This window comes from Phyllostomus discolor, chromosome 3 (assembly GCF_004126475.2).
Source record: "Phyllostomus discolor isolate MPI-MPIP mPhyDis1 chromosome 3, mPhyDis1.pri.v3, whole genome shotgun sequence".
Lineage (NCBI taxonomy): Eukaryota > Metazoa > Chordata > Mammalia > Chiroptera > Phyllostomidae > Phyllostomus > Phyllostomus discolor.
The window spans coordinates 117,594,245-117,664,003 of record NC_040905.2 but is presented as its reverse complement, the minus strand read 5'-3'; the positions used below and the strand labels follow the sequence as shown (position 1 = coordinate 117,664,003).

At 45.9% G+C, this 69,759-nt stretch overlaps 4 protein-coding genes and 1 pseudogene across 6 annotated transcripts; 4 read left to right on the top strand and 1 right to left on the bottom strand.

Annotated features, from left to right (window-relative positions):
- The first annotated feature begins 14,155 nt into the window (after nucleotides 1–14,155).
- NUPR1 (nuclear protein 1, transcriptional regulator) lies at nucleotides 14,156–22,230 on the top strand. 2 transcript variants are annotated; one of them, XM_036021221.1, is made up of 4 exons: nucleotides 14,156–14,432; nucleotides 14,828–14,977; nucleotides 21,967–21,974; nucleotides 22,215–22,230. In XM_036021221.1, the coding sequence occupies exons 1-2, from the start codon at nucleotides 14,318–14,320 to the stop codon at nucleotides 14,962–14,964; spliced, it is 252 nt and encodes an 83-aa protein (XP_035877114.1). In that variant the 5' UTR covers nucleotides 14,156–14,317; the 3' UTR covers nucleotides 14,965–14,977; nucleotides 21,967–21,974; nucleotides 22,215–22,230. The 2 variants fall into 2 exon arrangements, with proteins under 2 accessions (XP_035877114.1, XP_028378814.1); XM_028523013.2 differs by lacking the exons at nucleotides 21,967–21,974; nucleotides 22,215–22,230 and adding an exon at nucleotides 15,292–15,596 and having other exon boundaries at nucleotides 14,158–14,432.
- A 12,438-nt stretch (nucleotides 22,231–34,668) lies between these two features.
- On the top strand, nucleotides 34,669–39,499 carry IL27 (interleukin 27). Of its 2 annotated transcripts, none has more exons than XM_028525069.2 (5): nucleotides 34,669–34,823; nucleotides 36,860–37,032; nucleotides 37,117–37,215; nucleotides 38,063–38,221; nucleotides 38,963–39,499. In XM_028525069.2, the coding sequence occupies exons 1-5, from the start codon at nucleotides 34,793–34,795 to the stop codon at nucleotides 39,236–39,238; spliced, it is 738 nt and encodes a 245-aa protein (XP_028380870.1). In that variant the 5' UTR covers nucleotides 34,669–34,792; the 3' UTR covers nucleotides 39,239–39,499. The 2 variants fall into 2 exon arrangements, with proteins under 2 accessions (XP_028380870.1, XP_035877113.1); XM_036021220.1 differs by lacking the exon at nucleotides 38,963–39,499 and adding an exon at nucleotides 38,568–38,939.
- A 142-nt stretch (nucleotides 39,500–39,641) lies between these two features.
- Nucleotides 39,642–44,243, bottom strand: APOBR (apolipoprotein B receptor). The gene is made up of 4 exons (XM_028532440.2): nucleotides 43,837–44,243; nucleotides 40,722–43,496; nucleotides 40,374–40,636; nucleotides 39,642–40,284 (listed from the first exon to the last, which is right to left on the bottom strand). Exons 1-4 carry the CDS (start codon nucleotides 43,948–43,950, stop codon nucleotides 40,215–40,217), a joined length of 3,222 nt encoding a protein of 1,073 aa, XP_028388241.1. The 5' UTR covers nucleotides 43,951–44,243; the 3' UTR covers nucleotides 39,642–40,214.
- Nucleotides 44,244–45,727: 1,484 nt separating this feature from the next.
- On the top strand, nucleotides 45,728–56,791 carry CLN3 (CLN3 lysosomal/endosomal transmembrane protein, battenin). Its single transcript, XM_036021219.1, is given in 16 exon segments — nucleotides 45,728–45,986; nucleotides 46,123–46,201; nucleotides 47,589–47,685; nucleotides 48,474–48,545; nucleotides 48,905–48,984; nucleotides 49,097–49,182; nucleotides 49,680–49,752; nucleotides 49,838–49,886; nucleotides 49,888–49,982; nucleotides 50,814–50,932; nucleotides 51,686–51,732; nucleotides 51,822–51,890; nucleotides 51,985–52,040; nucleotides 52,162–52,255; nucleotides 56,192–56,332; nucleotides 56,435–56,791. Coding segments are annotated over 16 exon segments (1,323 nt in total). The 5' UTR covers nucleotides 45,728–45,940; the 3' UTR covers nucleotides 56,555–56,791.
- Nucleotides 56,792–58,032: 1,241 nt separating this feature from the next.
- Nucleotides 58,033–59,348, top strand: LOC114507138 (annotated as a pseudogene).
- Nucleotides 59,349–69,759: the final 10,411 nt, after the last annotated feature.

Here is a 69,759-nt window from a genome sequence, read left to right as displayed (position 1 = left end):
CAGGACAACATGAAACATAATAATATCCATATAATGGGGATACCAATTAGGAGCAAGGGATGGAAAACCTGTTTGAAAAAGTAATGATGGAAAACTCCCCTAATTTGATTAGAGAAAAAGCCACACGAATTCAGGAAGCACGGAGGATCCCAATCAAGAGGAACCCAAAGAGGCACACTCCAAGCCTCATCATAATTAAAATAGTAAAATTCAAAGACAAAGAGAGAATCTCAAAGGCAGCAAGGGAGAAACAGGAAGAAACATACAAGGGAACTCCAATAAATCTAGCAGCTGACTTCTCAAAAGAAACACTCCAAGCCATAAGGGAATGGCAAGAAATATTCCAAGTAATGAAAAGCAAATGCCTGCAACCAAAAACTATTCTACCGAGCAAGGCTCTCATTTAAAGTGGAGGATGAAATAAGGAGTTTCCCAGACAAAAGAAGGCTGAAAGAATATACCTTGGCCAAACAAGTATTGTAATATATGCTAAAGGGACTACTTTAAGAAGATGAAGAAAAAGAATGTGAGAGAGAGGAACACAGGTACAAAGGAAGTAAAATGGCAATGAATAAGTACCTACCAATAATAACCTTAAATGTAAATGGATTAAATGCTCCAATCAAAAGATGTAGGGTATCTGAATGGATGATAAAACATGACCTGCACATATGCTCCCTACAAGGGACCCAGAAAAAAAGACCTACATAGATTGAAAGTGAAGGGTTGGAAAAAATATTCCAAGCAAATGGATGGGAATAAAAAGCCATGGTAGCAATACCTATATCAGACAAAATAGACTTCAAAACAAAGGCCAGAAAAAGAGACCCAGAAGGATACTTCATAATACTCAAGGGAAGAATCCATCAAGAAGACATAAATATTGTAAACATATATGCACCCAACACAGGAGCACCCAAATATATAATGAAAATCTTGGAGGACTTCAAGAAAGATAGAGATAGCAATATACTTATAGTAGGGGATTTTAATACCCCATTGTCAACAATGGATAGATCTTCCAAATCAGGATCAACAAGGATATTGTGGCATTGAACAACACAGTAGATGAAATGGACTTAACTGATATATACAGAACCTTTCATCCCAAAGAGGCAAAATACACATTCTTTTCAAATGCACATGGAACATTTTCAAAGATAGACCACATGATAGAACACAAAACAAGCCTCAACAAATTCAAGAAAACTGAAATCATATCAAGCATTTTCTCAGACCACAAGGGCCTGAAACTAGAGACCAACGTTAAGGAAAAAAAACTCAAAAAATTCAAATTCGTGGAGACTGAATAGCATGCTATTAAACAATGAATGGGCCAATAATGAGATTAAGGAAGAAACCAAAATGTTTCTGGAAACAAATGAAAATGAAATCACAACATCACAAAACCTATGGGACACAGCAAAGGCAGTCCTGAGAGGGAAGTTGATAGCAATACAGGCCTACCTAAAAAAGATAAAAACATTTCAAATAAACAACCTGACCCTACATCTACAAGAACTGGAGGAACAACAACAAACAAAGCCCAAATCAAGTAGAAGGAAGGAAATAATTAAGATCAGAGCAGAATTAAATGACATAGAGATAAAAGAACAATTCAAAGAATCAATAAATCCAGGAGCTGGTTCTTTGAAAAGATAAACAAAATCGACAAGCCTTTAACCAGACTCATCAAGAAAAAAAGAGAGAGAAGCAATCACCATTGTTCCCCCTCAGACCCCATCCCCACATACAGCGTCATGACCCAGGGACTGAGTTGCCCTGCCCTGGTGAACATCTAAGCCTCCGCCCCTCATGCATAACAGGTGAGACAAGACAAAAAAAAATGGCCCAAATAGAAGAACACATCAAAGCTCCACAGCAAATACAAGTAAGCAGCCAAGAGATAGCCAACCCATCAGATGCACAGTTCAAAGCACTGGTGATCAGGATGCTCAACAGATGAAGAATTTGGTTGCAAATTAGATGGAAAAATGAAGGCTACGCTAAATGAAATGAAGGAAAATGCACAGGGAACCACTAGAGATGGGAAGAAAACTGGAACTCAAATCAATGGAGTGGACCAGAAGGAAGAAAGAAACACCCACCAGAAAAGAATGAAGAAACAAGAATTCAAAAAAATGAGGAGAGGCTTAGGACCTTCCAGGACATCTTTAAACATTCCAACATCCAAATAATAAGGGTACCAGAAGGAGAAGAGGAAGAGCAAGAAATTGAAGACTTATTTGAACAAATAATAAAGGAGAACTTCCCCAATCTGGCAAAGGAAATACATTTCCAGGAAGTCCAGGAAGCTCAGAAAGTCCCAAAGAAGTGGGACCCAAGAAGGAACACACCAAGGCACATCATAATTACATTACCCAAGATTAAAATGAAAGACAGAATCCTAGAAGCAGCAAGAGATAAGGGGACAGTCACCTACAAAGGAGTTCCCATCAGACTGTCAGCAGATTTCTCAAAAGAGAACTTGCAGGCAAGAAGGGGCCGGAAAGAAATATTCCACATCATGAAACACAAGGACCTACATCCAAGATTGCTCTATCCAGCAAAGCTATCATTTAGAATGGAAGGGCAGATCAAGTGCTTCTCAGATAAGGTCAAGTTAAAGGAGTTCATCATCACCAAGCCCTCATTTTATGAAATGTTAAAGGGGTTTATCTAAGAAAAAGAAGATAAAAAACATGTATAGTAAAAGGACAGCAAACTCACAATTATTAACAACCACATCTACAAGAAAAACAAAAACAAAGTGAACAACTAGAACAGGAACAGAACCACAGAAATGGAAATCACATGGAGGGTTAGCAACAGGGGAGTGAGAGGAGGAGAGAGGGGAAATGGTATGAGAGTAAGTAGCATAGATGGTAGGTAGAAAATAGACGGGGGAGGGTAAGAATAGTATGGGAAACGTAGACGCTAAAGAACTTATGACACACGGACATGAACTAAAGGGGGGAATGTGTATGGGAGAGGGTGTGCAGGGTGGAGGGGAATGAAGTGGGGGTAATGGGACAATTGTAATAGCATAATCAATAAGGTATAAAAAAAGAAAAAGAAAAAGCTAAAAAGAAAAGAAAAAGAGAGAGAGGGGCCAAATAAATAAAATCAGAAATGAAAAAGTACAGACTACAACTGATACCACAGAAATACAAAGGATTGTAAGAAATTACTATAAACAACCATATGCAAAGAAATTTGAAAACCTGGGTGAAATGAACAAATTTCTAGAAACATAAAATCTTCCAAAAGTAAATCAAGAAGCAGAAAGCCTGAACAGACCAATAACAGCTAATGAAATTGAAGCAGTAATTAAAAAACTTCCAGCACACAAAAGCCCTGGACCAGACAGTTTCACAGGAAAATTTTACAAAACATTTAAGGAAGAGCTAACCCTGATCGTTCTCAAACTATTCCAAAAAATCCAAGAAGAGGGAAGACTCCCTAATTCTTTTTATGAGGCTAGCATCATCCTAATCCCAAAGCCAGATAAACACACAAGAAAAAAAAACTACAGGCCAATATTGTTGATGAACATAGAGGCTAAAATCCTCAACAAAATATGGGCAAGGTGCATCCAACAATACATTAGAAAGGTCATACACTATGATCAACTGGGATTCATCCCAGGGATGCAAAGATGGTACAATATTTGCAAATCAATAAACCTAATACATCACATAAACAAAAGGAAAGACAAAAATCACATGATCATATCAACAGATGCAGAAAAAGCATTTGATAAGGTATAGCACCCATTTATGTTAAAAACACTCAGCAAAGTGGGAATAGAGGGAGCATTCCTCAACATAATAAAGACCATATACAAGAAACCTACAGCCAACATCATACTCAGTGGGCAAAAAATAAAAGTTTCCAACTGAGATCAGGAACAAGAGACAGATGTCCACTTTCACCACTTCTAGTCAACATAGTATTGGAAGTTCTAGCCACAGCAGTCAGAGAAGAAAAAGAAATAGAAGGCATCCAAATTGGAAAGGAAGAGGTAAAACTTCACAGTTTGCAAATGACATGATTGTGTACATAGAAAACCCCGTAGACTCCACCAAAAAACTACTCGTTCTAATAAGTGAATTGGGCAAAACAGCAGGATACAAAGTCAATATTTAGTAATCAAAGGTGTACATTTGGTGTACATTTTTATACCCCAACAATGAAATATCAGAAACAGAAAAATTGAGGGAAAAATCCCATTTACTAGAGCAATGAGAAAAATAAAGTACCTAGGAATAAACCTTACCAAGGAGGTAAAGGACCTGTACTCAGAAAACTACACAACACTGAAGAAAGAAATTAAGGAAGACATGAATAAATGGAAGCATGTACCATGTTCATGGATTGGAAGAATTAACATCATCAAAATGTTCATACTACCCAAAGTAATTCATAGATTCAACACAATCCCTATTAAAGTACTAATGACATATTTCACAGACATAGAACAAACATTTCAAAAATTTATATGGAATCATAAATGCCCCCAAATAGTCTCAGCAATTTTGAGAAAGAAGAACAAAGTAGGAGAGATCATAATACCTGATATCAAACTATACTACAAGGCTACTGTAATCAAAACAGTCCGGTACTGTCATGAGAACAGACACATAGATCAATGGAACAGAATAGAGAGCCGAGAAATAAGCCCATATCTCATGGTCAATAAATATTTGACAAAGGTAGCAGAAGAATAAAATTGAGTAAAAATAGCCTCTTCAAGAGATGGTGTTGGGAGATCTGGACAGCTACATGCAAAAAAATGAAACTTGACTTCCGGCAAGATGGAGGCATAGATGGACGCACTATACCTCCACGCACAACCAAGATTAGAACAACAACAGTTTAGAGGTAGAATAACAACCAGAACTGATAGAGAATTTATCTGAATGGAAGTCGGACAGCCAAGAAGTTGAAGTAGTCCCATTCATCCAGACCGGTAGGAAGGGTGGAGAGGAGGAGCCGGGAGTGGGGTGCAGCATGAGCGGAAAGCAGGGAGAACAGGGCACCTAAGGCAACTAGGAGTGAATTAGCCCTCCGGGACATGCAGGACCGCAGCGGGTTGACCCTGAGTACGCAAGCAGCAGCTGGCAGACCCAGTGTGGTGGTGATTGTGGACCAGGGCAGAGCACAGAACCCAGGATCCCAGGATGGGTATTTAGGTGCCAGGAGAGCAGAGACACCGCCATTGTTCCCTCCTGCCCCCGCCCCCACATACAACATCACAATTGTCACAATCGAGCGACTGGGGTGCGCAGCCCTGGTGAACACCTAAGGCTCCGCCCCCCACCGTAACAGGAGCTACCAGACCAAGAGAGAGAGAGAGAGAGAGAGAGAGAGAGAGAGAGAGAGAGAGAGACATGTCTCAAATAGAAAAACAGGTCAATGCCCCAGGACTCATCCTTTTGAGCGACCAAGAGATAGCCAATCTATCAGATACACAGTTCAAAACACTGGTGATCAGGAAGCTCACAGAATTGGTTGATTTTGGGTGCAAATTACATGAAAAAATGCAGGTCACCATAAAAGAGATGAAGGAAGATGCACGGAGAACCAATAGTGATGGGAAGGAAACTGGGACTCAAGTCAATGGAGTGGACCAGAAGGAAGAAAAATACAACCAAACAGGAAAGAATGGAGAAATAAGAATTCAAAAAAATGAGGAGAAGCTTAGGAACCTCCAGCACATCTTTAAACGTTCCAACATCCGAATTATAGGGGTACCAGAAGGGGAAGAGGAAAAGCAACAGATTGAACATGTATTTCAACAAATAATAAAGGAGAACTTCCCCATTCTGGCAAAGGAAATAGACTTCCAGGAAATCCAGGAAATAGCTTCCAGGAAGCTCAGAGAGTCCCAAAGAAGTTGGACCCAAGAAGAAACACACCAAGGCACATCATAATTCCATTAGCCAAGGTAAAAACAAAGGAGAGAATCCTAGAAGCAGCAAGAGATAAGGGGACAGTGACCTACAAAGGAGTTCCCATCAGACTGTCAGCAGATTTCTCAAAAGAGACCTTACAGGCAAAAAGGGGCTGGAAAGAAATATTCCACATCATGAAAGACAAGGGCCTAGATCCCAGATTACTCTATCCAGCAAAGCTATCATTTAGAATGGAAGGGCAGATCAAGTGCTTCTCAGATAAGGTCAAGTTAAAGGAGTTCATCATCACCAAGCCCTCATTTTATGAAATGTTAAAGGGACTTATCTAAGAAAAGAAGATAAAGAGAAACCATGTATAGTAAAAGGACAGCAAACTCACAATTATTAACAACCACACCTAAAGCAAAACCAAAAGAAACCAAGCAAACAAGTAGAGCAGGAACAGAACCACAGAAATGGAGATCACATGGAGGGTTAGCAACAGGGAGTGGGAGGAGGAGAGAGGGGAAAAGGTACAGAGAATAAGTGGCATAGATTGTAGGTTGAAAATAGATAGGGGGAGGGTAAGAGTTGTATGGGAAATGTAGAAGCTAAACAACTTATAATTATGACACATGGACACGACTAAAGGAGGCATATGGGTGGGAGAGGGTGTGCAGGGTGGAGGGTAGTGAAAGGGGAAAAATGGGACAACTGTATTAGCATAATCAATAAAATATATTAAATAAATAAATAAAAAATGAAACTTGACCTCTAACTTACGCCATACACAAAAATACACTCAAGATGGATGAAAGACTCACAAAACCTTTTCTAAATTTTATTTATTAGTTTATTTATTTATTTATTTGTCAGAGGGGAAGGGAGGGAGAAAGAGAAGGAGAGAAATATCAGTGTATTGTTGCCTCTCACACACTACCTATTGGGGACTTGGCCTGCAACCAAGGTTTGTGCTCTGACTGGGGATCAAACCAGGTACCCTTTGGTTCACAAGTTGGTGCTCAATCCACTAAACCACACCAGCCAGGGCATAAAAATTATTTTAAGATGGATAAAAGACTTATATATAAGTTTTTTTTCTCTTATTTATTTATTTATTGTTAGAGAGGGAAGGGAGGAGGAGGAAGAAGAAGGAGAGAGAGAGAAACATCAATGTGCGGTTGCTGGGGATCATGGCCTGCAACCCAGGCATGTGCCCTGACTGGGAATCGAACCTGTGAGGCTTTGGTTCGTAGCCCGGAGCTCAATCCACTGAGCCACGCCAGCCAGGGCAACTTATATATAAGTTTTGACACCATAAAACTCCTAGAAGAGAACACAGACAGGAAAATTTCAGATATTTCATGCAGCAATATTTTCACCAATATGCCCCCCTAGAGCAAGGGATATAAAGGAAAGAGTAAGAAAATGGCATTACTTCAAATTTAAAAGCTCCTGCACAGCTAAAGAAAACATCAGCAAAATAAAAAGGGAACCAACTGTATTGGAAAATATATTTGCCAATGATACCTCAGACAAAGATTTGACCTACAAAATATATAAAGAAGTCACATGACTCCACACCAGGAAGGCAAACAATCCAATTAAAAAATAGGCAAAGGACCTGAACAGACACTTCTCCAAGCAGGACATACAGAGGGCCCATAGGCATTTGAAAGGATGTTCAACATCACTAGCCATCAGAGAGATGAAAATTAAAACCACAACGAAATACCACTTTACACTGGTCAGAATGCCCATCATGAACAAATCAGCAAGCAAGTGCTGATGAGGATGCAGAAAAGGGAACCCTAGTGCACTGTTGGTGGGAATGCAGACTGGTGTAGCCACTGTGGAAAACAGTATGGAATTTCCTCAACAACCTAAAAATGGAACTGCCTTTTGACCTGGCAATTCTACTGCTGGGGCCATACCCTAAGTATCCTGAAACACCAATTCAAAAAGACTTATGCATCTCAATGTTCATAGCAGCATTATTTACAATGGACAAGTGCTGAAAACAAGCTAAGTGCCCAGCAGAAAATGAATGGATCAAAAAAAAAAATACTGTGGTGTATTTACACAATGCAATACTATGCAGCAGAAAGAAAGAAGGAACTCCTACCCTTTGCAACAGCATGGATGGAACTGAAGAGTATTGTGCTAAGCGAAATAAGTCAGGCAGCAAAAGACAAATGCCGTATGATCTCACCTATATGTGGAATTTAATCAACAAAACAAACAGGTGAGCAAAATATAACCAGAGGCATGGAAATAAAGAACAAACTGACATTGACCAGATGGAAGTGGGGAGGGGGGTAATGGAGGAAAGAAGGGGAAGGGTCAGGTCAAGGAACTTGTATAAAGGACCCATGGACAAAGAAAACAGTGGGGAGGATTGAATGTGGAAGGTGGGTGGTGGATAGGGCAGGGGAGATTAATGGGGGGGAATGGGGATGACTGTAGCTGAACGACAATAAAAATAAATAAGTATAAATAAAATAAAAGAGTACTTGGAGAAAATAATTGCATGATTTACTACTAATGTTAATCATTTTTTCTAGACATTTTTGTCTAAGTCATCCTTCCTAATAAATTCTGTACATCAAATAAATTCTACACAAAGCAAAGCATGGGACAGACACAAGTGGTGTTACATAACAGTTAAGAGTACTGGCTGCAAATGCCGATTCCACTACTGGCTGGTTGTGTGACCTTAGGTAAGTTACTTACTCCTGTGAGTCACAGTTTTTCCTTCTTTAACATAGGGTTGATAATACAAATTCTATGAGGTTATTGTGAGAATAAAATGAGATAGCACAGAGTCTGGCAAGTATTCAGTACTGGCTAAATTTTAATAGCACTTCTGGAATGTCTATAAGGCGATTTTAACTTTTCAAAGCACTTTGCTACCTGCATTAATCTATTATAAAACTGGTTCCAGGAGGTTAAGGGACTTAGTGGAGACCACACAGCCAATTTGCAACAGTGGCTGATCTGTTTCCCTTGGTGACTAGGGGTTTAAATAATCCTGAAGGTGTGTATATAGAGAAGTCATTAAATTAGCAGGAATAGGCTGCTTGATTTGACAAAAATGTCCCAAATTAATCCTGGATTTTTTTTCCTCTACAATGACAGGTGCTCATTTCTCTGTTACTTTTGGCTTGAGGATACATAAGAATTGAGTCTAATTTGGCCTGAAATAGAAACAGCAAAGAAGTTAGGATTTAAACCCAGACCCTAAATGCCATAGTCCATGCTTGTAACCACAGTGCATACTGGTAAGTTCAGCATCTGATCTGGCGATCAGTGTCTCAGCTGGTGCTCTTCCTCCAGGTGTTGTCCAGCTACCAATCAACAACCTAATAGGAGCACCCATTGTTACCATATGTTGGTACAACAGGACCCTTCCAGGTGATCGGTTCCCAAAGGTCCCTTCTCTCTTGGTCACCCTCCCTCTGCCCAGCCCTGCCCCCAGTGTCTGGTCTTCCCTCTTCCTGCACCTGCATAATCAAGGCCAGGGAGACCTTCTTCCCTGGCTCTGTCACAGTGATTTCACAGTCCTGTGTGGGACTATGGTTGAGCTTCTTCATTCCCTCAAAGGATCTGGAAGCTGAAAAAGCCATGCCAATCATGACAGAGCTTTATTCAGTCAACTAGACACTTGTGAAGTGCTGAGTGCCAGGCATTGGGGATACAACAGAGTTAAGATAGACAAGATTCCCTGCCTCATGAATAATGATAATAATAATGATAGCTAACATATGTTGAGCACTTACTACATTCTAGGCTAAGCCTTTATAAGAACTGGTCTTTTTGAAAAATATATTTTATTGATTATGCTATTACAGTTGTCCCATTTCCCCCTTCACTCCCCTCCACACTGCACACCCTCTCCCACCCATATGCCCCCCTTAGTCACCCCCATGTGTTGTACTTATAAGTTCTTTAGCTTCTACATTTCCCATACTATTCTTACCCTCCCCCTATCTATTTTCAACCTACAATCTATGCCACTTATTCTCTGTACCTTTTCCCCTCTCTCCTCCTCCCACTCCCCTGTTGCTAACCCTCCATGTGATCTCCATTTCTGTGGTTCTGTTCCTGCTCTACTTGTTTGCTTGGTTTCTTTTGGTTTTGCTTTAGGTGTGGTTGTTAATAATTGTGAGTTTGCTGTCCTTTTACTATACATGGTTTCTCTTTATCTTCTTTTCTTAGATAAGTCCCTTTAACATTTCATAAAATGAGGGCTTGGTGATGATGAACTCCTTTAACTTGACCTTATCTGAGAAGCACTTGATCTGCCCTTCCATTCTAAATGATAGCTTTGCTGGATAGAGTAATCTGGGATCTAGGCCCTTGTCTTTCATGATGTGGAATATTTCTTTCCAGCCCCTTTTTGCCTGTAAGGTCTCTTTTGAGAAATCTGCTGACAGTCTGATGGGAACTCCTTTGTAGGTCACTGTCCCCTTATCTCTTGCTGCTTCTAGGATTCTCTCCTTTGTTTTTACCTTGGCTAATGGAATTATGATGTGCCTTGGTGTGTTTCTTCTTGGGTCCAACTTCTTTGGGACTCTCTGAGCTTCCTGGAAGCTATTTCCTGGATTTCCTGGAAGTCTATTTCCTTTGCCAGAATGGGGAAGTTCTCCTTTATTATTTGTTGAAATACATGTTCAATCTGTTGCTTTTCCTCTTCCCCTTCTGGTACCCCTATAATTCGGATGTTGGAACGTTTAAAGATGTGCTGGAGGTTCCTAAGCTTCTCCTCATTTTTTTTGAATTCTTATTTCTCCATTCTTTCCTGTTTGGTTGTATTTTTCTTCCTTCTGGTCCACTCCATTGACTTGAGTCCCAGTTTCCTTCCCATCACTATTGGTTCTCCGTGCATCTTCCTTCATCTCTTTTATGGTGACCTGCATTTTTTCATGTAATTTGCACCCAAAATCAACCAATTCTGTGAGCTTCCTGATCACCAGTGTTTTGAACTGTGTATCTGATAGATTGGCTATCTCTTGGTCGCTCAAAAGGATGAGTCCTGGGGCATTGATCTGTTCTTCTTTTTGAGACATGTCTCTCTCTCTCTTTTTTTTGGTCTGGTTGCTCCTGTTACGGTAAGGGGTGGAGCCTTATGTGTTCAGCAGGGCTGGGCACCCCAGTCGCTAGATTGTGGTGTTGTATGTGGGGGCGGGGGCGGGGGGAACAATGGCGGTAGCTCCCTTCTCCTGGGACCTCAGTCCCTTCTCTGGGATCCTGGGTTGCGAGCTCTGCCCTGGTCCACAATTGCCGCCTCACTGGGTCCACCAGCTGCTGCTTGCGTACTCAGGGTCCACCCGCTGTGATCTTGCACGCCCCAGATGCCTTACGCACCCCAGGTTGCCTTATTTGCCCAATTCTTCCTGTTCTCTGAGCGCCGAGACCCGCGCCCGGCAGTTCCTCTCTGCCCCTCCTACCAGTCTGGATGAACAGGTCTACTTCAATTTCTTGGTTGTCCAACTTCCATTCAGATAAGTTCTCTATCAGTTCTGGGTGTTATTCTACTTCTAAATTGTTGTTTTAGTCTTGGTTGTGCGTGTAGGTACAGTGCATCCACCTATGCCTCCATCTTGGCCAGAAGTCCAGAACTGGTCTTTTAATCCTCACAAAAATCCCACTAGGTACTTACTACTATTAGTCTCATTTCAGAAGGAACCTGAGGTGTGGAGAGGCTCTAAGCTGTCCAAGGGCACACAACTAACAAGTGGTAGAAGCAAGCCTTGGACTCAGGCAGTTTGCCTTCAGTCCCTGCCCCTTTAACTACTAACTACACCAAACCAATGATTCATCCTCTTGGGATGAATCCTGAAGAAGTACGCAAATAAAATAGATAGTTCCATTAGTGATAATTACATTCAATACAGAAAGTAAGATAAAATCAGGATGATGGGGTAAATCACCCTGAAAACGGGGGGGGGGGGTGGTATGTGTGGTATTCTGGACAGGAATGCACACGAAGTTGCCAAAGACCCTCCTCCCCCATAGCACAGAGCTTACAGAGGGCTGGGCGGGTGCACTTCTGTGTGTGCCCAGCATTCAGTCTGGTTCAAAGCAGGCATGAACTGTTAGGAATGGGCAGAAGGGAGGAGGGGAAGGGGAAAGAGAGGGAAGGAGGGATCCCTTGACAGGTGCCTCCACACACACACCTGCCAGTGTTTGGCCAGCTGTGCTAACTTAGAACAAACTCTACAAAGGAGTCAGGTAGACCGTGGGAGGAATCCTTCACCACTCACCAGCTGCCTGACCTTGAATAAAGTCACTCTCTGATTCTGTGTTTTCCTTCCTGGAAGAACGAATTGGGAGGGGAGGGCAGATAGTGGTATATCACATGCTGGGCTCTGGACCAAGCCCTGTCACACACTGGGCGCTGTTGCTATCCTCACTTCATACATGAGCAAAGTCAGAAGTGAGCCCCAAATCTCACTAGCTAACTGGCATCCTAGTGGCTGAGGTAAATAAGTGACAGACCACCTTCTAGGGGCAGCTCAGGAATTTTGGGGGGTTCTTGGTCACAAGGGAGGCGGAGCAGAACAGTCGCTCACAGACTTGTCCCACATCCTGCACAACATGTAACTACTTCTAGACATCCATGAAGCTAAAAAAATTTTACAATGACTGACCTGAGCCTAGAACCTACCCCGTCCAGTGTCATGACAGGAGGAACTATTTACTATTGCACTGAGCAGTAAATCCTCCACTTTGCAAGAACACGTATTTCCTAATCTCTCCACCATAATTTGTCTTGGTGTGTTATCTTCATTTAAATTAAGGTTATCACCTGATCTGTTATTATTATCCCAACTCTGTTTTTATTCAAGTGTCCTCCTGTCTTCACTTTCATTTCCTGGGTATTAAAGAACTCATATCATCCAGATCTGGAAAACAAAAGCTAAATTTAATTCTGGCCCAGACCAGGGAGAAATGCAAGCAGAAGTGTTGCTTCTTGTTAAACAGAGGGCAAGACTGGGTTATTACAGGGCTTGGTGGAAACATGGCGTTTAGGCACTCTTGAGTTGGAATAGTGTTCCAAAAAGCTCACAGCCAAGTGGGAAGTGTGAGCAAAGCATTAACACTTGGCCTGAGCTGAGAAGATCCTGTTGCATTGGAAACCACAGAGTTAAAAAAATAAAAAATAAAAAGCCTCTTTCCCCGCCCCAGACAGGAGCCTCCACTAAAGCAGGAGTGGGCAACTGAGGGTATGGCCTCTCTGGGGCAACTCAACCGAGGCACATCCTTCAGGCAAGAGTGGACAATTGTACTTTCACACGTTTTGTATCTGAACGCCTTCCTTTAATTCATATTAAATTGATACAAACATCTGTGTACTTCACGATGTCTTCTACTTTGGTATATCCATATTTTGAAATACATATTATTATAAAAGCAATTTCCTTTGATGTCTCCCTTACATTACAGTGAGGCATTACACTGAATTGTTTGGAAAGTATGTGTTTAACTTGTACATGGTGAGGCATACACCGTGCCAGTCACTGTTGCAAGTGCCTTCCATGTATCATCTCATTTGTTCCTCTCACCAACTCTATGAGGTGACTTCAGTTATTATCATCATCCTCATTTTACTTAGGAGAAAACCAAGGCACAGCAATTGGTAAAGGCACAGAGAGGTAAAGCAATTTGTCTGGGGTCACACAGGAAGTAGTGGATCAGGGGTTTGAGACCCTCACTCTTAGCCACTCTGCTGGCCTTCATCTCAGGTGAAGAAAATTACCCAGGGACCCCAGTTTAAGATATTAAGGGGACTTTCCAAGATGTTTTTTGAAAAAAAGTAGCATTGGATGTGATAGAGGTCAGTGGGAACCACTGACCTAGCCCGTAATATGTTAATGTCCTTTCCCTGTACTCTTCATTCCATATTCTGCCACCACAGTCCTGGATCTGAGCCACAGCTGGGCTGGGAGTGAGGGTCAGTTGTGTGACCATGACCCAGTCCCAGAAGGGACATGTGGCAGAGGGCAGGAGGGGGGCAGGAGGAGTGGGCCAAGTGAGGCCCTCATGTCTCTGCTGGCCATGTTCCCAAGGACTGTTTATGCCCAGACCTTGCTTGTTTCCTCCTCCTCCCTGGGGGGCAGGGAATCTCCTCTGTGGAAAACACCCAGCTGGGCGAGCCCCAGTGAGAGGGAGAAGGCTGGGGGGCTGGGACTCACGAGACTCTCTCCGCTCTCGTGACTGGTGTTTGCTGGACTGGGTTCTGGGAAAGAGCCAGATTGCATCAGACTGGGCCTGAGGGGCTGGAGCCAGACTGCAGGCTGAGGAAGAGACGTGGCCTTATAAGTCAGATCCAGTAAGTTGGGAGGTACCAGGAAACCAGACACAAACAAAAATTTAGAAGACAAGAGAGAGAAAGAAACAGCGAGAGTGAGCCAGACATGATGGCTACCTTCCCCAGAGCAGCCAGCTGGTCCCAGCAGCCCCCGGGCCCACAGGACGAAGACCCCAACCTGGATGAGTACGACCTCTACAGCCTGGCTCATTCTTACCTGGGTAAGGCCTGGCCCTGACACCTTCCTGGTCCTCCCACTTCTGACCCCCATCCCCACCCAGAAACTGGTACCCCCTCTTTGGATTTTTCCCTACCCCTCACCCTTCCCAACCTGTCCTCCTGACCCCTTATCCACTGAGCACTGTCCTACACAGCCCTGGGGCCTCACACATGCCTTGAATACTGGAGCAACAACAGATCATCTGGGGCACCCTCTTTCCTCAGACAGGGAAATAGAGACTATGACTGCTCCCAAGCTATGAGGTGACAGCCCCCAGCCTCCCTATTCCAACCTGAGTTCTTTCCACCTCCACCTGCACTCCCAACCCTGCCTCTCCTTTGAGGCTTCTCATCATGCCTCCAGCCACCTAACTTGGGTCATCGCCTCGGTTCCCAGGAGTGGGAGGCCGGAAAGGTCGCACCAAGAGAGAAGCTGCTGCCAACACCAACCGCCCCAGCCCTGGTGGGCACGAAAGGAAGCTGGTGACCAAGCTCCAGAATACGGAGCGGAAAAAGCGAGGGGCACAACTCTGAGACAGAGCTGGAGGTAAGGAGTCAGCGGCCCAGAGAGCCAGTGGAGGACCCTCTGCCTTGAAAGGACATGACTGGCTGCGTGTGGTTGGGCGGGGAGGAGGCATTAGAGAACTGGTGTCTCAACATGGAATGAAACGAGACATAATGTTTGACTCTGAGTTTCCTAGTGACCAGAGCCAAGGGGGAAATACAGACCCTTTCCTACTAGAGGGGGAAACTGAGGTCCAGAGAGGTTAGGATCTTTCTCTGGAGTCACAGAACAAGTGAATAGGAAAGGCAGGATTACCCAGGCCTCCAGCCCTTTCACCAGCTGCTTTCCTTCCCCAGACGAGGCCAAAGCACGCACATCTGGTGGCAGGACCACGGAGGAATCAGCACCTGGAGCAGCATCCAGGCCTACCTGCCTCCCACCCCATCCCAAGGACTTACCCCACCAGACTGAGGCTCCAAGGGGCCACCAAGGAAGCACCCCCAGCTCCAGAAAAAGGGCAAAATAGGGAGCAAGAGGCAGGGAATGGAGAGGCAAAGTCATGAAGGTACCCCAAAAAGAAAGATGCTGAAGAAACTGGAGTTCCCTGGGGTGGCAGTGACAATAAAGTACAGCAGCAGCAGCTGTGTGCATTTTTGTCCTCTCTGTTGTTTTTTTGTGTGTGGTTCTGCATGTGTCTGCATGTGCTGGAGTAAATGAGCGTCTTTTGTTAGTGTTTGTATTTGGTTATATATCTGGGAGTGGGTGTTTTGGACTTTGTAGGGGCCTGTAGAAGTGAGTGTGTGTTTGTTTTGGTTTGGTTTGAGTATGCATGTGTTTTGGTGCATACGTTGTTTGTGGTCTCTGCGGGGGTGCAAGAGCATTCCTCTGCTCCTCTTTAATGCTGCTCATGAAACAATCCTCCTCCCCAGCTCCTTTTCATCCTGGGAATAACAATCTTGTTGATTATTTTGTATTCAGATAAAACTACTTAAAAAAAGATTTTATTTATTTATTTAGATGGGGGAGGGAGGAAGAAAGAGAGGGAGAGAAACATTGATGTGCTAAAGAAATATCAATCAGTTGTCTCTCACACACCCCCAACTGGGGACTAGACCTGCAACCCAGGCCTGTGCCCTGACAGGGAATCCTACTGGCAACTTTTTACTTTGCAGTACAATGCCCAACCATCTGAGCCATGCCAGCTAGGACAAAACCACCTTTTTTAGAAAATGTTATTTATTGGTGCCATCTGCAAAATGGAGCAAACTGAGACTTAAAATATTGAGGGATTTACCCCAAGTTCCTCAAGACTCAAATTCAAGGATTCTTATGGCCCTCAAGTGATACGGGACCCTTTGCTCAGGGGGCTGCCAGGACAGGGTTCTGGGAGGTTAGCTGGGGAGGACAATTCTTACCTGGTATTATCAGTCTCAGAACCAGGGTTTTAGAGGAATGTGGAGCAAATAAGAAGAGTGATTGGAGCTAACAGGCTGTATTACTGAACTAAAACTTTAGGATAGAAAGTTATCTCTCTGTCACAGAACAGCTCCGAGGGCAAGTACTCCTTGACTAAAATGGCAACTGCACCATGTCAAGGATTCCAGCTCCTTTAGCTCATGGTCCTGCCACCCTCAAAACACGGTTTCCACTTTGAGGCTCAAGCTAGCTGCTCTGGTGCTAGCAGATAGAAAGAGAACAGGGATGGGACCGGGGAGGCCACACCAATTCATTTTTAAGGCTATAACCTAAAGTAGAACACATCACATCTGTTCAGAATTTAGTTACATGGCCACACCCAACTACAAGAAAGGTTTAGGAAATCTGATATTTAGCTACTTAGCCACGTGTTAGCCAAACTCGGCAAAGGCAGAGTTAAAAGAAGCAGGAGAGAGTCAATGAATACTGGACAAAACTAGCAAGAAACATTTTCCACAGACAAACTCAGCATATGTAGGGGGAGAAAACCCCTAGGTCTAGCCCTGAGCGGAGCCTTTTCCTCTTCTCCTGCCCCTCCCATGTGAGCTGTAGGCTACACAACTTGGGAAGCGATGGTTCTGAGGGATCAAGAACACAGACAGAGGAACAAGGCTTCTGCTGGAACAGTAACAGATGCACAGCCAGCTAAGGCCACCCTGAACCTCTGGAATCTCTAACCATTGCCCCCACTGAGTCCAGCCTAAGAGAAGTCCTAGGGTCTCTGACTGAGCACATTAAAAGGCCCCCAGCCCAGCCAAAGCTGCTCCTACTAGAGTCACTTGTTTTCTTGAATATCGCTAGACAGGGAACTTGCTGCCTTGGAGAGCTGCCTGATTCCTTCTCAGAGCAATTGAAACCTGACTCTCCCACCTGCCCCTGAACAAGTGTCTGCTTTTCTGATCCTTTCTGTCTGAGATGCCTTTAATTCCTTCCATCCCAAAAAACGCAGCTCAAACGCCTTCTTCTCTTCAGCCTTCCCAGACTTGCCCTCCACCACCACCTGTCGCCTCACTTCCACCCCAGCCAGTCGCCTTCGAGATCGCATGCGCTCAAGCCTGTCTGTGCCCAGAGCCTCACAGTCATTTGGCATACTGCTCCTTCAGATTTCCCCTTGAACTCCACTTTCCACAAGTTTATTCATTCAATTAATGTTTATTGGACTCTTACTGTACTACCAGGGCCTGGTCGAAGGTGTGCACTGCCCAGAGGGACAAATGGGAGCCTTGTATGATTGGAACCAGACCTTAGGGCCCCTTGTCAGCTGTTGAACTCAGGAGGCAAATGGCACAGGGCATTCAAGCTCTCAGCCCAACACAGATCTGGTCTGTCAGCTTCGAAAATCATAGCAACAGCTTCCACATGATGAGCCATTACTCTGTGACAGGTGTTTTATAGACATTGTTTCATTTATTGATCCCATTTTATAGACCAGAAAACTGAAGTTCAGAGAAGTCAAGCAACTTGCCCAAAGTCACACAGCCAAAACCTGCAGAAACTGGAATTTTGAACTCACATCTCTCTGACTTTTTACTCCTGGGCTTTTCCCTTTATACTCCATGCCTGAAAAGAACCATGAATACTGACAATGAGGAATACTTGAATCTAGTTAATTTCTGGTCAATGACTCCTTCTGAGCCTCAGTTTCCTCACCTGTCAAATGGTGAGACTATCCTCTTCTCTGTCTGCTTCAAAGGAGAAAACAGGCTGGCAAGTGCTCTGTCCCTGCTGACCGTGGCCACACCCTGGATACTGGGTGCTTTGATGCTTGCCAGAAGGGCCCACATGCTAACCTCCGCCCCTGGCCTCTAATTGGCCTTTCCTGACCTCGCCCTTCCTTAGCACAGCCTATGCCTTGAATGTCATTAAATGGGTGTTCCAGGAACCAGAGAGTTCTTGGAATTAGAGAATGTTTGGTCTGAAAGGATCCCAGGGTTAGAGTATCACTCTTTCAAGGCCTTGGAGGGCACATGGATCAGAGGTCAGAGACTGGCTTAAACTTACATGAGGTCTAGGGTTTCAGCAGGACAGGAACCTGCTCCTGACTCCACCCATCCAGATCCTCCCTCTTCTGTTCCACTCCCTCTTCTATACCCTTTCTTTTTCGTTTCCTGGTGACATGTAATATGTTTCCCCAATTTCTTGGGTTCCTCCTGAGAATGAGAGAGATGACTGGCTTTTCTTCCCCCTCAGGGGCTTCCGGAAATTTTCCCCTCAGGTTGCCACGATTCATTCAAAGGATTCCCAACTCCTTGCAGAGAACAGGGAAACTCACCACAGGGCTCTGTATTTGCTTCACAAACACCCTGGTCCTCTTCTGCCCACTCCTTTCTCAAAGGCAGATCTCAGGTGTCTATTTTTTAAATATCAGATTCACACAAAGTTGATTGTCAGCTAACAATCCTTATAGATAATACTATTCATAGTAATAGTCACAGCTGCCAACACTAGTGACCTGCCGCAGGGTTTTCCCAGCTTCATCTTTCACACAACTCTTTTGTGGTTTCTGCCCTGTCATTCAAGCTGTGCCATTATTTATTTAGAATTCTAAAAATTACCTCTACCTCCTTACCTTTTGTACTCAAATGTATTTTAAGAGGAAATTACATTACCAACAAAAATGGAAACCAACACTTGTCATAGTTAGAAAATAACTGTAAAAAGAAATGCCTAATTAGAACTTTTTTAGAAGTATATTTTATTGATTATGCTATTACAGTTGTCCCATTCTTTCTCCCCTTTATTCCCCTCCGCTCTGCACAACATCCCCCCCCCCAGCATTCCTCCACTTAGTTCATGTCCATGGGTCATACATGTAAGTTCTTTGGACTCTCCATTTCCTATTCTATTCTTAACATCCCCCTGTCTAATTTGTGCCTACCAATTATGCATCTTAATCCCTGCACCTTTCCCTCCATTCTCTCCTTCCCACTCCCAACTGATAACCCTCCAAGTGATCTCCAGATCTGTGATTCTGTTCCTATTCTGGTTGTTTGTTTGGTTTGTTTTTTTAGATTCAGTTGTTGATAGTTGTGAATTTGTTGCCATTTGAATGTTCATAGTTTTGACCTTCTTCTTTTTCTTAATAAGTCCCTTTAACATTTCATATAATAAAGCCTTGGTAATGATGAACTCCTTTAGCTTTACCTTGTGTGGGAAGCTCTTTGTTTGCCCTTTCATTCTAAATGATAACTTTTAGAATGGATAGATTAGTCTAGGTTGTAGGTCCTTGCTTTTCATCGCTTTGAATACTTCTTGCCAGTCCCTTCTGGCCTGAAAAGTTTCTTTTGAGAAATCAGCTGACAGTCCTATGGGAACTCCTTAAGGTAGGTAATTATCTGCTTTTCTCTTGCTGCTTTTAGGATTCTTTCTTTATCTTTAACCTCTGGCATTTTAATCATGATGTGTCTTGGTGTAGGCCTGTTTGGGTCCAACTTGTTTGGGACACTCTTATGGACACTTTTCTTCTTGCTGATCTGATTAAATGCTTTTCTTCTCCCTTGTGTAATATATTTGGAATATATTCCAAACCGTTGATCTGATACTCAGTTTCATCCCCTCCACTATCGGTTCCCTGTAGATTTTTCTTTATTTCACTTAATGTAGCCTTCATTACTGCCTGGGTCTTTTTTATGCTGTTGCCGTACTCAGTGAGTTCTCTGAGCATCCTGATAACCAGTGTTTTGAACTCTGCATGGCGGTTTGGTTATTTCCATTGTGTTTAATTCTGTTTCTGCAGTTTTTTTCTGTTCTTTCAATTCAGTCATACTTCTTTGTCTGCTCAATTTGGCAGCCTCCCTGTGTTTGTTCCTGTGTATTAGGTAGAGCTGTTTTGACTCCTTGTCTTAGTAGCGTGAACTATTGTAGAAAAGGCACCTGTAAATTGTGTTGGTCAGAGCCTTAGGTGATCTCCAGGGCAGGGCAATCCATTTCACTGCTTTGTGGCTCTACTTAGGGGAGGGCTCAGAGAGGGGACAATGCCACTGCCTGGCTCCTGGAGGTTTTCCTGGGAGGAAGCTATTTCCCAGCACTCACCCTGTTTCTAGTCTCTTCACTTTCCCTCCTTATGCCACTTGTACCCTTCCAGCTGTTGCCCTGCTGCTGTATCCCAGGGGAGTTGGTCTGTGTAAGTCCTAAGTCCATACGTGCCCTTTAAGAGGAGTCTCCTGATAACCTGGCAGTTTCTTCTGCCACCCCAACACCCACTGTTTTTTACAGCCAGAAGTTATGGGGATTTATCTTCCTGGCATTGGAACCCTGGCCTGTTGGGTGGTGTGGTTTGGGGCTGGGATCTCTCACTCCCAGGTAACCCTCCTGATTTTTATCTACCACCTGTGAATATCGAATCACCCATTCCACTGCCTCTCTGGGCACCACTCCCACAGCTCCATGCCAGTAACTCCGAGGCTCCACACCTCTCCGTGTCTCTCCACCTCTCTCCTCATCTCCACCCTTCTTACCTGTCTCAATGAATGTGGCTTCTTTAAATCCTTGGTTGTTGGATTTGTATTCAGCTCAATTTTCCAACAGTTCTGGGTGATATTTGTTTTGCATTTTTTCTGTAGTTGTGCAAGGAAGCAAAGTGTGTTTACCTATGTCTCCATCTTGACCTGCCTAACTATAATTTTTTAAGTCCACTATCTGTGCACTACCTACAATGACCTTGTGTACGAAGAGTCATAGGTGTTTACACTTGAAGAAACACTGGTTGTTCACGAGTCAGACACTCTGCCAGGTACTTTGCAAGCATGGGAGAAAGCCTCATTGTAATCACACAGAAATTAAAGAAAATACTGAGGCAGGGGCCTGGGGGTGGAGGGATTGAACAAAAAAAAGAGAGAAAAAAGAGAAAGAACTCATGAACATGAACAAGAGTGTGATGATTGCAGAGGGGAGGGGGTGGGTGAAGGTGGAAGAGGGTATAGGGGAATAAATGGTGATGGAAAAAAATGAAGTAAATAAAACCAATACAAAAATAGAACAAAATAAAAGAAAATACTGATGTCCTGGCTTCCACTCCCAGAGATGTTGATTTCATTGGTCTGGGGTATACCCTGGGCATTGAGACTTTGAAAAATGACTCTAACATGCAATGAAGTTTAGGACCGCTGATGCTAGGCTTTTGTCTCACATTATATTCACCAAATATGGTCACAGCAAGAGTTCCCATCCCACATGCACTCCTTATTCTGCGGCCTTGACACCTTCCCACCAAATGGGGGCCACGGGACTGTGTCCCTTCCTTTGAAACACACAAGGACCTTTATGGCTGCCTTGACTGATAAAGTATGGCAGAAGTGGTGCTATCAGAAAATGCCGTGACCTCCACCTTTCTCCCTGGGGCTCCTGGAATTCAGCCAGCCTGCTGTGCAGAAGTCCAAGATCGCACAGATGGCATGACAACATGGAAAGGATACATGTTGTTACCTTTCCAGCCTTCAACCCAGCTGGGGTCACAACTGAAAGCCATCCTTAACCTCCAGACATGTGAGTGAAGGGATCCTGCCGTGCTTCTAGTCCCAGCTATCACATCACCTCCAGCAACTGTGTCTTCCCAGATGAGGCCTAAAACATTGTGAAGCAGAGACAAGCTTATTTCTGACCCATAGAAATCTTGGGAGCATAACTAAATTGTTGTTTCACAGCACTGCACTTGGGGATGGTTTGTTATGAAGCAAGAGTGAATGAAATAGCATCATAGTCCCTCAGACCTATGTCCAGATCCTGTCTGCAAACTTGGCTGTGACCTGGGACAAATTATCGTTTACCCCACTTCTTGATTCCTACAGCTGTAAACAGACAAAGAAGAGCATGCCCACCTCCTGGCATGGTTTTGAGAACAAAAGGAAATTATGTTTTTCAAGCACTTAGCAGGGTACCTGAGCCATAAAAAGAACCTAAGGAGGCAGCAGAGTAGCAACTAATAGCACAGGGTTTGGACCCTGACTCTGTGGAGTCAAGTCCCAGCTCTTTTACTGTATGACCTTTGACCAGTGACCTGACCTTGTCATTGTCACACAGAATTTTGACCAAAGCCCTGCAGGAGAGAAAAGGCCTATGTCCTAGGTTCATCACCAGGAGTAGACCTGGTGTGCTGACACCCATGCTCAAACCTTCTAGAGAGCTCTGTAGCCTTCAGGGAGTGCCAGAGGGGAGCAAGCAAAGAAGCAAAAGAACCCCAGTCCCCCAATCCTTGTGCAAGCAGCCAACCTTGACAAAGGAGACCTCTCCCAGCAGCTAGACCAAGAACCCAGGTAAGCTGCGCACCAGAAGCAAGCACTTCCTTTTCTTTGTAAAACAGGGTTTTCTTTGCTCCGTGATTACAAAAGCAGTTAATGTTGTGGAATCAGAAGATAAGCCCTCCTGACTGGACACAACTTCCAACTTTAGCAAAACCTGTAAGTTACAGAATGCTCATGTCAGCTCTGTAAGAACTTATCCTGTCTCCTTTTTCTAAAGAAAAGATTTACAGAGTTTTGTCTTGTTTTGTGTTTAACTGTTAGAGGAAATAATCATTTATTCATTCAGCAAATACCTGAGCCAAGGAATATCCCAAAAACTATGGGTACAGTAGTAAACTAGTTCTTTCCCTGTGAGCTTACATTCTAGTGAGGCAGACAAATAAGTACAAGTGAACAAAGAAATAAGAATGTCAGCATAGCTTTGTGCAATTTAAAATGCCTTGCTCAGCCCTGGCCTGGTGGCCGGGTTGGAAGGAGCATCATCCTGTACACCAAAATGTTATGGGTTGATTCCCGGTCAGGGTACACCCTAGGGTTTGGGTTCGATCCCGGGTCAGAGTGTGTACAGGGGGCAGCAGGACAATGTTTCTGTCTCACAACAATGCTTCTCTCTCCCTCTTTCTCTCCCTCTCCCTCTTCCTCTCTCTAAAATCAATAAGCATACTCAGGTGAGGATGAAAAAAATTAATAATAAAATAGAAAGTAAAATGCCTTGGTTAAGGGAAGCCTCACTGAGAAGGTAGCATTTAGGCCAAGGCCAGAAGAAAGTTGGGAGTGAATCATGACAATATTCCTGTTAATTTTCTTAACGTCACATAGTACCATCTGACAAACTATATATGTTACTTACTAATTTATCATCTAGGGTTAGGAGAGGCGACCACAGGCAGCTGAGAAACCCAAGGCAATGGGAAGAGTTGAAGGCTGAGTGACCAGAGGCAGAGAGCAGGTTGGGGTGGACTGTGGGGGCTGGGCAGGAAGGCCTACGTGTCCTCTGTTTTGCAGACCCAACACCACCCTTCCCCTGTTCACCTGTCCGCTGCTCCCTGAAGCAGATGTACCATCTCCCAGGGGTCTCTTGCAGTTGTCTTGTGGGAAGGCCTCTGTCACCACTTCCTAGCATGGGTCCCTAGTGCCCATTTGACACAGTTCCTATTCTTGAGTGTGGTATTCCAGGACCTCATCCACCTGTACCTTAGTCTAAGTGACTTTTGGTTCCTCTTCCTTGGGACCAGTACCTGGCATTACTAAGTACGCACACAGTAAAAATACATGTATGAATGTGTCAGAAATATTCTTGCTTCACACATCCTTTTTGCTGGGGACATGTTTCCCCTATCTCTACTGGTCAGAATTCTACTGGTTCTGAATAATAACCTGACTTACATAGTGTTGCCTTTCCATTTTTCAGAGTTTCTCCTACCCGGTCATCAAACAGATTTTACCCTCCCAATAACCTCATCAAGCAAATAGAGTCATCATCCCCATTTTACAGATACCAGAACTGAGGCTTGAAAGGAATATGACTTACTAGGAGAGCCATACAGATGTTTTGAGGCTAAGCTGGAGGTGGAGTCCCTAAGCCAGGCCTGTCCAGAGACCCTCTCTCACAGGAAGCTTCCTGACTCCTCACAGGTCGCTCAGCACCTCTTGTTGCAGTCCAGCCTGTGTTAGGGCTGCCTGCTTCCCCTGTGAGTGAAAAGGAAGTGAAGGGGAGTCTATATAAGTTTTCCGCTTCTAATTGGGTTGCTGGACCTCCTCTGCTCGCCTCTTCCAGGACCAGGTTGACAGTTGCATTCTGTGGCTCGAGCCAGCAAAGATAGCAGTGGTCTTGGCCAACCAGCTCTGAGAGAAGGGTCCTGGTGAGCAGAGCCAGTCTACCCACAAGATCTGCCACCTGCAGAGGTGAATGAGTATGAGCCAGGATGGGGGCCAAGGAGGTGAGTGGGGTGCTAACCTCTACCCCAGCTCCTGCTCTTGCAGCAAGGTCCCTGCCTTCCTCTATCTATTTGCTCCTGAGCACTTCCTGGTATTTAGTGAGAAAGCTTGGAATGCACATTTCCACTCCTGGACAGGTAAACAATTCTGGAGTTGCGGGGAATGGCCATGAGATTCCTGGTAGGGGAATGTTTGGAGGCTCTGGGGGCTGGAGACTTCCTGGGTTCCCACTTTAATTTTTCCCTTCTCTTCTCCTCTTCCCTCTCACTGTGTTTTTATTTCCTGTGTTCTTCTGATTTGTGCTACTCACCGTACCCATCCTGGCAAGATACTGGACCAGGAGTGGGTGGCAGGGCAATTCACACTCAATCAATGTAGGGGGGTCATCACTTTATCAAGAACCTGGATGCCATTCGGATGGGGCTGGAGGCAAAGGTTTGGGGGCTCAGGGCTAGGCCTCTCTTACTGCTTCTTCATTTCTGGGCCTAGTTTCTGTTTTCTGGTCCCTTTGTTCCTTTGTTCATTCATTAGAAGTGGTAAGACTAGTGGTTAAGAGTGTGGCATCCTGAGACTATAGTTGATTACATTGTATTATATAATCAAAATTTGGTAAGACAGTAGAACTTCAATGTTCTAAATAAATAAATAAATAAATAAATAAATAAATGGTATAAGATGTGATGAATGTGTTAACTGACTCGACTGGGGGATCCTTTTGCAATGTAAACATATGACAGACCATCATATTGTTCACTTTAAATAACTTATAATTTTATTTGTCAATTATATCTCAATAACATTGGGAGGGAAAGAGTGTGCATTCTTGAGTAATATGTTTTAGTTCAAATTACAGTTGTGCTGTTGTTGTTTGATCTCAGTTTTCTCATCTGTTAAATGGATTGTTTTAAAGATTATATGAGTTTATGCATGTAAAGCTGTTAGAACAGCATCCATATGCAATATGGAGAAGGCTTGGTAAATGCTAACTGCTCTACAAGGCAGTATAGTATAGTGGATAAGAGAGCCAGATATCTGGGTTCAAATCCCAGAGCTGCCACTTACTAACTCTAACACTGGGCACAAAGCCTTAACCTCTCCGGGACTTGCTGTCCTCTTTTGTATAAAGTTAACATGAATAATAATACCTACAACATAGGTTTAAATGAGCCAATTGTTGAAAAGTGCCTGGCACATGTAAGTATTTGATTAGATTTTAGTTGTGATTATAATTTTATTCCATTCAGTATAAGCTCCATGAATGCAGAACTTTCTGTTGGCTTCATTCGCTCCTGTATCTCTAATGCCTGGAGCAATGCCTGGGACATACCGAGTAGGTGCTCAGTAAATACTGACCAAGAACTTACTCTGCTTTACACTGTTCTTTCTATATGAAATGCTCTCTCCACAAGCTGCTTCCTACTATATGATACTATTCAACTTTTATCATATTTTTTAAATCTAGTCTGTGATTTTTGATATTGGAAATTGTCAAGAGCCGACAACATCTGACCCTTAACACAGGTCGGATGAGATGCATCTGCACAGCAGAGGCGACTGTGGCTGGATCTCCTGTCTATCTCTTCCTATATGCCTGTCCCTGCTAGCAATAGATGGTGGGATTTTTGGATACCTGTGTGTTATAACAAAAAATCTGCACGATGCCTCTGATTCTGCGCAAAATGACTTGTTGACCACAGAATAGAGACCCCTAGCAACCCTAAAGCTACCTACTTCTCCCACCTGGGAAGTTAAGGACAAAATTAAACTATGGGCAGACCAACTGCCAGAACACTGAAGGAAGCTATTGCTAGGAATGTTTCTTAGGGAGTCACCACTTAAAGGCTTAAGATTTATTAGAGCCACTACCCCTCCCATACCCTGGACAGGAGTGTATAGAAGCAAGGAGTTCTAGTTGAAAATAATAACCTCAACACATGGAAACAAACACAAAACATGCCCCCCGCAAGATGTATAAATCAAAAAACCTAGACAAAAAACCAGTTACCTAACCTAGACAAATCTAACCTCTAAGGATAATAACTAATTTCTATATACCTATAAATCACCCCTTGTACTCTTCTGATTTAGACCAATTCCTAGACCCTTAATAGATACCTAGTTACTAATTGGCACCTGAAAGTTTGTGCCCATATAGCTTTGTTGGCTATCTGATTAATGACCCTCTTGGTCAAAATAACCTCTGTTTAGTATCGTTGATCTGTGGGACCTCCTGTACTTTTTGGTTATTTCTTTGATTAACATGATTGATCTGTAAAACCTTCTGTGTTTTTAGAAATTATTTCTGTGGTAACTCTTTCTGTTTTAATAATCACATTATGCATTGAGTGTTGTATAACCTCCCCTATAAAAATAAAGATTGATTTTTCTCGGTGAGTCAGTCAGGCCCAGAGAGCCTGGCTGTCCTCTGGCACCCCACCAGGTGTCTTGCTTCATTCACTTTGCCTTAGCCATGCATCCTTCAGGGATGCTGAGAGCCCGCTGAGGCTGAACCCTGCAAGAAATCAATTGTGAAAGTGGATCACAGTATGAGAGGGAACATGCGATACAAGTGGCAGAAATGCAACTCAAAGTAGCTTAAGTGAGAAAGAAGATTGACTTGTGAAACTGAACCTTTCAGAATATATTGCTTCAGGAAGAACTCGATCCAGGTGCTCAAAGTAAATAATAAGCAAGATTCTTGTCTCCCTCACTAGCTCTCAGCTCTTCTTTCCCATACATTGGCTCCAGTCTGAGGCAGGATCTTCACTCATGGTGGCCCCCACAGACTCAGGCTCACATCCCACAGCTTAGCAATCCTCGCAGAGAGAGAGCCTCTTTCCTGACAGCCAGTCCAGGGACTGACTCTCAGTGTGTCTCGTACCCATCCTTGAACTGTTCACTGCAGCAAAAGAGCCCAGCCTGGGGATGTCAGTCTCTGAGAGAGGAGATGGATAATTCCACAAAGGAAAACCCCAGATGCTTTTTAAAAATATATATGTATATATGTAAAAAGGAAGAATGGGTATGCAGGTGGAAATGACAGATGGCAACTATATCCCAAGTGATGCTCTTCTCCCTCATCCTCTCCCCCGCTGCCCAGTTGATGATCTTTGATGAGCTCTCAGTATTAATAGCATTTTCCAGTTTCCAGATCATCAGAGCACATGTTCACATGCTCTCTTTCTCTGTGAAGTAGATATTGTTATGCCCATTCTCCAGGTGAAGAAATGAAGGCCAAAAGTGACTTGCTAGAGTCTCCTAGTGAGTTGCAAAGTGTCCTGTTTTGTCTTATTCTCTCTGGTTTCACATATTTATCCATTCATCTCAGACAGGTGGCTGCCCCTGCAGACAAAGACCATGGATTCCACACCTCCATATTCAGCCCCTAACTCTGTCTTCCCCTCTCCTACCCAGGTGCAGAAACATGTAAAGAGTGAAAGTTGCTCATACCAACATTGCCAACGAGTCCCAGATGTCTGGCGAGGCAGGTGGAGGCTTGTGGTCTGGAGAAGACTCCCTGGGTTTGGGAAGGGCCCAGAAGGTGTAGAAAAGTTGAAAGGCTAAGAGACTAACATCTAGATCTAGGGTTGTACACAGGGTCTTAATGTAGTGGGAATGGGATGGGACAGTCCTCAGAGCTCTGGGTGGAAGAAGGCATCGATGAGAGAAGGAGACCTGAAGGAGGGACAAAGCCAGTTATTTAAAGTGCAGAGGGAAGAGTGCTCTAGACAGGAGAAAGTAGCAGGTACAAGGAAAGGCCCTTCCTGTGTAAGAGTGTGTCTGGTGCATCAGTAGGGCAGCTAGGTGGCCAGGTGGAAAACAGAAGAGGTCAGTGGGAGGGATCAGGAGGACTCTTGTAAAGCACTGGAAGGGTTTTGGCTTTTACTCAGAGTGAAATGAGGAGCCATGGGAATTGGTGAATCAGTCCATAGCCTGTGCACAGTAGATAGCCTGTGTCTAGGCCTTATGCTACTAATAATATTAATAGCTAAAACCTATAGTCTTACCACATGCCAAGCCCTGTTCTAAGCACTTTATAAGCAATAGCTCATTGAATCCTCTAAACAGTCTTATGAGTTCATATTATTTTCCTCGTGTTATAGATCATAAAACTAGGCACAGAGAGGTTAAGTAACTTGCCTAAGATCACACAGCTATTTGCCGAGGTTCAGCCTCGGTGGGCTCTCAGTGTCCCCGAAGGATGCATGGCTAAAGCAAAGTGAATGAAGCAAGACACCTGGTGGGGTGCCAGAGAACAGCCAGGCTCTCTGGGCCTGACTGACTCACCGAGAAAAATCAATCTTTATTTTTATAGGGGAGGTTATACAACACTCAATGCATAATGTGATTATTAAAACAGAAAGAGTTACCACAGAAATAATTTCTAAAAACACAGAAGGTTTTACAGATCAATCATGTTAATCAAAGAAATAACCAAAAAGTACAGGAGGTCCCACAGATCAACGATACTAAACAGAGGTTATTTTGACCAAGAGGGTCATTAATCAGATAGCCAACAAAGCTATATGGGCACAAACTTTCAGGTGCCAATTAGTAACTAGGTATCTATTAAGGGTCTAGGAATTGGTCTAAATCAGAAGAGTACAAGGGGTGATTTATAGGTTATGTAGAAGTTAGCTATTATCCTTTGAGGTAAGATTTGTCTAGGTTAGGTAACTGGTTTTTGTCTAGGTTTTTTGACTTATATATCTTGGGGGGGCATGTTTTGAATTCATTTCCATGTATTGAGATTATTATTTTCAACTAGAACTCCTTGCTTCTTTACACTCCTGTCCAGGGTATGGGAGGGGTAGTGGCTCTAATAAATCTTAAGCCTTTAAGTGGTGACTCCCTAAGAAACATTCCTAGCAATAGCTTCCTTCAGTGTTCTGGCAGTTGGTCTGCCCATAGTTTAATTTTGTCCTTAACTTCCCAGGTGGGGGAAGTAAGCAGCACTAGGGGAGCTAAGGGTCTCTATTCTGTGGTCAGCAAGTCATTTCAAGCAGAATCAGGGGCATCATGCAGATTTTTTGTTATAACACACAGGTATCCAAAAATCCCACCACCTATTGCTAGCAGGGACAGGCATATAGGAAGAGATAGACAGGAGATCCAGCCACAGTCGCCTCTGCTGTGCAGATGCATCTCATCCGACCTGACTGTGTCAGGGGTCAGCTGTTGGTTGGCTCCCGACAGCTATTTAGTGGCAGTGCCAAATATTTACATGCACAGTTGTCACAGCCGTCCTGTCCGGCTGGCAGATGAGCCAAGCACAGGGAGGTTTTGTATCTTGGTGAACGTCACACTGGGAAGTGTCAGAGCTGTGAAAAGGGTGTGGTCTGTCTGACCCCCAAATGGGCCCTGGCCTGTGACGCCTTGCATCCTCCCAAGTTTACTTTCATTGATGGGCTGAGAGATGGGTCTCATTTTACAGATGGGAAAACTGAACACAGAGTGTCTGAGCACCTTGCTCAAGAGAGGGCGTGTGGGAAAAGGCAGAGCAGAGCTGGGACTCAGCCCGGGACTTTTCATCCCTTGGCTGGTGATTTTCCTCTGTAGGCCTCTTCCTGGGCTTTGAACTCTTCCTTCCTGGCACTCAGCAAATTCAGCCCGCCTTCTCCTCATACCCTGAGCTGCCCAGTCTCCCCACCCTTGCATGTGTGTGGCATTTACATAAAACACCCAGTGATGGCCATCTTGTCCATGGGACATCGCCCCGCCCCTTCTTTCAGCCCTCCTCGTGGATCTTCCATGGTCTTATAGCGAAAAGAGAGGTGAGGCCTTTTCCCCTCCCCAGGCGCCCCCTCCAAGGATCAAAGGTGGGTGGGAGGGGGTAGAAATAAAGCCTACTAAACCCCACATGGGGTGTAGGGTGGGGTGCATGTGGACAACAGGAGAGAGATCCAGTCATCAGGAGACTCCAGGCCTCATCCACCTCCACTCTCTGGGGAGGGGTCGGGCTGTGCCTAGCCTCAGGGTCTCACACCCTACGTTTGGGGAAACTCAGAGGTGTGGCCCCAGCTCCAGCTGATCCTAACCTTTCCCCTGCCCAACCCCCAGCCTTCCTGCCTTCACCAAAGCCCATCTAGGTTTCACCTAGGGATCAGTCCCAAGCCTCAAAGCTGACAGCAAGCATCACAGGGCCCAGGGATTCCCCTCACCAGCCCAACCTGAAAATGGGGGACTCAATTCCAGTCTTCATTCTGTCACCAATCTAGGGGGTGACCTCGAGTAAGATTTTCCCCTCCCTGATTCCATCCTGATGTCACATCTGAAGCTTCTAATTTCTGTTTCCTGGGCTCAGGATTCCCATGCAACCCCATGGAGTGCCCCACAGGATCAAAGCTGTGTCAGAGCTTGAAAAATAATCAGAAAATTGGTGTACACTTCTTCTCTTTTTAAAAAGCATCTAGGTTTTAATTCTCTAAATAATAATAGTGGCAGCATTTGAAAATTGTTATCACTTTTCAGTGAGGAAACTGAGATCCAGGGCAGGCTAGTGACTCACCTGAGGTCACCAGAAGGGTTAGTGGCACCCTGTAATCTATGACTTAGAGTTCTTGGTTTCCTTTCCCGCAGTTCTCACCCCTCACCACATCTCTCCCATTTCCTGCTGGCCGCCCTAGCCCTAGCCTCAGCTCATCAGTCAAGATTAACTTGTGGAAACTGAGGCCAGGTAGGCATAGATGATCCCAGACCCACCCTCCAAGGATATGGACAGAGGCTGGCAGTGCCCTCACCAGCCCTCTGGCTTCTTGCCAAGGATCTGCTAATATCATGAGCCCAGGGCCATGCCCAGGTGTCCCCTTTACATCCCTCAGCACCTAGCTGGAGCCTTGGTCAGAGTAGGAGAAGGCTGGCAGTGAGAGCCCAGGGCTCAGGCTGGTCCCAGACCTGCTGCTCCACAGATTTCCAGCCATGAGAAGAACCTCGCTGAGGCACTCGTGGCACAAGGCAGATTTGTTGGGTAATTACAAAGCTGCTATTGTTAGCTACTGGGGATACATCAGAGCACAAAGCAGGCAAAAGTCCCCACCCTCGTGGAATCCATATCCTAGTACATGGAGAAAGACCAAAAATAAATGAGAAAATGTTAAATATCTAAAAAGAGTGTATATCTAAAATACTATATAGGAAAAAGTGCAGGAAAGAGAATAGAGAGGGCCAGGGGCAGGGTTGTATTTTTTAGTAGCATGGTCAGTGAAGACCCTATTTGAGAAGGAGACATTTCAGCAGAGATCGTAAGGAGAGAGTAAGCTTTGCTGATTTCTAGAAGAAAGGTGTTCTAGGCAGAAGGAACAGCAAGTGCAAATGAAGCAGGAGACAGCATAGGAAGAACTCTGAGACTGCAATACTGTCACTGGCCAGCACCTAGCACCCTGGTTGCCAGGAAACGCCTTTTACCAATTAGGTAGAATAAAGAGAAACCGAGGCAGGGAGGAGACAAGTCTCACATGCTAACTCAGTAGTCCTAAGCCTGTTCTGATAATATCACCAGGTGTTTCAATATCACAAGAAACACTATATTAACAAGAAAGAAAGCCTTGAAACTGCGCTTTCATCCCAAGGCCTGAATGTGGGAGAGGGCCTCGGGACCCTAAGAAAGAGCCCATAAATAACTTTGGTTAATTGCCTACCTCTGGTCACTATCTGTTTTAGGAGGGAGTCCCTGATGCTCATAGAAAGAGCCCATAAATAACATTGGAAATTGCCCTAATTTTAATTAACTGTCAGGTATTTGTTTTACAACAAGATGACCAAATGGAGTCTGGAGCAAGATAGAATTTGGGCTAACAGACTCCCACACATACCTAAGTTTGGGTAGTCACATCCTCCCAGGAAAGCTGGCGCCACATTTACCCGTTAATCGATATGTAACTTTTCCCCTCCTTTCCCACCAACTACATAAGTCTGAAGAACAAAGGACTTGCTCTCTCTTGGGGGTTCTTGGCTCTCGGGCCACAGAGCCTCTGGCCTCAGGCTGCCTAGGGGCTTGCCACCCTGATCTCCAGCTGCTCTTGCTTTTCTCACCCTGCTTTGCTCTGAAACTTTTCCTTTCACCCCCTACCTACCCAGTCCTGTTCTCTTCCATGGAAGCGGACCACTAATAAACTGATTACATACTACTAGATTTGCTGATATGTAATTCTTTACACGCGTCAGCAAGAAGAACCAGGTCTCCCCCATCAACACAAAGGCCCTAAGGCAGGAGCACGCCTGACATGTTCTAGGAGCAATGAGAAGGTCAGTATGGCTGGAGTGGTATGAGTGAGGATAGAGTGAGCAAGATAAACAAATGTTAAATGTCTATTGAAGACAAGCTTTATGGGAGGAAAGGATAAGCCATTCAGGGAAAAAGCCTGCGACAGGGCCTACACAAACAGAGAAGATTGAGGGGTGGGAACTCCAGAGAAGACAGTGAGGGCATTCTAGACAGACACCAGCTTGGGCAAAGGCAAAGAAGTATGAGGTGGCTCATCATGTTCAAGCATGAAGCTCCAGAGGCTGGAGCAGGAATTGAGTGAGAGTGAGGGGCGAGACTAGAGGAGTCAGCTACAGCCAGATCAAGAAGGGCAGAGAAGCAGCAAGGGACAGGAGGTCTCAGGGAGCCCTAAGAGAAGGTTGGGAGGGCCAAAAGGCTGTGGCCAGAGAACAGGGATGGGGTTCAAGGTTTGCAAAGTCAGGAGTGGCTGCGATCAGGGAGTGAGTGGGATGGACATGCCTCTAGGATGATGGCAAGACTTGGGGGTGTGAGGAAAAACAGCCAGGGCCTCTGTCCTCACCATGAGCCTCAGGATGTGTAGCAGCCTCCTGCAGGGAGCCCCAGGCACATGGGATGTTGGGAAATGAGCTGCCATCCACCACTGGGGGGCACTGCAAAGGAAACCAGTCTGGGCTAGGCAGGTGCCAGCCACTCTTCCTTTTCCTTCTCCTCCAGCGGTCCTCTTAGATTGCTCTTTTGTTGGTGCTGGTACTTCCCTGGCAGTTGGTCCCTGGCTACCCAGACAAGGCTGAGGGAGGGGAAGCCCCCTTGGTTTCTGTCTCACAACAGGGACCCAGCAGGGAAACCCCACAGGTTCCAAAAGGAAAGTGGCAGCAATGGGCCTCGGGGAAGACCAAGAAACCCCCATCTTCTCCCTGAAGATGGGAAATCCAGGGTGGGGCTTAGGGTGGGGCTGTGCTGGAAGGGAGATCTGTGGTTGATGAAACCCTGCCAGAGCAGAAACGCCAGGACTATTATGGAGCCTGGCTAAGCCCTGATCCTGACCTCACACAACCTCAACGTGGTCACAGGCTGGGCCTTCACCCTGCTCATCAACTAAGCTCTTATCCCAGCCCAGGTCTGAGCTCTGACCTGAGATTCAGGCTCAGTCAGAATCTTGACCACAGACAGTTGTGTGCCTGAACTGGACTGAGCCCAACCCTAATTCATCCCAAGCTGAGCCCCCAGGTCACTGATAGCTCTGGCCCCAAACACAGAGCCAGGTTGGCCCCAGACAAAGCTCTGAGTCCAACCCTACATCATGTACTGATCTTGATTATAGAATGAGCTTTAATTCAAGATCTGATTCTGGTGAAAGACTGGGTTCTTGACCCTGAATAAAACTTAACATCCAGCCCTGACCCTGGCACTGATCCCTGACACTGCCCAGGCTGAGGGCCCTCTGTCCCATACAGAGCTCCATCTCATCTACCCAGTGAATCCCAAGTTCCCTTATATTTCCTTCCTCAGCCATCTAGTAAACCAGAAGGGAGTAAGACCCCCAAGTCCCCTCTGATGCGCAGTCTTTTGACCTAGCCATTCATGTATCTTTACAAGGACATTAAGCCAGTGATGCCACTAGAATGATAATGACAGCAGAGGAAGAGGATAAAATTCAAGTCTCTGGGACCTACCAGCAAATACAGCAGGGTGGCTCACCAGAGTGGGGAATTGAGGGGAAGACTGGACCTAGGAGCTCAGCAGGGGTCAGCAGCTTGGATTGACCGAAACCCCAGCTTCCCGCCATCCCCCACCACACCTCCCACCCCCTCTGGGAAGGGAAATTACATTTCCCCATTTTAGCAAGGGGTGGTGAGGAGGGAAGACTGAGTTAAAGCAAAGCTGAAAGTACAAGCAGGACGGAAAGTGAAACTGGGCACAGCCCCCGTATAAGATGCCCCCGACCCGGGAGATGGCTGATCAAAGAGACTGGGCCCTGCCATGGGCCAGAAGGCAGGCGACCTTGGCTGGCGTGAGTTTGAGGCCAGGGCTCGGGGCAGAGGGGTGGGAGGCTTGGTTGAGACTGGACTGAGGATGGGAGAGCTTGACTGGTGTGGATGGGGGCAAAGGGCTGAGGGGCAACCACTTGGCAGAGACTAGGATATAAGATGCAGCTCACTGGAGGATGGGGACAACACTGGCATGAATGGGGAACAGGGGTTGGACAGACAGGTGGTGGTTCAGCCAGGGCTGGGCAGAGCACGAGACAGTTTGGCTGGCTTGAATGAGGGGCAAGAGTGGGGGGCTGGTGGTTGGGCTAGGGCTGGAGAGAGGATGGGAAGACTTGACCAGTATGAATGAGGAGAGTTGGACAGATGGGTTGACCAGGAACAGGGCCTGGCAGATAAATGGAGGGTTTGGTTGGAGTGAATGAGCAGAGGCTAGACAGCCTGGCCGAGAACTGGTGCTGCCTAAAGGAACAACAGCCAAGAGTTGGCACAAGTAGCGGCTCTGTGGCCAAGGAGTCAGCAGTCTACCTGGGTCGAGGGTCTGTAGTTTGAGGTTCAGGAAGAGGTCCAATCTACTACTGGTGACTGAAGGACTCAGAGGCTGGAACAAGAGCAGATGGTAGGATCAGGGCAGGGACTGAGGACTAAAAGATGGGAACAGAACCATCAAAGTCCAGGGCCAAGGACCCAGAATTGTCTGCAGAAGTTAGGGAGAAGCCAGGGGAAGGGTCTGGGGCCCCCAGAGCTCCAGCAGAAAGTGGAGGGCTGGTGGCAAATGACACAGCTCAATTCTGAGTGGACAATATCCACCAGGGTCTGGGGCACTGCTCTCCCTCAACACAGAGCTGGGAAGAACCCTACTCCGCCCACAGTCTCAAGGATGCCAGAGTGGCCCCAACTCAGGGATCCTGAAGGTTAGAGAGCCAGGCATTGGCCACCCCTTCTGGAAGTCCATGGGGAAAGTGGACCTACCCAGAAACTCCCCTTGGTTTTTATTGAGTAGACACTTCAAGGAGCAGAGCCCAGGGGTTAGCAATCAAGAACAGACAGGGAAGGGGGATGCAGTGGAGGGTCAGCAGGAATAGACTCAGACTTCAGGCCTGTGTTGGTTTGTGTTTCAAGGAGAATTGTGTAACTCGGATGATTGCTAGATTTCCTCTCCCTGAGGGAGAAACCACAGAACACTGCCCTCTTCCCAGAACTCCCGTCCCAATGTCCCTCTTCCTCTTGTTCAGGAAACACAGGGCAGAAAGCCTTTTCAGGACTCAGCTGGTCCGATTCTCCTGCTTTATAGATGTGGTTCGAGGCCCAGAAAATAAGAGGAGGCTTGCTCAAGGGAAGAACCCAAATGAGAAACAGGGGTTCTGCTTCATGATCCAGGCCCTCCTCTCCCTACTGGCACCCCCTTTTTCTCCCTCACTGTAGAGTTACCCACTTGCCTTGGTAGAGGGGGGACCAATCTATCCTTCTGACTCCCTGGGATAGAGCCTCCGGCATTGCCAGCCACCCCTGGAGTCCTAGTTTGGGCCATCAGGACCACCTGGCCAAGCCTAGGGAATCCTTGGCAGAACAGAGCGTGCCTGCTCCAGGGGAGGTGGCTGCCTCCTCTGAGTTCCCTGGGGAAGCTCACAGGATCTGCATTTGGGCAGATCTGGAATCCAGTCCTGATTCCCTCACCCTCTATCTATATACTTTGGTAAGTCAACCTCATGAACCTCATTTTCTTCATCTTCAAAATGGGAATAATAGCACCCAGGCTGCCACATAGAATTGTGCATTTAGTTCACTGAAAAAGACACTTGGACAAGGGAGTTTGTGGGAGATGGAAATCCAGACTGAGATCTGCGTGCAAAGGTGGCCACTCTGTGAGAGGCTGTGTCTGCCCAGGGGAGAGGACACTTTCCCTTCAGTCGCACAGGGATGCCATACTGTGTCTTCAGTAGCTTCCATCTAATTAGTGGTTTTGAGGGGTCAGTGAGATGAAACACAGCACTTGGCCTGTGTTCTTGAGTTCTCAAGCTCTCCTCTCATTTTGCCTCCCTTCTCCCCATCTATCCAGGGCTCAGCCTTTTGCTGCTCTCCCTGCTCCTGGTTCAAGCTGGTGTCTGGGGATTCCCGAGGCCCCCAGGGAGGCTGCCCCTGAGCCTGCAGGAGTTGCGGGAGGAGTTCAAGGTCAGCCTGCATCTTGCCAGGAAGCTGCTCTCCGAGGTTCGGGCCCAGGCCCACCGTTTTGTGAGTTTCCCTAATGCAACTGGCTCTGGGGATGGGCAGATCCCCAAACCCGTCTGGCCCCCACTAACAGACCTTGCCCTACAGGCTGAATCTCACTTGCCAGGAGTGAACCTGGACCTCCTGCCCCTGGGAGGGCAGCTCCCCAATGTTTCCCTGAACTTCCAGACCTGGCGCAGCCTCTCGGTGAGTGAGGGGCTGGTGGGGTGGGGCAGTGAGCTAGCAATAAGGCTAGGCTGGGTGGTTAGAAATGAAGTGAAGGATTGAAATGAAGATGGATTTGGGAATAAATTGAAGGACAGAATGGATATAAGTAAATTGAGGCTGAGTATGTCATTGGACATAAAGATGAAGCTGAATAAAGAAATGGAGTTAGGAAGGAGGTAAAAGTGAAGTGGGCATGGATAAAAAGGTAGGTAAGTGAATAGAATGGGATCAGGACTAGAAATTAGAATGTCTGGGAATAGGAAGAAGGTTGGGGATGAAAGTGAAAATAAAGTAGAGGATGGAGAAGGGACGGGGATTACTGGTGAGGATGGAAATGGAATGGTGTCGGGATGGAGTTGGAGAAGAGACGGATGATGAGAATGAAGCTAGACATATGGACGAGGGATGGAATTGGGATTAGGAATAGGAATAAGGATAGGAAAGAGGTTGGAGACAGGCTGAAAACAAGTGAAGAGATGGAGATAGGATGGGATGGTGGAGAAAGTAATCAAACGGGGTACAGTGGGGCTATGGATAAAGAGTGCTAAGACAATGGAGAAGGGGTTGAGGTTAGACATGAGTTCAGGTGTGGGACTGAAAATGAGGGTGGGAAAGGAGATAGAAGTCACAGACAGCAGAGACTGGAATGATGATGAGTGAAGGGAGTGGAGAAGAAAATAAAGTTGAGTATGAGAACAGATATTTAGACAGAATGGGTATTGGAGTTTGGGATGGGAATGGGACCCAGAGAGACATGGGATTGGGTTTGAAGTGGGTCATCCTTGGCCTGCGGACCTTTCCTGACCCCTTCCTTCTACTTCCATAGGACCCAGAGAGGCTGTTATTCCTCTCCATGACACTTCGCCCCTTCCAAGCCCTCTTAGGAGGACTGGGCAGCCAGGGGATCTGGGCCAATGCAGAGAGGAAGCAGCTGTGGGCCATGAGTTTGGATCTCCGAGACTTGCAGCGGCATCTTCGCTTCCAGGTAGAGTGTCCCTTGAACTCCATAGACCAAAGGTGAGGGTCACTGGTCCCCTTTTTAAATACTCCCGTGCCCATAGGTGGGGCAAGTCTAGAAGGAGATGCTCCAGATCCTGAGTCAGATGTATGAAAGGTGGAAGTGTGTGTGTGAATGTGTGTGTGCATGTGTGTGTGTGTGTGTGTGTGTGGCTGCACCAGGCCCTGGCTCTACACCCTGAATCTCTGCTTTCTCTTGGGGTCCTGGTCTTAAATGAGAGAACAGCTCTGAAGCACCCAGCACAACATCTGGCTCCAACAGGACCAATCATAAAGTTGGTTCCCTTCTCCCCATCATCCTCTGACATCACCAGGTCCTCCTGAATATTTCAAAGGGAAATAAGAATTTTATCTTTACTGAAAGGAGAATCGAAAATGCAAGCAGCAGAAAACTAGCTACATCACCCTTCCACCCATTTCTGATCCTAAGACAACCCTTAAGAGAGGACTTTCCAAAACCTCAAACACCCAGAGCAATCCTGGATGGGTGAGCCAGCTCCCTCCATGAGCATCATCTCGCTCTGTGACTTCCATTTTCTTGAACCAAAAAAGCAGGCGAGACAACGTGAGATGACAACATAATGGGAGATCTGAAGTAGGGGTTGTCCAGGGAAATCATGACTTCGTGGTCTCTGACGTCATTTGGCACCACTAGGCACATAAGGAACAAGGATTCACTCAGCATCTCAGCCTGACTATTTTCTCACAGGTGCTGGCTGCAGGATTCAACCTCCCTGAGGAGGAGGAGGTAGAGCAAGAGGAAGAGGAGGAGAAGAAGGGCAAAGGGCTGCTCCCAGGGACCCTGGGCAGCCCCTCACAGATGTCAGCCCAGGTGTCCTGGCCCCAGCTCATCTACACCTACCAGTTGCTACACTCCTTGGAGCTTGTCTTGTCTCGGGCCATGCGGGACTTGCTGCTGCTTTCCCAGGCTAAAAACCCAGTCCAGGCCTTGGGGTGTCCAACACTGACTGGCTCCCCAGCCTGATGGCATGGTTTCTTAGCCCCTTCCCTCTCCAGTTAGGATTTTAGGACTGAAGTCAGGGCCAACAGGACAGCCTCCAGCTCACCAGAAGGCAGGACTCTACCGACCTCCGTTCCCAGACCCTACCCAATAACTTAAGGCTCCTCCAGTCTTTGCCAGATATTTATTTCTCAGATATTTATTTATTGTTTAGGGAAATGATGGTTTATTTATTGTTTCAGGGCCTGCTGGTTGTCCCAGGGCTAGGCCACCAGTCTGGGTGCCAAATAAAGCACTCTCATCCTTTCTCTGCCTCGGCTTCTTTTCAGAAAAGGGGTTTCTGACACCCACAGTGGGGCTAGAATGGACTCTGCAGCCTTTGGCCACGCTGGACCTCTCTCTGCTCCTACATTTTTGGGGTTCCTGGCCCACCTTTCCCCACTCTGGCTTGCTCAGTTGGCGGCTGCCATAGTAACCAGCGGAGTTCTGAGGCTGAGCTCCCATTTGCAAAGCTCAAGGTGGCTGGTCTGCTTAAATCAACTTTTGATTGTACATGGAGCTTCATAGGCCCTCCTAGCCCCTTTCCTCTGGGCTGGTCCCCACCCCAGAGGTTTGCCTTCCTTCCACACAGCTCTCCAAGGACTTGGGAAGGGGGTTAGGGAGTGGGCGCAGTCAGAGAGGAAAGGCTGTGGGAGAACTGTCTCTGTCCCCTCTCAGTCTTCCCGACAGTGGCCGAGACAGACTGAGGAGGTAGTCAGGACAGGCCATGAGAGGTAGTCCCGGTCGGGTAGGTGGTCCATCAACTGTGTTGGAGAATCAGATTCCTTAAGTTTCATGGTTCTCAAAGACATCTGGTTCTGTCTGCTCTGTGAATTAAGCTCCAAGAAACTCAGGCTAAGATAGTGGATAGGGTGCTTCCAAAGCGGCCAAGGTAGTCAGGCTGAACAGGGCTCAACCAAGCCCTCTGACTCTCACTCAGGGCCTGGCTCTCAGTGCCCAGTCACTGGGGCTTTGGCCGGCCCAGTCTGGCTTGGAGTTCCTGCATCATGCCGGAGTGTGCAAGACCAAACCTGGAGGGGGAAGACAGGCCAGAGAGCTGGTCTCCAGGTGTCCACGGCCTCCTGCCCATCCCAGCCCAGTCACCTCACCCCAAGCTTACCCGTGTCCCAGGGGACTTCTCCTGGCTGGCACTGGAGTCCCTTCAGGGCGTGAGGGGCTTGGCTCTGGAGGTCCCTCTGGCTGGAGAGGTCTCTGCTCAGGGGTGGACAGCTCTTCCTCTGGTGGGGGGCTGGCAGGCTCCTGCTGCTCAGAGGCAGGGATCCGTCGGAAGGAGGGCCGGGAGCGACGCCGCAAGGAGCTGCGGGAGAGGAGTACACGGCTCCGAGGCACAGACACATCCAGGCGAGATGCAGAGAGGAGGGCCTGCAGGGATGGGAGCACTGGGTAGGACGGGGCTGGTTTCAAGATCCTGCTCCGTTTGGCTCAGGACCCTGCCTGGAGCCCTCACCTTACTCCAGCTGCCATGAGCATCCTCTGGGGCACTTCCCACAGCCTCTTCTTGTGGTCCAGGCTCAGTTTCTGCTGGATCCTGATTCGTTGACTGGTCTTCCTGGCCCTGGATGTCCTCCAGGTCTTCTGGGTCAATCTCCTTGGCCTCTTCCCTGTGGTATCTAGTCACCTCAACATCTTCTACATCACAGGACATTTGTGCCTCTTCCTCAGGGGTCTGGTTCCCACACTGCCCTTCACTGTCTTCTCCCTGCTCCCTTGCTTGCCATACCCCTACCTCTTTTTCCAACAGCATCTGCCCTCCTGAGAGCCCCTCGACTTCCACTATGGCCATGGTCCCCTCTGCCCCTGCTGCCTGGGAACCCAAGGTAAAACCATCCATCCCATAGCTTCCTTCTGCCACTACAGACTCCCCAACCTCCACCCACTCTCCCCCTGGCTCACCCTTCTGAGCCTCAAAAGCTTCCACTTGACCACCTCTGCCAGTAACTTCCTCTGATGAGCCCCCCAGGCCAAATTCCTGCCCACCTTGGTCCTCTCCCTCTGTACCTCTAGCTCCTGCACCTAGCTCCTCACCTCTGCCAGCTTCCTCTCTCCCTTCTGAGTCCCAGCCTCTGCCAAATGCTTCATCCCCAGCTTCCTCGGCCTCTCTTACAGGCCCTTCCCTAGTCCCAGCAGACTCTTCATCTGAAGCTGCCTTATTCTCCACAATCTCAGCAGTCAAAAAACTGGCCCCTGTATTGTCCTCACTGTCCTGCAGGTTCGAAGCTGCCTCCTCCAGCCTCCAGTCTCTCCTGGGAGTTCTGTCTACCTCCCAGAGCACTGTAGCCTCCACCTCCTCATCCTTGGTTTCTCTGGCATCTGACTCTCCCGGTGACTGGCCTGTCCCTACTTCCACCCAGCACCTTCCACCTAGTTCTGGGCTCTCTGCTTCACACCCTGCTTCCTTTACTTTGTTCCACTCTCTGCCTGCCTCCAGGACCTCTATCAGTGCAGACTCTCTGCCTCCTGCAGCCTTCCCCTCCCCCTCTTCAGTACCTACTTTTTCCTCCTGGGTATTCCTTCTCTCTACATCCCTTCTCTGGTTTTCCCAGGCTTCTGCTTCAGAGATATCAGGTTTTACATAACCCATGTTCCTGAAATTATTCTCCAGGCCCTTTTCTGTCTCCCCTTTGCTCAGGGCTGGAATGTTCCAGAGCTCTTCCTTATCATCCTGTCCTTCGGATTGCTCTGTTGGGATCTGAAGACCTCCTATCAGCTCAGGTTCCCAGCCTTCAGGGACCCAGTGCTTGGGGCCACCGTACTCTACCCCCAATTCCTCTTGACCCGTCTGAGCTTCCTCCTCACTCCTTTCCTCCCTGAACTCCTTTTCGGGTCTGGTCTCTGGGGTTGCCTCAAAGTCAGCATCACCTTCAGCCTCATTTGCTACTTTGTCCTGGGACAGCTCAGCCTCTATGGCCTGGCCATTCTCTTTCTCCTCCTTGGCCTCTTCTGCCTGCACCCCCTCCTCCTCCAGACTGTCCTGAGGAGCCATGACCTCTGAATCTTGCCTCCCATTGGCCTCTTTCCCATCCTGATCTGCCTGACCCTCATACCTGCCCCCTGTCTCCCATTCTGAGCCCTGGCCTTCCGCAGCCTCCTTCCCCGCTGTCTGGTCCTTAGCCTCTTGTCCCACTCCTTCAGTTCCCAGGGCCCATTTCTGTTTCAGGAACAGCCTCACCTCAGCCTCTCTATTTTCATTCATCTCCTCCTTCTGGGCTCCCTTGGAGGCCTCCTCTATGGTGCAGACTATCCTAGTACCCTCTGGGATGCTATCTCCTGGGACTGCTCCATACTCTGTCTCTCTGACTCCCAGGAGGTCAGTCTCCTCCCTGAATGAAGTTGTCCTGCCCTCCTTCCCACCTGAGGTTGTCCCAGTCTCCTCACTGCCTGAAGTTGCCCCATCCTCCTCCCCACCTAAGGTTGTCTTGGCTTGCCTCCTGTCTGAGGTTGTCCTAACCTCCTTTCTGCCCAAGGGTGCCTCATCCTCAGATTCTGCCCTTGGCTCTTGTGTCACCTGTGCCCTTGTGCTTTGGCCATCCCTCACCATAGCCACCACATATTCTTCCCTCCCAGCCTCTTTGGCCCCAGCCCCCTGGATCTCCTGTGCAACTGCCTCCTTAAGTGACTGTTCTGATGCCCTGCCATCCCTGCCAGCGCCGGCCTTCCCCTCAGGCTCTCTGCACCAAGTCCACTCTGACTCCACCCCTCTGGCCCCTCCTGGCTCTCTTGCCCTGACCTCTTCCTCCTCCTCCTGTTCCCAGGTTCTCAGTGTCTCTTCTCTGTTCACTTCCTGCTCATTGTTCTCCCAACTCTCCTGGGTTTGGCTGCTCTTGTCTCCAGCAGCCTCAGACCCTGCCTCAGACTTCCTTCTGACCTTGAAGGGGGTGCTTGGCTCCTGGCACCTGGAGGCTTTGGCTGCCTCCCAGGCCCCAGCGTCTTGCCTGTCTCCTTGAGACCCGTGGGAGCTGTCTTCTCCCCAACTCCAGGTCTGTTCTGTAGCTGAGCTTCCTTCCTGGTGTCTTCTAGATGCTTCAGGCCCTCTCAGTCCTCCATCCCCCTTGCTTTGGCTGCCTCTGAGGCTCTCCAGGGCCTCCTGAGCTTCCTCCTCTACAGTTTTCCCTGGCCTTCCTGTAGCCACTTCCCCCAGTTCCTCAGCTGCTCGTGCCTCCCTTCTCTCTGCAGTAGGGACCTCATCTCCTATAAGGTAGGAGACAAAGGAGCTGAAGGAATCCTAGAAGAACAGGAGGAGGGAGGGACAAAGGCATTAGGGGGAGGTCCAGCCCTCTCCTGGGGGCCCTTGGACAGAGAAACTCAGAATAGGAAGAGGGGTTCTGGGATCTGGGAGGAGGAAGACAACAGGATCTGCAGAAGGAATAGGAAATGGCCTAGATTGGGGGTACGTGTATGTGTTTTTGGAGTTGGGAGGATTGAAATCCAGAAAAGATCAGGCTAGGAGGCTGCCTGATCTTAGGGAAAGAATCTCAAGTCTAAGGAGAGACTCAAAGGGAAGAGGGAAGGTGAGGCCCCGGGGAGAAGTGTAAAAGCCTCTGGCATCTCTTTGCCCCTCTCACCAGTGCCCCCCTCAAGGCCTGATGCAGCCCAGGGAGATGTAGCCGGAGGAAATCCATCTTGTCTGTCTCTGTGTGTCCAGAAAGCTGATAATGACCGTCCCCACCCACCAACATAAGCCCGTCTTCCCCGGGACCCAAGACACTTCCTCTTCCCCGGTCTCCCCCTGACGCATCTTTACCCCAGGCCCTACCCGCCTTCCACAATGCCCACAGCAGCTTCGAGCCTAGGCTGGGAAATGAGTGTGCACCACACAGGGAACTCAGGGGCACAGTTGGAGGTAAAGAGCAAGGGACAAAGCCATAAAGGAAAAAAAATGGGAGCAGGAGACCTTAGAATTGGGGATGGGGGAGGGGTGTATGGCAACTGCAGCTCAAGTGACTCAGGTCTTGTATTCACACCTCAGCCATTTCCGCCACCCCCCCTCAGCCACAGCCACTCTGTGAGAGGAAGCTGGGGTTTGTGGTTCCTGTTTTGCCTGGGGACAAGGAGTGGGAGGGAGGAGGGAGTTGCTAAGAGCTCTGGCTTCTCATTTCAGGGTCATTAATGTTTCCCCCAAGGGAAAGGGGCTGGATTGGTGGCTTCAGTGCCTGTTCTTTCATCTGTAGTCATTCGTGTGAAACAAAACTTGGCTAGGCTTTTATTGTGGTTATTTGTGTCTACCTCCCAACCTCCTGTGAGTTTCTTGAGGGCAGAGACCATGTATGACACATTGCTGAATTTCTAGAACCCTGCATGGGTGGTAGGACCCATTTTTCACTGGTTGAGTGACCTTGGAAGAAGACCAAAAGGAGTACATATCAAACAGCCCTCTGAGGGCCTGGTGCTGAGAAAGAGCTGATACAGGTGGGCACCAGCTATTGGAAGACCACAGAAGAGATTAGCAGGAGAAGGAGGTAATGAAGAAAATTCAGAATGCCGCTTCACCACCTACAGGAAGGTAAGAGAATCCACTCCTTATTTGCAACTATGTAAAGTAACATTGATCAACACCACCACTTCCCCTAGTTCCCTTCCACTGCCCTACTTCCTAAATTTCCAATTAGAGAAATGAGATGAGATCACAGAATCAGAATATTGAGATTTAGAGTCATCTGGTCTAAGCACCTTTTGTGCAGACAGGAATCCTGCAGCAGCCTGCTCAGCCAGCATCCCTGTCTCTTGTGCTCTAATTCTTATTGCTAAAAGAATCTCTGGAGTCACCTTTACATCTAACTTTGTATGATCATCAGTAACTTTCCTTTTTTGTATTTCCCTCTGTAAAACCAGGGTTTGGACTACTGCGATGTTCCCTGGTCCTAGGATAATTTGGGAACGGGGTCTTTTAACACCTTAGATACTGCTAATAAATAATTCTTGAAATCCTCTTAGGTGGGTGTTACCTTTACATTTAGTTACCTTTACAACCTGAGGGCAACAGACAGGCATAAGAAAGACCGGAAGCTGTCCATCTTTGTTCCCAGACAGAAACAGTACTGTCTGGAATGAGGAACAAGGTAGCCATATTTGTTCCTGGCAAGTGAGGGCCGCGAGACCTGAAGCCGCGCACAACCATGATTAGTGCTGGCTCAACACAGTCACGGCCTTGGCGTCGCTAATCTAACATTAAGGCTCTTCTTGCTGATCCCACCCACTTCAGTTTTAGACCAGCGATTCCAGGGTTTTCCTGGCCACTCTCGGTTCTACACACGGAAGCTGGGAAAGCCTTAAGCAAACACAGTGACAAGACCCGGAAGTTGTGATGACCTCCGAGCACGTGATGGGGGAACCCGCTGGTGCTGTCACGTGACCAGCCAACCTGTCGTCGTTCCAGGTTGCGGAATGTTCAGCTGCTCTTAAAGGTACAGGCTGCAGGGACCCTTGCTTTAGAGGGGGCGGGGGCAGAATCTGACGGGTAGGGCGTGCTGGGGCGTGGGAGAGCGCGAGATGGGTCCCGGGTTTAGCGTAGTGGATCGCGGGACGCAAGTGCCTCAGAGAAGCCACAGCTGGGACTGGCAGTGGGGCGTTGATCCTTCCCACATGTCGCAGACCCACATCTGTCCCACCGGGAGACAACTCTGAACTTTCGCTGACTTTGGACCCCTCCGGGAACCTGAACTTGATGCCATGGGAGGCTGTGCAGGCTCGCAGCAGCGCCTTTCGGATTCTGAGGGTGAGTTTTATGGACCACCCTTGCCCCGCGACCACCTGACAAGCTCGGGAGCCGGCTTGACTGTAGGAGAACACTCGTGAAGTCATCCTACACCTGAGGGTCGTGTAGGGGTCATGCCTTCTTCTCGCCCTCTCAGGAGAGGTGTCCGCCCCGGAACTTCGGCCCATTCTACTGGACCGGCAGGGCGCCCATTGGAAGAACGTGATTGGCTTCTGGTAAGTGGCCTGAAGAGTTCAACACAAATAAAAATGGGCAGAAACAGGGAGGCGACAGAAGAAAAGAGGGGGGAAAAGGTTGAGCTGCGGAAAAAAAGAGCTGAATCCACAAATATTTAGTGAACCAGTTGGTTTCCCTGAGGCAGTATGTAAATTTCCCACGCTTAAATCATTTACTTACCACCTTGGTGTTTTGGCCAGATCCTCATACGGGCTGTAGGATTATTTACTTGTTTTTATTCCAACCAATTAAGCCTTTACATTTGTAAGTATACATATTGTTTAAGGACGACGTAAATCACTATTCTAGACAGAAAGCCAATATTTTCCTAATGCACATTTAAATAAATACATAACTACTTTTTTAAGAAAATCCTCACCCAAGGATATGTTTTTATTGCTTTTAGAGAGAGAAGGGAGAGAAGAGAGGGTGGGAGAGAAACTTCAATGTAATTGCCTCCTATGCATCCTGACGAGGGTGGGAACCCTCAGCATTTAGGTGTATGAGAGGACACTCTAACTGAGCCACCCAACCAGGACACATCACTACTTTTTAAAAGATCATCCTCCCACCTCCAAAAATCACTTAAGTACTGCTGAGCCTTGGGAATACTTCTAACACTTATCTAAACATCGAGGACTTGGGCGGCACACTGGGTTGGAAGTGACTTTCCATATGACTCTAGTCACACAGCCTCTCTGAGCCTCAGTTTCTCAGCAGTGAAATGGGAAGAGCAATAGTACCCCTTCATAGGCTTGTGAAAAGGACACATGAAATCTCTGGTGCTGGGCCCAGGTCCATTCCCATCACTGAGTACAGCTGTGGGAGATGAGAGTGAGCAAACAAGATCCTGCATGGATCATAAAGGACTTTGGTATTACCTTGTTCTGATCCCTACAGCACTCTGTAAGGTAGAAGAGAAATTTGTATGCCTACTTTGCACATGAGTAGACCGAGGCCACTCAAGTAGGAAGCAGCAGACTTGGGACCCGAACAGAGTCTTTTGGTGTCAAGTCCCAGGAGCTTTCTACTATGCCACAGCGCACCAGAGACAGTGGATCAGTGGCTGAGAAATGCCCCAGGAACTGGTGGGAGCTCACAGGAAGAGTCATCCAGGATGCCTTCCTTCTCTTCCTGGGAGAAGTCTGGGAGATTAGATGTGAACCCAAGTCTGTGATCCCAAAGCCCCTATTCCTAACCCTAACACTGAAGGAGATGAGGCCTGGTGTTAAGAGAAAAAAAGTGAAAGCTAATTGAAGGAAAAGGGGAGGATCGGTGCTAGGATTGTGGATAGATTGTAGGCTAAAAGATTAAGATCTGTTCTTATATGTCAATTACGTCTCAGTAAAACTGGGAGAAAAAAAAAATCTGTCCTGCTCACTCCAGGCTCCTAGGCCTTTGCAACAACTTCTCTTATGTGGTGATGCTCAGTGCTGCTCATGACATCCTTAGCCACGAGAGGACATCTGGGAATAAAAGCCACGTACGTGACCCTCCCTACCTCCACCACTGTGTTTAGTCCCTGTGGGAACTTGAGGAACTCACCCTGGGGCAGAGGCTCCCTTGAAAAACTCATGGAATGGAGTAGCTAAGGGTGGGGCAAGGGGCCAAAATTTCCCAGACTCCCAGATGGCAGAGCACGAAGGGTGTTTAAGAATCAGTTAGTGCCAGGTGTACAAACGCATGTGTTGGCTGTGTAGAACCATGGTTTCTGGCAGAGTTTCTTAACCCTCACACTGTTAACATTTGGGGCCAGATAATTCTGTTGTGGGGCTGTCCTATGTATCGTCGGATGTTTAGCAGCATCCCTGGCCTCTTCGCTAATGCCAGTAGCACCCCCTGTCCACTAGTTGTGACATTCAAGAATGTCTCCAGGCATTGCCAGATGTTCCCTGTGGAATCTAATCATCTCCAGTTGGGAACTTCTTGTCTATGAGGAGCTGGAGGGCACGTGCCCAAGCAGAGCAGCTGCCACCTTGCAGGTCCAACAGGGGATTTGGTCCAAAATCAGACTTTCTGGAAATCCAGTTTTTAATGAAAGTTCCTGAATGTGTTACCTAAGTAAAGTCCATTTACAGGGCCACGTTTGGCCTGTGGATCATTCTATGGAAACCTCCTTCCCATTGTACACATAGACAAACTGAGGTCCAGGAGGCCAGTGCTGGCCTAAGGCCATCCTTCATGCAAGAGCAGAGCTAGGACTGGAGCCAGGCCCTATCTGTCTAGACCCTCTTGCCACCCAGGGTGAGAGACTGTCTTTGTTCCTCTCAGGTAGACCCAGACCCAGTTCCCACCCCCCACAATAACTCATCTCGATTTGACTGCAACTCTGTCTCCACAGCTGTGAGTAACCATCTGGTCTTCCCCTGACCCCCACCCCTACCACCTCAGCACCCAACTGGGACTGTCCTAATTATAATAATGAAGACTGCCATTTCCTGACCCCACTCTGTGTGTAGCTGATCTTGGTTCGTTTAAGCCACATGACAGTACTGTGAACTAGGCACCACCATCATCCCCCATCTTCCAGAAGCTCAGAAAATGTGAATACCTTGATGCAGAGCTAGGACTTGACCCACATCCGAATTCAGAGCCTATGCTTATAGCAGGTCTAATTAACTAGTTTCTGTCTTTCCTTGGCTGCTGGTTCAGAGGTTTGTCCCTGGGAAGGTCTGGGGTCTCATTCTGTTCTCCTGTCCCAGGCGGTGCTCCTGGCAGACATCCTCCCCACGCTCGTCATCAAATTGCTGGCTCCTCTTGGCCTTCATCTGCTGCCCTACAGGTCTGGGTGGGGATGATGGGAGGAAGGGCAATTGACTGGTGAGGAGGGCGGGAGGGTGAAGGAGATGAGAGCCGGAGCTGACCTTCCCCTCTCCTCTTCCCCCTCCACTCAGCCCCCGGGTTCTCGTCAGTGGGGTTTGTGCAGCTGGAAGCTTCATCCTGGTTGCCTTTTCCCACTCGGTGGGGATGAGCCTGTGTGGTGAGCATGAGATTTTGTATCAGGTGGGGGACCCAGAGGAACTGCAGCCGAGCATGTGTGGGAAGTAGTGTCCCCAGCTCCCCAGAGGAAATGGGTTATCTTTATAACCCTCAGAAGCTACTAGGACTGCACAAGTAGGAGATGGGAGATGAGGTCAATTTGGAGGGCTAGGTGGAGGGGGGGAGATGGGAGGAAATGGATGTATTAGATAGAGACCGAGATGCACAGAGGAACCAAGACTCCATCACGGGGGTGGAGGAGGTGTCCGGGAAGAGTTCTCACTCCTGGTTTGGACACTGGATATCAGTACCGTTCCCTGTGAGAGGACATTCAGAGAGGGCTTGGTTCTATCCCAGAACTGGAGCTCCGCCCATCTAAGGGTCTGGTTTTTTGCCCCTCTGAGCTGATGCAGAGGAGGCCATGGCCAGACACCGTAAGGGGTTGGAGCTATTAGGAAAAGGCGAGGTATGGCCACTGTCGTGCTTGTCCTCCCCCAGGCGTGGTCTTTGCTAGCATCTCATCAGGCCTAGGGGAGGTCACCTTCCTCTCACTCACCGCCTTCTACCCCAGGTAAGTGAGCAGAGCAGGCAGTGGGGAGAGGAAGTCCCGCTACTGGCTTTGGTCCTTTTTAGTGCTCCAGTGTTGTTCTTCTCAGGGCTGTGATCTCCTGGTGGTCTTCAGGTACTGGGGCAGCAGGGCTGCTGGGGGGCATTGTCCTACCTGGGCCTCACCCAGGCCGGCCTCTCACCGCAGCACACCCTACTGTCCATGCTGGGTATCCCCACCTTGCTGCTGGCCAGGTAAGCTGCCCTGGGCTGGGTGGAAGAAGTATTTGAGGAAAGAAAACCAGATCATGATCCCTCCCAGTTCTGAGATCCCTACAGTCTTGTTATGAGGGATGAAGGTTCTGGACTCTGATAAGCCTGGGTTTGAGCCTGGAGCTGCCGCTTGTTAGCTGTGTGGTATGGTACAAGCTGCTTTACCTCTCTGACCCTCAGTTTCCCCACATCTCAAACGGCAGTCATCCTCCTTGCTTTCCTGTGAGGTGATAATGTGTGGCGCATCCAGTGCAGTGTGGTTCCCAAGGTGACTTGAGGGAGACAAGGGTGGGCTTATTCATTTTATGTATTTTTATGTGTATTAGGAAAAAATTTTAACCAGTCAGTCAAACCTGTGATTTCACAGATTATTGCTTAGGACAAGGCCATGTAGAAACAGGGAATCGATTGAAAGGAAAGTATTAAGTAAAAAATAATATACACAGGAGGAATGCAGATATGACAAATAGCATGAAGACAAAACACAAGTGAAATTTTGGAAGTTCTAGTCTAGCACAGAATGACCACATAATAAATGGGAGCTAGAGCAATCATTACAATAATAATGTGGAGCAAACAGCTGACTTATGTAGTGTGAGCCAGGAGTCAAAACAAGGGCCCGGGGGGTGGAAGCAACAAGGAAACAAGTTTCAGCTCCAGAGAAAGAAGTGTTTTTGTACAGTTGGAGCTCTCTAGCACAGGCTGTGGAGCCCTCAGAGCAATGTAGAAATGAGGGGGCGCTGCTCTGGAAGGGAGTGGCCCTTCCCTCCTGACAGAGGCTCTTGGACCTTGTCTCGTTCCACCTCCCCCTAGCTATTTCTTCTTACTCACATCTCCCGAGCCCCTGGACCCTAGAGGGGAGGAAGAGGCAGAGAGGGCAGCCCGGCAACCGCTGATGGGCAGTGAGGCCCCAGAGCAGCAGTCAAAGCCAGGTAGGAGGTGCAGGAGGTCCTCAGAGCGCTGGGCTCTCTCTGGGTGTTAGTCTTCCTCTCTAGAGTGGACAGTGGGAAGGGGAAGTGGATGTGTGTGGCGGTTGTGGTAAGAGCCAATCACATTCATCTATTCGAGAAATACTCACAGAGTGCTTACTATGTGCCGGGCATTGCAGTCACTGGGGGTGCCATGGAAATAAGGTAAGGAAATGGGACAGACTCTAATGACTGAATCAGAAGCATGCTTTTCACATACTGATAAGTGGACAGGAAACAGTGATGTGCTAGAAGATGGCACTCGTGGGAAATGGAGAGGGCTTCTACTTAGAGGTGGTCAGTGAAGGACTTTTTAAGGAGGTGTTGTTGGGCTGAAATGTGAGTGCAAGGAATCAGCCCTGTGGACATTGGGGTGAACAGGTTCCAGGCAGAGGGAACAGCAAGTGCCGAGGCCCTGCTTCAGGAACCAGCCTGGATGTTCAAGGAACAGAAAGAAGGGGCCAGTGCGGCTGGGGTGGGGACGTACGGCCATCAAGCTATACAAGAGCTGTGAAGAGGTCTCTGCTGGGTATTTTTTTTTTAACTTGCGGTGAAATATACACAGTGAAGTAATGTATTAATATACCAACTTAACCATTTTAATTGCACGATCCAGTGCATTTACACTGTTGCACTGGCTGGCTGATTCTTTCCCGCCAGCACTCCTTGGCTTACTCTGCCAGCCTCACCTGCCTCTCTCTCCCTGCTCCTCCGCAGACTCCAGCACAAACCTCTCTTTTCAGGAGAAGTGGACTGTGTTCAAGGTATGGACGGTGGCTGTGGCCTGTCCCAATTGGTGGCCAGTGCCTGTCTCCCAGCCTTCCACTTACGTTATATCTTCTGACTCGTCTAGGGCTTGCTGTGGTACATCATCCCCTTGGTCCTGGTTTACTTTGCTGAGTATTTCATCAATCAGGGACTTGTGAGTAAGGGCCGACAGGAAGGGTTTGGAAATAAAGATCAAGATGGGGACTCACACAACCCCATTCACCTCCCCTGTCTGGTCCTTGCCACAGTTTGAGCTCCTCTTCTTCCGGAACACATCCCTGAGTCACGCTCAGCAGTACCGCTGGTGAGAACCCCCGAGGTTGGGTGGCAGGACAGGCAGTCTGCTGGGAGGGCCTCAGGGAGGAGGCGCTGCTATGTGAGCCGGCACTGGAGGGGCTTCCTTCTACTCCCTGCCCCTGTCTCAGGTACCAGATGCTGTACCAGGCTGGCGTCTTTGCCTCCCGCTCTTCTCTTCGCTGCTGTCACATCCGTTTCACATGGGTCCTGGCCCTGCTGCAGGTACCAGGCCTCTGGCCTTCGTTCCTTCTCCACCTTAGCTCCCAGCTTCCCCAGGCCCCAGTGCTTCTGTCCATCAGCAGGAAGTGTTTATTGCTCCCTGTCGTGTTCGTGTTCTAAGTGCGAGGACAGAAGGGCAGCGGGGCTCCACATCCAATGTGTCTTTCACAGCCAGGCAACCCTGGATGGACATCCCAGTTTCTGTACTCGGGCTTTGTGACTATGTCCAGTCTCTGAAACAGTTGGAGCCTCAGTTTCCTCATCTAGAAGTCAGGCCAGGCTAACAGCTGCTTCTCAGGGTATTTTTAAGAAATACAGATGAGAAGAAGGGTGAAAAAGCAGTTAGAATCACTCAATGATTATTTTGCACAAGCCTAATGCAGAGACATAGGCTTTCAAATATTTCTAACAATAAAAACACGTACAGTTCTTTTATTCTGCATGGTTAATTATAATAGAATCAGTGACATTGCACTCATCCAATTGTGTATCTCAAGACATTTCAACTATCCATGACAAAAGTAATTTACAGCTTTAAAAAAACAAACACCTTTCCCTACGACAGTCTAAGAAAAGTACTTTTACAAAACCAGCATTTGTTGTTCCTTCAGCCCTGAAGGTGACTATTAAAATAAACTTTCAAATATTATAGGAAAGTTTTTTACCCTTTTTAATTTACTTGAATCTATAACAAGATCTAGACTAAGTATAGATTACACTCTAATGTTAGGAAACACCATGCAAATATCCTCTAGCTTTCTCCTTTACTTTTTTAAGCAGTAGTACCAGCCCAAGGCTTTGTTGCCCCAAAGCCCCAAATTGTGATGTCAACAATTCTTAACTTGGGACTCTTCCTTAGATGCTGCTGAAATGTGGTTTATGATTTGAGTTATAATCTCAACCAAAGCTGCTTTATAGAAATAGGGGCTTATAATCATTTAATTCCATTATAGAAACTGGCCTAACGCCACAGGTGAAAGTGTGTGCAGTATTTCGCAGGTCACATTAGTATTACCAGAGTGTGTACTTTTTTTGTCATGTTATTTATTTATTTTTTAATATATTTTATTGATTATGCTATTACAGTTCCATTTTCCCCCTTCACTCCCCTTCACCCTTCACACCCCCTCCCACCCACATTCCCCCCCTTTAGTTCATGTCCATGTGTCATAAGTTCTTTAGCTTCTACATTTCCTATACTATTCTTGCCCTCCCCCTGTCTGTTGTCTACCTACCATCTATGCTACTTATTCTCTGTACCTTGCCCCCCTCTCTCCTCCTCCCACTCCCCTGTTGCTAACCCTCCATGTGATCTCCATTTTTGTGGTTCTGTTCCTGTTCTAGTTGTTTGCTTAGTTTGTTTTTGGTTTTCTTATAGGTGTGGTTGTTAATAATTGTGAGTTTGCTGTCATTTTACTGTAATGTTTTTTATCTTCTTTTTCTTAGATAAGTCCCTTTAACATTTCATATAATAAGGGCCTGGTGATGATGCTCCTTTAACTTGACCTTATCTGAGAAGCACTTTATCTGCCCTTCCATTCTAAATGAAAGCTTTGCTAGATAGAGCAATCTTGGATGTAGGTCTTTGCCTTTCATGACTTGGAATATTTCTTTCCAGCCCCTTCTTGCCTGCAATGGCTCTTTTGAGAAATCAGCTGAGACCCGTCAGACTTGATGGGAACTCCTTTGTAGGTAACTGCCTCCTTATCTCTTGCTGCTTCTAGGATTCTGTCCTTCATTTTAAACTTGGTTAATGTAATTATGATGTGCCTTGGTGTGTTCCTCCTTGGGTCCAACTTGTTTGGGACTCTCTGAGCTTCCTGGACCTCCTGGAAGTCTATTTCCTTGGTCAGATTGGGGAAGTTCTTCATTATTTGTTCAAATAACTTTTCCACTTGTTGCTCTTCCTTTTCTCCTTCTGGTACCCCTATAATTCAGATGTTGGAATGTTTATAGATGTCCTGGAGGTTCCTAAGCCTCTCCTCATTTTTTTGAATTCTTGTTTCTTCATTCTGTTCTGGTTGAATGTTTCTTTCTTCCTTCTGGTCCACTCCATTGTTTTGAGTCCCAGTTTCCTTCCCATCATTATTGTTTCCCTATACATTTTCCTTCATTTCATTTAGTGTAGCCTTCGTTTTTTCATCTAATTTGTGACCAAATTCAACCAATTCTGTGAGCATACTGATTACCCGTGCTTTGAACTGTGCATCTGATAGGTTGGCTATCTCTTCATCGCTTAGTTGTATTTTTACTGGAGCTTTGATCTGTTCTTTCATTTGGGCCTTTTTTTTTTTTTTTTTTTTTTTTTGTCTCAGCACACCTGTTACATAGTGAGGGGCGGAGCCTTAGGTGTTTGTCTGGGCAGGGCAACCCAGTCCCTGAGTTGTGACACTGTGTGTGGGGCAGGGGTCCAAGAAGGAACAATGGTGCTTGCTCTGCTCTCTGTCGGATTTCAGTCCCTTCCACCACTTCCCCCAAGCAATCTGGGTTCTTCTGGTGCTAACTCCTAAGTGGGAGGGTTTGTGTACATCCTGGGACCTTGTGGGTCTCTCCAACGAACTCTCCTGTGAGACTAGGAGTCTCTCCCGGCACCTCAACCCCCACAGGTGTTTGCAGTTGGTGGTTTGAGGCTTTATTTCCCAGCACTGGGATCCTGGGTTGCGAGGTCTGACTTGCTTTCCAGTTTCACCCAGTTTATCTGCACATGAATGTAGGATCGCCCAGTTCCCCAAGCCACCTCGGGTGCTGGCGCCCCTCCACAATCCACCGCCTCGTTGAGTCCTCCCATTGCTGCCTTGCATGCCTGGGATTCACCAGCTGCTGCTTCTCGCACCCAGGGTCCACCAGCCACCGTTTCTTGGTTTTGTTTGGGGTGGGGGGGGTCACAACCCCTCTCTGCCCGACTCTGGCCCTTCTACTAGTCTGGATGAATGTGTCTACTTTCACTCCTTGGTTGTCAGACTTCCATACACTTCAATTTTCTGTCAGTACTGGTTGTTATTTTATTTCTAAATTTTTGTTGTCCTTATTTTGGTTGTGTGAGGAGGCACAGTGTGTCTACGCCTCCATCTTGGCTAGAAGTCCCAGAGTGTGTACTTTTAAATGCAGATTTCTGAACTCAGCTCAGATGGAATGAGTTAGAACCTCTGAGGCCCAGGTTTGTGTGGGTAATCCTTTTGTGCACCAAGTATGTGAACTGCCCTGGTGGCAACCCCTGGCACTCAGGGATGGGACATTGGGATCCCCTGAGGGACCCCAGAAGAGGGGCACAGAAGAGGGACCTATACCCCTGGTGTCAGAGAGGCTTCCTAAAAGAGGTGGGAACATCCAAGCCAGCATTTTTCAACCTCAGCGCTGGGGGCCACATCATTCTTTGCTGTGGGTTGTCCTGTAGGGTGTTGAGCAGCTGCTCTGGCCTCCATGCATTAGATGCCTGTAGCAACCTCCATTCCCACTGTGACAACCAAGAGCATTTTCAGACATTGTCAAATGTCCCCTGGGCAGCAAAATCAGGCCCAATTGAGAACTACTGGTCTAAATGTAGCCTCAGTACAGTAAGCAGGGAAAACTATCCTGGGAACCTTTGGGAGGAGAAAGGAGATCACAGGGTTAAGTGACACTGATCCACACTGACCTGGGAACAGTGTAACCAGGGGAGCCCAAGTGAAGGAAGGTGGAATGGCATTCCAGGGGGTAGGAATGAAATGGGCCATGGGGTGAGGGAGGAGACCTACAGGGTCTGAGGGCTGGAACAGGGTTGGGAGAAGACATGCCCTGGATCCCAGGGTCTGGTAGGCTGGCCGGATGTTAGGATTTGACCCAAGCCTGCCAGCCCTCTCCTTCATCAGCATCTCCAAGACTGGGCCTGGAAGGGAGGCAGCCTCCCTTTCTGCCTGCCATGGGTCCCGGGCTCAGCCCTCTCCTCCACCTCGACCACAGTTCTTCAACCTGGCCTTCCTGCTGGTGGACGTGTGGTTGAGCTTCCTGCCAAACATCTACCTCGTCTTCGTGATCGTCCTGTATGAGGGGCTCCTGGGTGGTGCTGCCTATGTGAACACCTTCCACAACATTGCCCTGGAGGTAGGCACCAGTCAGGCGAGGGCTGTATGTGGCCTTTTGGGGGAAAGCCAGGGCAGGGGTGTGGAGGGCTGAAGCTTCACCCCTGTTCCCTGCCCTCCTCAGACCAGCGACAAGCACCGGGAATTTGCCATGGCAGCCACCTGTATCTCCGACACCCTGGGGATCTCCCTGTCAGGGCTCCTGGCCCTGCCTCTACACGACTTCCTCTGCCACCTCTCCTGACACTGGGCTTCTTGGAACACAGGATACACTGATAGGTGGGCAGGCCAGACCCCAGGCCTACAGCCCAGAGTCCATCCATGAGCTCTGCCCCTGGACTTCGCTGCATGACTGGGCTGTAGAGAAGCGCTGAGGTTCCATTGTCCTTGGACAAGGGGCAGCAGCTTTCCTCACTCCACATTCACTTGGGGTCCTTCTTGGCATTATACCTTCGGAATAAATGCTTCTATTATTGATTGACTCCTGTGCCATTTTTCTCCTTGAAACAAAATTTATTATAAATAAAGTAATACCAGCCCACATTGGAATATATATAGGAGAGTGTAAAGATAGCATTTTAGCAGATTTCTACCTAGTCTTTCAGGCTTCTTCATTCACTCACTGTATAAGGCAGTCTGTATACATTTTTCTCCAACACGTGAGCTTTCAAACATGCAGAGAAGTTGAAAGGATTTGTGCAGTAAATACTCATGTAGGTACTGCCTGGGTTCTACAGTGACCATTCTGCTCTTACTGCATCAACACAGCTTATTTTTGTAATGCACTTCAAAGGAGGCTGGGAGCTGGCTTTTGGGTATTCTTCACACCGAGTCTCTCGTTCTACTGGGTCAGCTGTGGCAGCTGTGAGGACCCTAAGCCCCCAGGCTGATGTGGCTCAAGCCCAGGCAGTGTTGGTCAACATCAGTGTGGCCTGCGGACTGCAGAACATTCTAAGGACCAACTTGGGACCTAAAGGCACCATGAAGTTGCTTGTTTCTGGGGCTGGAGACATCAGGCTTACTAACCACAGTGTGCTGCTTCATGACATGCAAATTCAACACCCAACAGCCTCCTTAATAGTCAAAGTGGCAACAGCCCAGCATGACAACTGGTGATAGCACCACTTCAAATTTCCTAATTATTGGAGAATTGCCGAAACGTGGATCTTCATTTCTGAAGGTCTCATCCCAAAATAATAACAGGATTTGAAGTTGCAAAGGAAAAGACACTTCAGTTTTTAGAACAACTCAAAGTAAGCAAAGAGATGGATAGGGAAACACTTGTAGATGTGGCCAGAGCATCCCTGTGTACTGGAGTTCATGCTGAACTTAAAGATGTCTTGGCAGAGGCTGTAGGTAACTACACTTTGACGACTAAAAAACAAGATGAACCCACTGACCTCTTCTTGGTTAAGATCATGGAGTAGAGACATAAATCTGAAACCTATACAAGCTTAATCAGGTCTTGTTTTGGACAGTGGGGCATAGCATCCTGATATGAAGAAAAGAGTTGAAGATGTATACATTTTCACATGCAGTGTATCATTAGAATGTGAAAAAGGTGTGGGTCAGTGGATTTGAGTGCAGGCTTGTGAACCAAAGGGTTGTCAGTTCAAATCCCAGTCAGGGCACATGCCTGGGTTGTGGGCCAGGTTCCCAGTAGGAGGCGCAGGAGAGGCAACCACACATTGCTGTTTCCCTCTCTTCCCCCTCTCTAAATAAATAAAATCTTTTTTAAAAAATTCCTCTTAGAAAAAGAATATGAAAAGGGTGAATTCAGGCTTGTTTTTTTTACAAGGGTGCAGAAGAGAGGAATTGGTAAAAACAGAAAACTCATTGAAGATAGAGTTTAAAAATAGAAATGAAAAGAGAAAGTCTGTGGTGATTCAGATAAAGGATTCGTTATTAGTCAAAAGGGAATTGACCCATTTTCTTCAGATGCTCTTGCAGAAGGAGGCGGAGCTGCTCTTCACAGAGCTAAAAGGAGAAATGTGGGAAGGCTGGCTCTTGCCTCTGGTAGGGTAGCTCTAAATTCTTTAATGACCTAACTCCTGACTGGGACAGGCAGGACTTGTCTATGAGCATGCATTGGGAGAAAAGAAGTTTGCCTTTATTGAGAAATGTAATAATCCTTGCTCGCTCTCCACATTTTTGGTTAAAAGACCAAATGAGCACACACCCAAAGGTGCAATAAAAATGTCTTAGGGGCTATTAAAAATGCTACTGATGATTGTGTAGTTTCCAGGTGCTGGTTCAGTGGAAGTGACAATGGCAGAAGCCCTAGTATAAGCTCAGTGTAAAAATACAGGCATGGCTCAATTTGGAGTTAAAGCATTTGCTGGTGCTCATCTGCTCATTATTCCCAAGATTCTTGTTCAGAATTCTGGTTTTGACCTTCAGGAAACATTAGTTGGAGTTCAAGTAGAAGTTCAGAATGAGGTTAACTTGTGGGTGTGGACTTGAACGCAGGTGAACCAATGGTAGCAGCAGAAGTGGGTGTATGAGGTAGCTATTGTGTAAAGAAACAGCTTCTTCACTCCTGCATCGTGATTACCACCAACACTTGATTGGCCGATGAGGTCACGCAAGCTGGAGTGTCTTCTCTAAGAGGTGGCATTGAAGCTTTCCTTGCACCATCTGAATTGTGAGTCCTCACGAGGGTATCCAACCCAAGGCCATGGATGGTTATGAATGTGGCCCAACACAAGATTGTAAATTTACTTAAAACCTTTTCTTGCTCATCAGTTTTCATTAGTGTTTGTGTATTTAATGTGTGGCCCAAGCAACTCCTCTTCCAGCGTGTCCCGGAGATGCCAACAGGTTGGGCACCCTGCTTCAGAGTGATCCTAAGAATACAGCTATGGAATTTCTGTCCAAGCTTCAAATGGCTTTCAAAGAATTTCCTCATGTAAAGAAAGGAGCGCTGGCACCTGTTCAAATTCCAAAGTCTGAAATTATAATTAAAGTATTTTTTAAACTGCACTCAGTGTGTGCCGGTAAAGTAGACCATTTTCACGCAATAAACAGGATGTTTTGCTTTAGCTTCAGTGATACAAAAATACATGTTTGAGAAACACTGTTATCTCCCTTATTAAGTATTCCTTGAAAAACAAATTTTAATGGTTAATAATGTCTCCTAATGATTTATTTTTTAAGTTACCCAATGGTTCCACAGCACTTAAGTTTAAATTCTTTATGCTAATATAAATAACACTTAAGTAACTTAAGTTATGAAAGCATCCCTGTTTCCTTAGTATAAATTGCTGTGGGTGCTTTTGAAATAGCTTTGCTAAAATGCTCCCCAGAAAAGTTAAGTGGTAGTGGGTAGAGAGATGCGTGAACTAGAGGCAAGGGTGCTGAGAGAGCCGCAAGTATAATGTGGCAAAAACAAACACAGAGGAGGCAGGGGTAGGAAGGTGGCCGAAGGCACAGTGACCTAAACTAGGTGAGACGAAAAGTTCAGGGTGGACCATATTTCTACACCTCTGAACATTTGTGTATGCTGAAATATCCATCCCGAAACCTCTAGTGTCTTTTTCTCACTCACATTAATCTCTCCATGTTTTCACAAAATCATTTTTATACCGTTGGTATATTTCTACAGTCCTCAGAGGTGAAATTGTGTTGCTAAGCTTTGTATTCTGAAGACTTTGCAGTGAATGTGCAATAAATGTGTTTAACTTGAAGAAAAGGTAGGAGGCTCACTTGAATACACTTCCCTCTACATGCTTCGGTGTGCACAATATTAACTAGAATCAAGCATTTTGTACAGTCCTTTTTTAGGTAAAATTTATATACAGTAAAATATACAAATGGTTATGTATTTTTTAAGTAGCTGAGGTGGGCTTAGCAGTGTTTTCCATACTTCACTGCTACCATCTCTACCATAATTGCCAAATCTATGCATTCCAGTACTTTCATTAAATGTTTTTCATAAAGTGACTAAGTTTTAATAAATTGTTATTTTAAAGGGAAATAATGTTACTATTGAAATCATGAGTTTGAAATGCTAGTTATATATTTTTCTCTGACACATTAAAATAAATACATGACTATGGTGTTTAAAATGAACACCCCAGTACTCACTGAGGCTACCCTATCACTGCTTGTGATGGTAGTGGCCCACATGCCTGGAAATATGGACATGATGGTTAACAGAATGAGCATTGGAGGCAGAGAAACCCGACTCTTGGGTCTCAGTTCTGCCATTCACTAGCCCTCTGATTTTGGGCAAATCCCTTCATCTCTCTGCCCCTCAGTTTCCCAGTATGTCAAATGGAGGTAACACTATACCAACACATCATAAGGTGGTTGTGGAAATTATGTGAGATCATGGGAAAGCATAGTCAGCACACAATAAATGTCAGCTTTGATCATGCTATGGTTTGTTTGAATCCTGCCTATACCTTTTACACCGTATTATGCTGGTGGTTCTCAAACTTAAGTGGGCACCAGAGGACTTCTTAAGAATACAGATTGCTGGGCCCAGCCCCCGGGTCTCTGACTGAGGGAGCATGGCATGGGGACCAAGAGCATTTCTATCATTTACCCCAGGGATGCTGCTGCTGCTCTTTAAGAACCACACTTTGAGAAGTGCTTTTCCTTTTTAACAAATCTTCATTAAGTCTTTTCTTTCTTTTTGGTTCAACAAACTTATGCATATATTCTTCATGCCAGGAACTTTTTTGCTATAAATACAAACATACCATATTTTTAGGGCTATAAGACACACCTAGGTTTTAGAGGAGAAAAATAGGAAAAAAATTTTGAAGCAAAAAATTTGATAAAATATTTAATAACCTGTGACCCTGATCTACTGCTGCCCCCCCCCACAGTGACCCAGGTAAGCTACATTTGGACTATAAGATGCACCCCCATTTCCTTCCAAATTTGGGGGGAGTATATCTTTTAGTCTGAAAAACACGGTAGGTTTCATTTGTGGTGGGTGAACAATATTTCATCACAATGGCTCTTTACCATGCAGTCATTCTATTAATGTTGGTCATTTAATTTGGTTTTTTTAGATTTTTATTTATGTATTTTTAGACAGAGGGGAAGGATAGGAGAAAGAGGAGAGAAACATCAATGTGTGGTTGCCTCTCAGTGCCCCCTACTGGGAACCTGGCCCACAACCCAGGCACATGCTCTGACTGGGAATCGAACCAGTGACCCTTTGGTTCATGGGCCAGTTCTCAATCCACTCAGCCACACCAGCCAGGGAACTTGCTTTCATTTAACGCTATTATTAAAAATAAACCTCTGTGCATTATGTATTTTCTATATATGAGTATTTCTTTAGGATAGATTCTCAAAATAGAAATTTGTAAGGATAAGCATTTTTTAGGTCGATGTCACTGCATTGTTTTTTTAAAGGTTTTTTGTTTGTTTGTTTTACTGGTTTATACGCACCACTTGTTTGTCACAGTACCTTCCTTGGCACTGGGTACAATCATTTTGAAATCTTAGATGATTTCAAAATGGGGAATTCATTAGGGGGAAACCCGCTCCCTCTCATCCCCTCACAGCCCCAAGGAACTGCCCGTCTACCTTCTGTCCATAGATTCCCTATTCTGGGCTTTTTCTGTCAATGGAAGCATAATGTGTGGTCTGTTGTGACTGGTTTCTTTCACTTACTATTTTCAAGGTTTCATCCATGTTGTAAATCACTTGATTCATTTTTATGATTGAGTATTATTCCATTGCATAGATGTACAATATTTGCTTGTCCATTCAGCAGTTGACAGGCATTTGGGTTGTTTCCTGTTTACTGGCTATTATGAACAATGCTGTTATAAACATTTGTTTCAAGTGTTTGTGGGACATATGTTTTTATTTCTCTTGGGCAATACCTAGGGTCATTTGATAATTGCTTTGATCCTTTGAGGAACCTCCAAACTGTTTTCCAACGTGGCCATACCATTTTACACTCCACCAGATGTATGAGGGCTCTCATTCTGCACATCTTCACCAATATTTGCCATTTTCCTCTTGTTGTTAGGTTTTTTTCAAGTATAGCCACCTACTGATATGAAGTGGTGTCTCTTGTGGTTTTGATTAGCAGTTCCCTGAAGGCTAATGATTTTAAACAGATTTTCATGTGCCACACCTGCTTTGCCTCTGAAGGTCTGGAATTTGGGCACTTGCTAGGCACAATGCCTGTGACCAGCCCCAGTGAGAATCCTGACACTGAGTCTTAATGAGCTTCCCTACTCGGCAACATTCCACACCTCTCATTCCAACTCCTTGCTGCGGGAATTAAGCATATCCTAGGTACCCCACTGGAGAGGACCCTTGGAAGCTTGTGTCTGGTTTCCCCTGGACTTCATTCACCCTATGAGACTTTCCTTTTCCCCTTTGCTTATTCTGCGTGCTTCCTTTCCCTCTAATAAAGCGTAGCCACAACAAATATGACTATGCTGAATTCTGAGAGTCTCCTGGCAAAGCATTGAAATTGAATGGGATCTTGGGACACCCCACTCACATATGGTCCATTTCTCATTCTTTTGCATGTGGATCCCACAGTTGTCCCAACACCATTCATTGAAAAGACTTTCCCTATTGATTTCCTATTAATCTCTTGTGCTCCCTACTGGGAACCTGGCCTGCAACCAGGCATGTGCCCTGGACTGGAATCGAACTCGCAACCCTTTGGTTTGCAGGCTGGCACTCAATCCACTGAGCTACTCCAGCCAAGGCTTTGTTGAAAATCAGTTGATTGTAAATGCAGGGGCTTACCATATTTCTAGACTCTCAGTTGATTCTACTGACCTATGTTATTCGTATGCCAGTAAAATGCTGTCTTGATTACTGTAGTTTTGTAGTGAGTTTTTGAAATTGGTAAGTGTGAATCCTTCAACTTTGTCCTTTTTCAATATTGTTTTATGAATTTTAAGATGAGCTTGTCAATTGCTACAAAGAAGCCAGCTATGATTTTGATAGGGTTTGCATTGCATCTATAGATCAATTTACAGAGTATTGCCATCTTAACAATATTAACTCTTCTGATCCATGAACATGGGGTGTCTTTCTGCTTATTTAGGTCTTCTTTATTTCTTTCCACACTGCTTTGTATTTTTTGAGAGTATACATTTTGCCCATATTTGTTAAATTCATTCCTAAATATTTTATTCTTTTTGGTGCTTTCATAAGTGAAATTTCATTTTTAAATAATTTTTATTTTTCACTTGCAGTTGACATACAATATTATATTAGTTTCAGCTGTACAACATAGTGATTAGACATTTATAAAACTTATGAAGTGATCACCCAATAATCTAGTGCCCATCTGACATCATACAATTAGTACAATATTATCACCTATATTCCTTGTGCTGTATTTTACATCCTGTGACTATAGTGTAATTACCAATTTGTACTTCCTAATACCTTCCCCCTGTCTGGCAACCATCAGAATGTTCTCTGGCCCTGGCCGAGTGGCTCAGCTGGCTGGAGCACCATCCTGTACACCAAAAGGTTGTGGGTTCAATCCCCTGGTCATGACACATGAGTGAGACAACCGATTGATGTTTTTAACATCAACGTTTCTTTCTCTCTCCCCCCACAACTTCCCTCTCTCTCAAAAATCAATAAATGTGTATCCTTGGGTGAGGATTTTTTCTAAACTAATTCTCCTTAAAAAAACATGTTTTCTGTATCTGTGATTTTGTTTCTGTTTTGTTTATTTTGGGTTTTTTTTTAGATACCACATAAAAGTGAAATTGTATGTTTGGTGGGGTTTTTTCTGTCTGACTTATTTACTCAGCATAATACCTCTAGGTTCATCTGTGTTGTTGCAGTTGGAAGATTTTACCCTCTTTTATGGCTGAGTAATATTCCTCTGTATGAGGTCTGTTTGGGAAAAGTCCAGCCATTGTTAATATAATGAGAACAGTTTGCCCAATGTTGATATAACCTGGCAGCCTAGGAGAGTGGACTGGAATGATCATGCATAACAATAATGCCTTCACTGTACTAGTCAGTAGAGGCAGTAAATGCCATTGAGTGAGCATGTGCACTGTGTGGCCATCACATTAAAAATGACTGAGCGAGTAGAACAATAAATCTGCATCAAATTTTGCATTAAGCTTGAACATTCCTCAGTGGAAGCTATTGGGATGATTCAGAAGGCTGCAGATATTGGCAACTGGTGATTGGTAGCTTCATCATGACAACGCACTCGCCCATGCATCACATCTCTTATAGAGTTTTTTGGCAAAACATCAAATCACCCAGGTGACTCAGCCCCCCTACAGCCCAGATTTGGCAGCCTGCTACTTCTGGCTTTTCTAAAAACTAAAATCACCTTCATTCAATATATATATTGCCTTCATAATATGTATATATAGTATATATAACCAATATATATACATTGATTATGCTATTACAATTGTCCCAATTGTCCCCCTTAGCCCCCCTCCATCCAGTAACCCCCTTCCCTCCAGTAATCCCCCATTTAGTTCATGCCCATGGGTTGTGCCTGTAAGTTCTTTGGCTTTTTCCTTTCCTATGCTATTCTTAACTCCCTCCTGTCTATTTTGTTCCTACCAATTATGCTTCTTTTTTTTTTAAGTGCCATACTTGCACTTGTGATTTTTTTTAAGATTTTATTTATTTATTTTTAGAGAGGGAATGGAGGGAGAAAGAGAAAGAGAGAAACATCAATGTGCGGTTGCTGGGGTTCATGGCCTACAACCCAGGCATGTGCCCTGACTGGGAATTGAACCGTGACCCCTTGGTTTGCAGCCCATGCTCAATCCACTGAGCTATGCCAGCCAGGGTGCCCAATTATGCTCCTTAATCTCCGTACCATTTCCCCATTCTCCCCTTTCCTCCTGCTCCCTTCCCCCTCTTCCCTCTCAGCTGATAGCCCTCCAAATGATCTCCATATCTATGATTCTGATAGTTTCATTTAGTTTGATTTTGGTTTTTTTTTAGATTCAGTTGTTGATAGTTATGAATTTGTTGCTTTTTTAATTTTCATCATTTTGATCATCTTCTTTTTCTTACATAAGTTCCTTTAACATTTCCCATAATAATGGCTTGGTAGTGATCAACACCTTTAGGTTTACTTTGTCTAGGAAGCACTTTATCTGCCCCTTCATTCTATTTTTTTTCTTTTTTAAAGATTTTATTTATTTATTTATTTATTTATTTTTAGGGAAAGGGGAAGGGAAGGAGAAAGAAAGGAAGAGAAACATCAATGTGTGCTTGCCTCTCATGTGCCCCCTACTGGGAACCTGGCCTGAAACCCAGACATGTGCCCTGACTGGGAATCAAACTGGCAACCCTTTGGTTCACAGGCCTGCACTCAATCCACTGAGCCATACCAGCCAGGGCCCTGGTCTTCCATTCTAAAAGATAGCTTTGCTGGATAGAGTAATCTAGGTTATAGGTTCTTGCTTTTCATTGCTTTGAATATTTTTGTGTTAGTCCCTTCTTGCCTACAAAGCTTCTTTTGAGAAATCCACTGCTAATCTTATGGGTACTCCTTTGTAGGTAACTCTGCTTTTCTTTTGCTGCTTTTGAGATTCTCTGTATCCTAACCTTTGGCATTTTAATTATGATGTGTCTTAGTGTATTCTTCTTTGAGTCCAACTTGTTTGGGACTCTGTGCTTTGTGGACTTGTATGTGTATTTCCTCACCAAATTAGGGAAGTATTCTTTCATTTTTTTTTTCAAATATGTTTTCAGTTTCTTGCTTTTCCTCTTCTCATTCTGGCATCCCTATGATTTGGATGTTGGCATGTTTGGAGATGTCCCAGAGGTTCTTAAACCTATCCTCATTTTTTGGAATTCTTGTTTCTTCTTTTTATCTGGTTGAATGTTTCTCTCTTCCTTATGTTCCAAATTGTTGGTTGAATTCCAGCTTCTTCCCTTCTCTGTTGGTTCCTGTGGACTATTCTTTATTTTACTTAGTGTAACCTTCATTTCTTCCTTTATTTTTTCACTGTATGCAAGGAGTTCTCTGAGCACCCTGATCACCAGTGTTTTGAAATCTGCATCTGATAGGTTGGCTATCTCCCTTTCATTTAGTTCTTTTTCCAGGGTTTTGTTCTTTTCTTTCATTTGGGACATATTTCTTTGTCTCTTCAATTTAGCAGCCTCCCTGTGTTTCTTTCTGTGTATTAGATAGAGCTGCTTTTTCTCCCTGTCTTAGTAGTGTGGCCTATGTTTAAAGGCACCTGTAAGTTGGGTAGGGTGGAGCCTTAGGTAATTGCCAGGGTAGGCACCCACTTCACCTCTTTGTGGCTGTGTGGGGAGGGCTCAGAGAGAGGACAATGTTGCCACTTGGCTTCTGGTGGTTCACCTGGCACTTGCCCCATTTCCAATCACTTCACCCCCTTCCCATGTGTGACTGGCACCCTTCCAGCTGCTGTGCCAGTGGTGAATCCCAGAGTGGGTAGGTTTGTATACATTCTAAGACCATGCTGGCCCTTAAGCAGCAAACATCCAGCGTTTCTTCCACCTCCCCAAACCTCACTGGCTTTTCCAGCTAGAAGTAACAGGGATCTGTCTTCCCAGTGCTGGAACCCTTGGCTGTACTGTCTGGCCTGGGGTTGGGGATCACTCGCTCCAAAGGTATCCCTCCTGTCCATTCCAACCACTGCTGCCCCCACCACCTTTCCCTGTCACACCTCCTCTCTGCTCATCTCCGCAGCTCTGCCCCTCCTACACATCGGATGAATGTGTCTTCTGTAACATCCTTCAATCGTCAAACTTCCATATAGCTTGGTTTTCTGATGGTTCTGGGTGTTATTAGTTTTGAGATCTGGTTGTATCTTTCTATGGTTGCACAAGGAGGCAAAGCATGTCTACCTACATCTTCATCTTCACCAGAAGTCTCTAAATCACCATTGGGAAGAAATTTCAGACCAGGATGAGATTCAGGAGAAATGACAGGGCAGCTGATGGCAACTGGAGAATTGTGTGAGGTCCTAAGTGGCTACTTTAAAGGGGATTGAGGCATGATTGTCCTATGTACAATGGTTCTTGCACTGTGTATCTTCTTCAATATGTCTCTATTTTTCATATTACATGACTAGATACCTTCTAGACAGACCTTGTGTGTGTGTGTGTGTGTGTGTATCCCTTCTTCTTTTCTCTTCATCTATTGATGGACACTTAATGTGCATTCATACTGTGCTATTGTAATAATGCTGCAATGAACATACAGATGCATGTTTCTTTTTGAGTCTTCAGATGAAAATACCCATAAGTGGAATCGTCTGGGTCCTTCTTGGTCACTTGGTATAGCCGTTGTTTCAAAGTCTATTTTTGTCTCGATAAGTATTGCTACCCAGCTTTTTTTTGTTTTTATTTTCATACTTTTATTTTCAGTCTGTGTGTCTTTTCATATGGAGTCTCTTGTAGGAAGCATATATGCTATGTTTTCTTAGCCATTCAGCCACCCTATGTCTTTTCATTGCAGCATTTAATCTATTTACATTTAAAGTAATTGTTAATAGATATGTAGTTATGATGTTTCATTATTCATATTTTTTCTTCTTAAAGAAGTTCCTTTAACACTTCTTTTTCTTTTTTCTACAGATTGGGGAAAGGGGGGAGAAAGAAAGGGAGAGAAACATTAATCTATGGTTGCTTCTCATGTGCCCCCTACTGGGGACCTGGCCCATAACCCAGGCATGTGCCCTGACTGGGAATCGAACTAGGGACCCTTAGTGGCAGGGCCACTGCTCAATCCACTGAGCCATACCAGCCAGGGCAACATTTCTTTAAATACTGGTTTAGCAGTGATTAACTTCGTTAGGTTTTTCTTATGTTGCAAACTCTTTATCTGTCCTTTAATTCTAAATTATACATTTTCTGGGTGGAGTAATCTTGGTTATAGATCCTTGCTTTTCATCACTTTGAGTATTTTGTTTTCTTAATTTCATTTTTGGATTGTTTATTACAAGTGTATAAAAATACAATTTGATTTTTGTCTGCTGATGTTTCACCCTCAACTTTGCTGAACTTGTTATTAGTTCAGATGGGTTTTGTAGAATCCTTAGGATTTTCTATATACAAGATTATGTCCTCTGCAAACGTTTCTAATCTAGATGCCTTTTAATTCACTTTATTGCCTAACTGTCCTGCCCAGAACTTCCAGTACAACATTGAATAGAAGTCAAAGAGCAGACATTCTTGTCTGTTCCTGGTCTTAGGGAAAAAACTTTCAGTCTTTCATCATTAAGTATGACTCTAGCTGTGGGGTTTTAATGGATGCCCTTTATCATATAAAAGTAGTTCTCTCTGATCCAGATCTGTTAAATGTTTTTTTTACAGGAAGTGGTTTTGGGTATTGTCATTTTATTTTTGTATCTGCTAAGATGATCATGTGATTTTTTGTTCTTTATTCTATTAATATGATGTAGTACACTAATTCATTTTCATATTTTAAACCTACTTTGCATTCCTAATAAATCCCATTTGATCATAGTCTATGTATTAGGTTTTTCTAGTATTTTGTTGAGGGTTTGTGTCCTTATTCATAAGAGATACTGGTCTGTAGTTTTCTTGTGCTGTTTGTGTGCAGTTTTGGTATCAAGGTAGTACAAACAAGTTGGGGAGTAGGTCGCTCCTATTTTTTGAAAAAGTTTGTAAAGAGGTGTAAATTCTTCTACAACTATTTGTGGAATTAACTAGTGAAACTATCTGGATCAGGCCCTTTTCTCTGTGGGTAGTTTGCTGCATGTGGTTTTATGTACTTGAAATAAAGAAATGAAACTTTTAATTTACTTAATATGTTAGTTAAGTTAAATATAATAAGCCTATTATAGCCTATAATAGTCTAAGATGGCTATTGTTTATTGTATTGGAGAGAACAGGTCGAGAAGAGTGGTTCTCAACAGGATGGCACTGCCCCCTATGGTCATTTTGGAAGTCTGTGGGTGTTTTGAATCTCACTGTGAATGGGGGTAGTGTCCTTAGTGGGAGAGGGCCGGGCCATCCTACCATGCACATTCTCCTATATGAAGAGTAATTTTCCTATGCCTGAGTGGATTTGCAGTGTCCCCCCTGCCCAGACATTTTACAAAATGGGCTAAGAATCTAACTTCACTTTAGGTGTGAGCCCAAGGTATATCTTGCTTGGTTTAATATGTACTGAATTTTCCAGGAATTCAACTCTCATGTACACTGAAGGAAGACTATTTTTGAATTGTTTGGATCTTCCCCAAGAGCTGTTCACTCTATGTGGAAAATCCCCACACTGAAGGCAACACCCATAGCAAACCGCATTGTTTTCTGGCTGCATTGTAGCTGTCTTGTTCATTGTGATTCTAGGTACACAGTTTGTCTCCACCCCTTATCCACAGGGGATGCTTCCAGGACCCCCACTGGGTGCCTGAAACTGGATAGTACTAAACCCTATATATACTATGTTTTTGCTATACATACATACCTGTATGTTTAATTTATATATTAAACACAGTAAAAATTAACAACTAA

Excerpts from the sequence above, each read along its gene's own strand:
- APOBR (XM_028532440.2), bottom strand. The coding sequence starts at position 43,950 with ATGTTGGTGGGTGGGGACGGTCATTATCAGCTTTCTGGACACACAGAG. Across the intron at positions 43,497-43,836 it reads AGGCCTTGAGGGGGGCACTG|GATTCCTTCAGCTCCTTTGT; the intron begins GTGAGAGGGGCA and ends CTGTTCTTCTAG. Across the intron at positions 40,285-40,373 it reads AGAAGTCCCCTGGGACACGG|GTTTGGTCTTGCACACTCCG; the intron begins GTAAGCTTGGGG and ends TTCCCCCTCCAG.
- IL27 (XM_028525069.2), top strand. The coding sequence starts at position 34,793 with ATGGGCCAGAAGGCAGGCGACCTTGGCTGGC. Across the intron at positions 37,033-37,116 it reads GGGCCCAGGCCCACCGTTTT|GCTGAATCTCACTTGCCAGG; the intron begins GTGAGTTTCCCT and ends CTTGCCCTACAG. Across the intron at positions 37,216-38,062 it reads AGACCTGGCGCAGCCTCTCG|GACCCAGAGAGGCTGTTATT; the intron begins GTGAGTGAGGGG and ends CTACTTCCATAG.
- NUPR1 (XM_036021221.1), top strand. The coding sequence starts at position 14,318 with ATGATGGCTACCTTCCCCAGAGCAGCCAGCTGGTCCCAGCAGCCCCCG. Across the intron at positions 14,433-14,827 it reads CCTGGCTCATTCTTACCTGG|GAGTGGGAGGCCGGAAAGGT; the intron begins GTAAGGCCTGGC and ends CTCGGTTCCCAG.